The sequence below is a fragment of the Lactuca virosa genome, chromosome 3, assembly GCF_052849685.1.
Source record: "Lactuca virosa cultivar CGN04683 chromosome 3, Lactuca_virosa_CGN04683_v6, whole genome shotgun sequence".
NCBI classification, from domain to species: Eukaryota; Viridiplantae; Streptophyta; class Magnoliopsida; order Asterales; family Asteraceae; genus Lactuca; species Lactuca virosa.
This window is the reverse complement of record NC_136428.1, coordinates 92,529,216-92,601,304: the sequence shown is the minus strand read 5'-3', so window position 1 is coordinate 92,601,304 and position 72,089 is coordinate 92,529,216. Positions and strand designations below refer to the sequence as shown.

Genomic DNA, 72,089 nt, shown 5'->3' with positions numbered 1-72,089 from the left:
CTCTGAGCCTCGACACGTCTAGACCGCCCTCTTGGGGCCTTCAGCCTATCCGGACCGCTCGCTGGGCCTTCGGTCTATCCGGTCCGCCCTGGGTATGTTGACCTACAGCACAAAGCAGGACCCGCCTCAACCCAACCCTAATCAAACGACAATGTGCACATAAACAGGTAATCACATAACTATCCACAACCAAACAAACCGATCCAGCAGATCATATAGCATAGCAACATTCTAACTAGGATACCGACCTAACCGGTCACTAGCATAGCATCATCCTATATACCAGGATATCGACCTAAACCAGGTCGCTAACATAGCATCATCCGCTGTACCAGAATACCAACCTAAACCAGGTCACTAACCTAATACCATCCTAATTACCCGGATGCAGATCTAACAAATCAAAAACATATCAAACAGTTACCCAGATTCTAATCCGATAAAGGCCGGCCTTGGTGCCTTAGACCCTGTTGATATAGTGAGGATAACTCACCTTGCACTTGCCGAGCTGGAGAGATATAATCAAAACCCTCGATCACTGCCACGAACACCACCACCTATCACTCCAAAGAAGCCACAACTATCAGAACCCAAATTACCAACATACCCCTGGAAATCAACAGGTCAACTCTTGGTCAAAGTCTCAGTCCTGGTCAAAGTCAACCTTCCTGGTTGATCCTACTCGCCGAGTCAACCTATCGACTCATCGAGTTTATGAACTCAGAAACCCACCATACACGACCCGACTCGCCGAGTTCCTAACAGACTCACTGAGTCACTACGCGACTCAGTGTCTGAAACCTCAGACCCACTCGCTGAGTCATCTCCCAGACTCACCGAGTCCACTTGGGACTACATCGAACCAAAACCCTACTCGACTCGCCGAGTCATCTCCCAGACTCGCCGAGTTCATACGGGTATTCCCATAATTGAATGATACATAATTGAATGATACAGAGCTACTCCTTTGATCCAAACAGTAGATCTAGGTCCTTAGAGTGCATTAGCAACATAAAGTTGCTACCTTTACGTGCTTTCATGTCCCAAAATCCGAAAACCAAGCTAGAAAGGAACTTAACTCATGAGGGACAGCTTTTGCATAACAATACTAAAGGCTTTCTGCATTTAGGATCCAAGTAGAACTCAGATCTGGAGTTTCAACTCCAGATCTAACTTATGCACCAAAATCTCATCATATCATCCCCAAACAAGCCCTAAAACTCCATGAAATATGGATCTAGAAAGGAGAAGGGCCAAGGAAGCGATTCATTACCTCAAGACGACCTCCAACTGATGAATAATCTGGATCTCCACAATTCCCCTTGATACAAGCTTCTTGAACCACAAGATCTCTTCACAAAATCACTTATCCAAGCTCCAAAATGCTCCCAAGGCTCTCACTCACGATTTTAGGGTTTCTGGATCTCAAAGGGTAGTAAGGGGACCGAGGGGTGGACAATAGATCCTTTAAATAGGGTGCAAACCCTAAGATTTAGGGTTTTCTCTTCACAGCACTGACTCGTCGAGTCCCGCCGCCGACTCGGCGAGTCAGGTCACTTAACACGTGCTCCTCACATGCTCCGACTCGACGATTTATAGCTCCAACTCGCCGAGTCCATCCTCCCATTTACACTTTACACCCCCGAACTCTTGTTTCTGAACTTGGGATGTTACACGACAGATTATGGATTTTAGGCCAGTAGAAAATAAATAGAATGTTGTAAGGTCTATGTTGTTTTGAGGCCAAACTTTGTTTTGTGGCCTGTGATGTTTTTGGTTTATGCTTATGATCTATATCGATAAGGACATCCCGAGTTTTGTAATGTAATGAAAATACATTTCATTAAGAAATGATTTGATAAATTTTTATCACATTTTGTTTTGGGAACAAATTCCGCAAAACTTTTCTTTGAAATATTATTCTGATTTTATTACAAAAGCATAAACGAAATCGGTCTTTTATGGCCGTAAAAATGGGGATGTCACAGAAATGGAGAGCATAAAGGCTTGGATCAAGAGGAGGCTTTTGGATCCAGAGATTCCTCATTGATTTGCTTCAGTTGGAGGTAAAAAGATGCTAACTTGATCATTTCTTTATGAGATTTTTGTTTAGGGAGTTTTTAGGGTTTTCTCCCATCTATCTTGTGTCATTAAGTCATTTGAGCATGGCTTGAGGTTGAAACCTCAGATCTGGGACTCGACGAGTCGATGAGCTGACTCGACGAGTCGGTTGGGGTTTGTCCCGATGAGTCTTAAAACGCTGTAACTCGGTGAGTTGACGGGTCAACTCAGCGAGTTGAGTTTGACTTTCATGAGGGTTCTGAGGAACCGAAGGGACTCGACGAGTCGCATAGATGCACTCGACGAGTTGGGTCAACATGGACCGTTGACTCGAGTGTTGACTTCTGTTGACTTTAGGGTTTGGTCAACTTGAGGGATGGAGGTCATGGAGGGGTAAAATGGCCTTTTACCCATCCAAAGAGTTAAAGAGAGACTAACATGAGTTTATTTAGAGTTGTGATCTTTAAGTGTTAATTAGAGATGCTTATTACATGTAGGCGGGGATTAGACTGTTCGAGGAATATTCAGTTTCCTTGCTTGCTTACGAGGTGAGTCTTCTCACTATGCTTACCTAGAGTGGTAATCTATGTGTGGCCAGAGGGTCTTATGTGATTATATTGAGTATTGTGATATCCTGCATTATGTCTTTGTGATTTATGTTGTGTATTATTCTGAGCTTACTGAGTTAGAACCGGAGGATCCCACTGAGACACATTGACCGAATGGTCTTATCCGAGCATAGCCATGAGAGGCTAATGGGTCATGTGTGGTATTTTGGGGAACTCACTAAGCTTCATGCTTACCGTGTTATGTGTTATGTGTTTCAGGTACTTCTCAGGATCACGGGAAGGCACCGACTTGATTGTACACACGAGGCGGAGTTATATTTTAAGGATCATGGATTGTGTTTGAAACATTTTCTGAATAAACATTGTCATTTGGGGTTTTGTGAACTATGTTATGAGAATTATGTGATTTTTAAAATGAAAATTTTGTTTGAAAATTTACGGTGTTACAACAATTGAATTCTCTGTGATCCGGTTTCCAGCAGAACACAATATTTTGCTGGGATGGTGTAAAACTTGGGGCTTTTATGTCAATAACCTACATAAACATAACACAAATCAGCAAAAATGGTCGTTGTGGTATGTATTTTTTCCGTGTTTTGGTCAAAACTCAACTTTTTTGGATTGATGGTCCTTTTGAGCAACTTTGGTTGTGGTTTTGGTCCCCCGATACACTAAAATGACTAATATACCCTCCTGATTATTTTTTTCTTGAACAAATTACTGAAATCGTCCATGTGGTTTGTCAAAATTTTGTGTTTGGTCCCTAACCTTTTTTTGCACTCGGATCGTCCCTATAATTTGTTTTTGTTGTGTTTTTGGTCCCTGGTTGACTTAAAAATACCAAAAATACCCTTACGGGTTATTTTAATTATTTTCTTTATTCAAAAATTAAAAAGAAAATGTTTAATTATATGTGGGTCCCACCTAACATTTTCTTTCGTCTACCTCATTCATCTCATTCACCAAACAACCATCGACCCATCACCTAGTTGTTCCAACACCACCATCATCTTATTCCTATATCTCTCTCAAATTAATCGACATTCCGGTTAATCCCCTCCATCTTCTTCTTCTCTATGGATTGTCATGCTGAACACTCATGAAATTAAACCCAAAAATCAGAATCGAAAACAGTGTTCCATGTAATCAAACCCAAAAATCAAAATTAAAGACTATGTGTAGAAGACAAAGATTACAGTTAGGTTTGTATACACACAATAGAGTAGAACACTGATTTGCAAAGTTGGCCACCTCACTACCTCAATAAGCTGAAATCAAAACAAATAAAAACCAAATCTTGAAATCAAAACCCGAAATCAAGCATGTTGAACTGGTAACCTCATCGATTTCTTCTGTGAGGTTGATTTCCTCTAATCGTGGGTGAAGGATTTCACAGGATGTCATCGTTAACGGGAAACGAAGGAAGACGACAGGTGGTGGTGGTGGTTTTACGATTCCAACACCACCAACAATGATTTCATCTAGGTAGTCGGAGAAGGATTTCAGTTAAAAGATCATCAGTGGAACCAATAAAAGCTCCAAACCCTGTTTCCAGGTGATCAGAATCCGCCATTGAAGCCTCTGAGAAGCACAATTTCATGGTGTTGTGAATTTTATGGAGTTTGGCTCTGGTCTTCACCATTTTTGGAGTGAGTTGAGAGCTTTGAAGATAAAGGAAACTTAAGGGGTGTTTTCATGGTGAAAGATTGCAGATCCAACAACCTCAGTCGTCGGAAGTTAAGTGTTCGTCAATAAGGGTGAGATAGTTGCCGACGAGGGTGAGGTAATTTAAGAGAGTGTCACACCCCAAACCAAGGATGGCGGAAACGTCCGGGGGTGAAGGACTTCATGTATAGTATCATAACAACGAGTATAATAGTGATCACAGTACATATAACCAATCATAAATATAATCGAAAAGGTTACATTGTTTTAAATGTTACATGTTTCAAAATCGATTACAATATGATATCAAAAATAGTTTGTCAAACGCCGTAACATTCCATCCTCAAAAGCTTGTAGTTACCTGATTTCATTGATTACCTGAGAATACAAGTAATTTCGAAAGAGTGTCAACAATTAAGTTGGTGAGTGCATAAGCTTTTGTATGTAGAGTTGAAAATCTTTCTTTATAAATGTAGTGTAAGTTCAAGAAAAATCCAATATTTTCCATATAAAATGAATTGTAGTCTTAAAACCTAAAGACCTAAAGGTACATGTATTTTCCATACTTGTGATAATATATGCAGTCTTAAATAAATAAAACCCATTTTGAATGTAATAATTACCCGTAAACTATATGTGTGTCGTTGTTTCCCTATGTAAGTTATTATAACCTTGCAATTGACATAGTAGGCCTGTTACGACGTTCTTCAGGCATCAGAATGTTTTGACATTTGTCCCCCTAGACCTGCCGGTCTAGCTGTTGCATGCAGCTAAGGTGTGGGATTGTCAGTCTCAATATAGATCTATACACAAGTATCACACTCTCCCTACAGGAGACTAGGGTTATAATACAGGACTTTAACCAATATTCTAGAGAATATAATGAAGTAAGCGTCTCACAACCTTGATTCAACGAGTTTACGTATTGTTTTCATGAAAACCTTTTGGTAGTGTAAATGGAAACTTCCTTAGTGTGTTTGTATGTTAATGTACCATAAACTATACATATTATAGTTTATCATGTGTATTTGTACTTGATGAAAATCCTCATGATGAATAACTACTTCTATTTCATGAAGGGAAACTAACATGAAACACCATTTACATGTAGCTAAACATTGTTACACACCTTGCTCAACATGTTACAAAGTGTTAATGAATATACAAACTAATTCACTAGTTTAACTTTTCTGTAACCGATATTAGAAAAATTACTTTAAGTCGAAAACTGAATCCATAAACTCTGGGAGTTTAGAAAATATGTCTAGTTTGTTCATGATTTTTTCCATGATTTTTAGAGGTCTCTAACCAGTGTGAAAATGTCCATCTTCACAAACTGGTCCGAAATCTTTGCTACAGTGATAGACAGTTTTGTAAAAATCACCATAAATTGTAGAAAAATCGTATGAACAAGTACAAGTAGTCATTTTAAAGGTAAAAACCTGAACTATTTTCATATTGAACAGTTTTGAAAGACATTAAGTTTAAGTTGGTCAAAACAGTTCGTGAATGAACCCAAACTTTTCTGTTGAAAGCTGTTGGTTATATTAGAGTATGTTTTGGAGTTGTAACTTGTATTCTCCCCCTTAAAACTTGAAGAAAACATGAAAATACAGGGGTATGAACTCACCTTGAGTGATTCCCTGAGACGGATGTTGGAGAAAAGAGGTTTCCAAGTCAAGAACACTTGGAGAAAACTTGAGGTTTTGAAGATCCTAAGAACAAATATAACGATATTTGTATAAGGAATCCATGATTTGAGTGAAGGAGTGTAGAATGTTCAAGAGTGGAAATGAAGAACTTACCAATAATGAGGGAAGAATTCGTGACTTTCCTGGAGTTCTTGCTTCCAGAGAGAAAACGTGAAGAAAGAGAGAGAGAGAGAGAGAGAGAGAGAGAGAGAGAGAATATTTGGTTTAAGAGTGTGGTGAATGAATCTATTGGAAATTGTGAGATATAGATTTTGTATAGATTTGGTGTAAGAAATCTGATGAAGTGTTGGGGAAGTGTAGGAAGGACAATGATTTGACTAGGTAAAGTGTGAATAGTGACATAAAGTGGGTATGGTGTCATAGCCTCTTGGAAAAGTCAAACATTCTTAGATAATATCTTGTACAAAAGATATTATCTATAGTAAAGATTTCCCCAAAATATGATTAAAATATGAATTTATGGGGTCTAATATGTTAAAATATGAGTTTGGGTGAAAAATTCCCCGTCAAAATCATCAAAAACGAGCTTAAATAGCGAAAGTAGTCGAAAACCGAGACTAAGAGGCGAAGCTGCGAAGTTCCGAGGGTCAGAAGCGAAGGTCTCGGTCCATGAGGCTGAGAACTGAAGGTTCTCGGATAGAACCGATAGTAGCTTCGGTCCGAAGTGGCTTGAACCGAACCGAAGTTGGAAGCGAGAGTAGCCTGGACCGAAGGTGTTCTGAACCGAGGACCGAAGGTGGGTCTCGGACCGAAGGTCAGGTTCGGCTCTAAGAGGGTTCGACTCTAAGAGGGGCTTCGACCCTATATGGCTGTTTTTCAAGTAATCTTCTCGTTTTGAGTGGTTTTTGACCAAGTTAAGGGTCGGGATGCCCCGAGTGATTATAAAAAGTTAAAAGAGATTTTGAGAGAGATTTGGGAGAGATTTGAGAGAGAGAGAGAGAGAGAGAGAGAGACTTTGTTTGTGACCTTCGCTAGTGTTTAGCCTTGTAATGCAAGGTTTGTAAACCTCATTATGCCTCGCTATGAGTGTTTTACGCCCCCCGAAGGGTATGTAATAGTGTTTTATCGAGTCGTTACACCACTTACCCCGTTTAGGGTTAGATTTCCTGAACATATGAAACCTCTAAATGATACTTTGTATTAACATCAAGGATTGTTCACTAGCATTTTTAAAGTAAGCTCTAATATACAAGAGCTAGTTGAGTGAACCGGTTTGACCCGTTGACTTTATCTGACTTTGACTTGACCAGAAATTTGCGGTTGTCACAGAGAGTAAGGAGATTGACTCCTTATTTTAGGGGTGGGCCATATATATTTTTTTCTAAATTTTATATAATTAAAAAAACAATAAAATAATTGTAAAATAAATATTAAAGGTATTATAGTCATTTCCAACAAGGAATGAACCAAAAACGCAACAAAAACAAATTATAGGGATGATCCGAGTGAAAAAAAAAATTATGGACCAAACACGAAATTTTGACAAACCACGTGGACGATTTCAATAATTTATTTTTTTTTCTTAATGTTTTTTCTATTTAAATTAATCCATATGAAAATCTTTTTTCCAAATGTCATATTTTCATGTATTTTGACATATGTAATTTTGTGGTTAATTCTTAGAAATTAATTTTTACTTGTCATTTTGTGGTAATTTTTTATTTTTCTTAATTAACTATCTAATTTTTAGATTATAGAAAGTAATTAATGTGTCCTTAATTTGTTTTCTTATATTTTCAAATTTTAATATGTTTCCTTCAATATATATAACTAGGTTATAACCTGTATGTTACACGACAAAAAATAATAATAATAAAAAATTATATAATAAGAAAGAAAATTTGTTTAGTCATATTTTTACAAATAATTATATATAAAATATAACTGATCTATATTGGTAAGTTTATGACCGTCTTTCTTAATTATTATCTGAAATGGTTACAAAAATGAAATAATGTTATATAAATCATTATTAATAAGAAAAACATAAAGATGTAATATGAAACATCTAAATTTGATATACTAAATATGAAAAAAAAAAATTATACATGACAGAACAATATAAAAAAAACTCAAAATATAACTATTCTCTTTAATGTTAAAAACATGTGTAGTGGATGAATTTTAAACAACTTATATAGTAGTATATATACTTTTGGATTTTCTATTATACATATATAATTTTCTAAATTTTCTCATCTCTTTAAATGAGAGTATAATCCATGTTATTTGAATCTAAAAAAAAGTACTTGCTTAAAATAAAGATGATATACAAAATGACGTTAAGGAAAAAAGAAATGATAATTATTTATCCTTAATTTATGGGATAAAGCATAATTTTTGGGTATTTAAAATTGGAATGTTTAATTAGATAGGAATAAATTTGAATTCTAATTTTGTAACATCCGGATTTTCAGGGACATTATTGTGTATGTTAATATTGAGCTTTAAGGAGGGACTCGACGAGTTGAGGGACCAACTCGCCGAGTCGAGTCGAGATTGACCGCGTGGGTTTAATGAGCGGACTCGACGAGTCCGAGGATGGACTCGCCGAGTAGGCACCGGGCAGAGAAAACCCTAAGTTCCGGGGTTGGAGCCTATTTAAAGGAACTTATGACCTTGGGTGCGCCTCATATCTCCTGTGAGAAACCCTAAATCGCCATTGGAGCCAAAGAAGAGTTCTTGTGATGAAATCAAGTAGTTTTGGTGTGGTTTTTCAAATGAAGTGAAGGGATTCAGCTTGAAGGACCAGAGGAGGTTGTTATTCTGAGACATCTAAGCAAGGATCTTCATTTTGAGGTAGTATTTCGCCCCTTCTTTCTGTTTTGTGTAAAATCCTTGAATCTAGGGTTTTCTTTACCCTTTCTTGGATTGTATATGATGCATATGAGGTCCCAATGTGGAATAAGCTTTAGATCTGGACCTTAAGAGGTCTAGAGAGTCCCAATCTTCCAGCTTTATGCAATCCCTTTGGGGTTATGGATCTAGGTTGCCATTTTAGGAGCTATTTCTTCATATAATGGCATAAGAGTGTTGCATGAGCTTAAAGATTGAACCTTTACGTGATTATTGGGTGTAAGAAGGTCAGATCTATAAGTTAGAGAAACAGATCTGACCTCAGAAGGTCTTTTGAGTGTTGCCATGGAGGGAACTCGCCGAGTCCATATGGGGACTCGACGAGTCGAGTCGGGTTGCCCCGCGGTTCGTGACCAGTGGTAACCCATCGAGTGAAAGGTTAACTCGACGAGTCGAGTGAGGCTTTTTGAGGATTCAGAGGACACGCATGGACTCGCCGAGTCACTCGAGTGCACTCGACTAGTCTGGTCAAAGTCTGACCGTTGACTAGAGTTGACTTCAGTTGACCTTGGGGTTTTGGTCAAGCTGATTCAAGAGAGGTCAGAGAGGGGTAGAATGGTCTTCTACCCATTATTAGGGATGAGAACATGAGAGGATTTTTATTAGAGATGTTATCATTTTGATAGGAGGAGGCTAGGTCGGGTTATCGAGCACGAGAAGGTATCCGACATCATGCGAGGTGAGTCTTCTCACTATACATTACCTAGAGTGGTATCTATGTGCAGACCGGAGGGTCTTATGTGTTATATGTTGAGATTATGTGTATTATGATATATGTATGCTATGTGTTATATAGACCGGACCGGAGGGTCCAACGACTTACGAGGCCAGAGGGTCCTCGAGTAGACCGAACCGGAGGGTCCAACGATTCAGACCGGACCGGAGGGTCCAACGAGCTAGACCGGACCGGAGGGTCCAACGAGCTACGGGACTGGAGGGTCCCGCTGAGACACATCGACCGGAGGGTCGTACCGATTTATAGCCTCGAGTGGCGTATGTGCTGTATGTGGTATTTTGGGGAACTCACTAAGCTTCGTGCTTATCGTGTTATGTGTTATGTGTTTCAGGTATCTCAGAGGATCGCGGGAAGGCACCGGCTTGATTGTACACACCAGAGAAAGAGTTATATTTTAAGGATCCTGGATAATTAATGGAGTTGTGCTTGTAAAATGAATAAACGAGATTTCTATACAATATGTTATGAAAAGTATGTGGTTTTAAAATGAAAAATCTGTTTGAAAAATTACGGTGTTACAAGTTGGTATCAGAGCCTTGGTTTGAGGGATTCGGATGCACCTTCGGGCGTATCTGAACTCAAACTGAGGATTTGAGGAAAAGTTTTCATAAAAGAAACAATTTTTCAAAAAAGAGTAAAAGATTTTTGAGAAAATCAGAACGGAGCAGTGTGTACGATCAGCCAGCGCCCGAACGGTGATTTCCCAAAATACCCTTACATTATGTGTTATGAGATATTATGTGATATGCTATGCATGCTAGAGATAGGCTAGGTATTTCATACTTTAGGACTAGAGTGGCCTGATTTGTGATACCTTAGCCTAGGAGTTGCTATTATATGTGATGTGCCTCGAGTATGTGCTGAGTATGAGTATCCAGCAGGAATCCTTTTAGAGAGGGATCTGAGTAGAGGAGTAATCTATGAGAGATACCTAGATGAACATTTGAGGATCCTACTGAGAGAGTAGTCAGATGCCCGCGTGGGGTAAAGTTGCTTGAGTTCGGTGATATCCCTTGAGTATGAGGAGAGCAAGTGGGTAATAACCTAGAGTGGTTTTACATGTTGGTAGAGATTATTCGATGCCCGAATGCTGCTTGCTTCGTGCTTTGTGGAACTCTTGATGATGGGAGTCACCTACTAAGTGAATATGACGATATTCAGGAGGTAGATGGCTGGCATCATAAGGAGTTCTTCAGCAGCTGATGGCGGAGAAGTGTGAGAACCTAGGAAGAGCCTAGGAAAGGGTGACCCTAGTCAGATGAGTACGCTGACAGGGTAGAGCATTTCGCAGAGGAGCGAACACACGTGACAGGATTGGTGATCGAGAAGGCTGAGCAACTACTTAGGAACTCGGGGATGGTCCGTGCAGAAAGTATGGGTAGATGTGGCAGGTAGTATGGGCCCGTACTACTGAAAGCAGAGGACCCATACTCGATACAGGGAACATTCCGGAGGATCTAAGTAGCATATCGAGAGGTGATTTCATGGTTCGAGTATCATGATTTGTAGCGGATTGAGAGGTGATTTCATGGTTCGAGTACCATGGTTTGTAGCAGATCGAGAGGTGATGTCATGGTTCGAGTACCATGATTTGTAGCATATCGAGAGGTGATTTCATGGTTCGAGTACCATGATTTGTAGCAGATCAGGAGGTGATTTCATGGTTCGAGTACCATGATTTGTAGCAGATCGAGAGGTGATGTCATGGTTCGAGTACCATGATTCGTAGCGGATTGAGAAGAGATAACATGGTTCGGGTACCATGATTCATAGCTAATCGAGAGGTGGCCACATGGTTCGAGTACCATGACCCTTGGCGGTTAGTGTTACTGGTTCTACCAGTTATTCCGTTGTGATTGTCTAGACTGAGATCAGATGTGAAAAAAATATAGGGCCAGAGGGCCATGATGATCGAGTTTTAGTGGAGCATCCCTTAAAAGGGAAATCGAGTTAGCTCCGAGGGATTGCTGGTGAGATGCTAGTGGGAGTCGCAAGACTCAGGGATGAGTAGGGATGGTGCGTTATGGGAGAATACGGTTTGGGCTGAGTGACCGGCCGATGGAGGGAATGTCATTTTCTGTGACCTGAGCGGTACTATTTCTGTTCCTGTGGGAAACAGGAGAGGTATTGAGATTTTCGGTTTCCAAGGTTGGGGGTGAGCCCTGTGGGTTAGCTTTGGTTACGATCTTTCATCAGAGTATTTGGGCAGTATGTCTGCCGAGAGGTAATGTTAGAGCATGAGCAGGTTGTCAGCGGGGACTGAGATGGTTAAGCATAAGGATACACCCTATTTGAGCATAGTAGGGCATGTATTAGCTGCAGCGGCAGACGAGCAAGAAGAGGATATTGGGGCGGTGGCTCTTTTTGTCTATGATGAGTATCGAGTGTGGTAATGAGGACTCCACTCTTATTACAACCCACATGATGGAACGTTGGTTGAAGAGTCGAGGATGAGGAATATGTTAGTTCGTTATTTTCAGACTGAGAGTCAGGGTTATGGCTGGACAGTTGAGATGTCCGGTAGTAGGATGGTACGAGATTATGAATGACTAGAGGTAGTCATGATGAGAAGTTTCTGAGGATTTCATCGGAGATTCGGGGTATTTGGAATTGCTTGACCTCCATCGGGGAGATCATCGAGCATTGCGTATCACCTTCCAAGAGTAGGTGCGATGTTATTGGTAAAAACAGTCTGTAAGTTAGATTGTTGGCGAACCAATTGGTGATGGTTCGAACCCTGAGTGGGGGCGAACCGGGTACTTTTGAGGAGATCAGATATTTGTTCGAGAGCGGTTAGGGAACTGGATAGAGATGGCATGCGGTGCGGATTCCTGAAACCAGGGTTATTGGTGGTCAAGGAGAGGTGCAGAGTGAGATAGTGCATGTGGTACGTGTTTGAAAAAGGATGAGTGTCTCCACAGCAAGTGGCCGTTGGTCGGAGATCTTGTGGTGGTTAGGAATCCTTCATGGTTAAAATGGTGAATTCGAGGTGGTTGGCTTGTGAGGTTAGTTCGGCGGTTGAGGAATTCTGGTTCAGAGTATGGGCTATTATATGTAGTATGGGAAGGGAAGAAGTTGATTAGGCAACCAACTTCAGGGTCGTTATGAGTATTCTTGCATGAGTTTTGAGCAATAGAGGAGGAAGTTTCGGATTGTCATCTTCGTGTTCGGAGTCGTTGGCAATTCCCCCGTGTTTTAATTTGGGAGAAGGAGTATTCCGGGGATACAAGTGGCACGAGAGAAAGACCGGTTGCGAGATTCCGAGGAAGCAATGCGGTATCTGAATATGATGCCATGAGTATGAGATCAGTGGTAGAGTCAAGACACTGCGAGGCGTTGCGATGGTATTCCGGGGTATCCGAGTTTAATGTCCTAAATGTCGGATTATTTTGAGTTTTGAGTTGGAGATGACGAGTGGTGTACCGAGTGTCTATGGTTCCGGTGGGGGCCCTTCAGCTAATTGACATCAATGGATTTATTTGAGAATGTGAATTGCAGCGAGAAAAAGAGGTTTTGTCACGAAGGTGGTCGTCCGAAGTAGTGATGCTTAGCCTGGAGGGGTGTGTGTGTACCTATCTATGCTGGGCCGCAGAGCATGAGTTAATGATCGCAGTGTGGTGTCAACCTGAGGATGAGATTGTGAAGTGGTAAGAGTAAGTGCGGTAAGACTGCGGGGAGCTGCAGCTTCAATGATTCAGTGAGAGGTTGTGGTGATGCTACGGGGAGCCGTAGTACTCACTATTCAGTGAGAGGTTGTGGTGATGCTACGAGGAGCCATAGTACTCACTATTCAGTGGGAGGTTGTGGTGATGCTACGAGGAGCCGTAGTACTCACTATTCAGTGAGACGTTGTGGTGATGCTACGGGGAGCCGTAGTACTCACTATTCAGTGATAGGTTGTGGTGATGCTACGGGGAGCCGTAGTACTCACTATTCAGTGAAAGGTTGTGGTGATGCTGCGGGGAGCCGTAGTACTCACTATTCAGTGAGAGGTTGTTGTGATGCTGCGGGGAGCCGTAGTACTCACTATTCAGTGAGAGGTTGTTGTGATACTACGGGGAGCCGTAGTGCCCACTAGTCAGCAAGAGAATGTTGCGACGAAGTACTCTCTGATCAGAGCGTGAGATAGAGGAGTTTTAGGCTTGGGAAGCCCTAATATTTGTAACGAAGTAAATTTCCAAAACAATTTTTCATTTTAAAAACCAAGATCCTCAAATACATAAATCCTCTCAGTGTGTACGGATCATGTCGGCGCCTTCCCACGATCCTCGCTAGTACCTGAAACACATAACACAACAACTGTAAGCATAAATTCTTAGTGAGTTCCCCAAAATACCACATGCAACACATACGCCACTCGAGGCTACAATACGACCCTCCGTTCGATGTGTCTCGGCGGGACCCTCCGGTCCCGTAGCTCGTTGGACCCTCTGGTCCGGTCATAGCTCGTCGGACCCTTCGGTCCAGTCTGTGTCGTTGGACCCTTCGGTCCGGTCTATATTGTTGGGCCCTCCGGCCCGGTCTGTTCAACACATAGCATACATACAACACAATTCACACAGCTCATATATATACACATAACATACAAGACCCTCTGGTCTACACATAAATACCACTCTAGGTAATGTATAGTGAGAAGATTCACCTCAATGAAATCGGATAAACTCTCGTGCTCAACGTCCCGACTTAGCCTCCTCCTATTATTCAGATAACATCCCCGATCAATATTCACTCATGATCTCATCTCTACAGATTGGGTAGAAGGCCATTCTACCCTTCCCTGAACTCTCCTGAATCAGTCTTGACCAGAACTTTAAAGTCAACGAAAGTCAACGGTCAACTTTGACCCGACTCGTCGAGTGCACAAGGGCGACTCGGCGAGTCCATGCGGGTCCTCTGAATCCTTTCAGCCTCTCTTGGCTCGTCGAGTCATCCTTCCACTCGACGGGTTACACCTGTCACGAATCGCGGGGCAAGCCCGACTCGACTCGTCGAGTCCACTTATGGACTCGGCGAGTTGCCTCCATGTTCATCCTCAAATGACCTCCTAAGGTCAGATCTGCTTCCCTAACTATCAGATCTACCCTTCAAATGTTCAAATGTCACGTAAAGGTGCAACCTTTACGTGCATGCAACCCACAACAAGTCATAAATGGAGAAATAACTCTAAAAATGGCAACCTAGTCCCCAATCTTTTATTTGCTTGCATAAAGCTGAGGGATAGTGACTCTATGGACCTCTCATGGTCCAGATCTGATGCTATTAACACAAAGGGGGCCTCATACTCACTAGATCTTACATAAAATGGAGGTAAAAACCCTAAAATCATGAAATCTATCATATCAACACGAAATAGAAGGGATTATACCTCCAGAGATGAACTCTCAAGATGATTAGCCCAGATCCAAGCTCCCTTCACGCTCTAGATGGGTGTTTCCTTCTTCCTTTCAGCAAAACTACACCAAAAGTGATGTATTAGCCTCTTCTTGCTCTCAACTCTCTCACTGCTCTCTCTAGGGTTTCTCAGGGGTGCATTGGCCGCAAATGGAGGCCATAAAGGCCTTTAAATAGGGCACAGGCCCGGGGATTTAGGGTTTCACTTTACAGCGCGGACTCGCCGAGTCCACGTATCTACTCGTCGAGTCCGGTCATTAATCCAGTCAAGAACTCGCGATCCTACTCGGCGAGTCTGAGCGTCTACTCGCCGAGTCCCTCCATAAAACCCAAAATAAATAACTAAAATAACATACCTGGGAATCCAGATGTTACAATTCTCCCCCACTAGAATCAGACTTCGCCCTCGAAGTCTTGCCCCGCAAACAACTCTGGATGCTGCTCCCGCATCTCTAACTCCGGCTCCCAAGTCAGCTCGGACCCTCTCCGATGTTGCCACTGGACCTGAACCAGGGGCACCTCATTGTGTTGGGTTATGAGCATTCTAACACTCCTAAGTGTACATGCAACCCTAAATACATTGGATCTATGTTTTCTCTATTATACATACAATTATGAACATCCAAGGGATTATCCTAATCTAGCATACAAAATAATAAATATAACAAGATAGAATACATACCTCTTTGATGTAGAATGTCTTCATGAAGCTTGAGTGCCTAGTGCCCCAAGTGTGACACCTCAAATGGTTCACACAACACCAAATACACTTGGAATAACTTGAGAGAAACTTGAACACTCCTTGAAATCGTCTAGCCCTCACACTCACACATTAGTGCACGATTTCTTGAGCCATGGGATTCTTTTATATGGTGGCTATTAGGGTTACATCATGTAACTCATAACTTTACCCATTCCTTATGCTCCATGGATTTTAACCTCCATGGAGTATCCATGGGTCACCCCATGGACTTAGTCCAACATAAGGAATCTTGGATCACAAGCCCACATATATAAGAATGAATGATTTACACAATCAACTCATATATTTAATTAGTCTCCTTTTGATCACTTAATTAATTCCAAATTAATTCTTGATCAATACTAATTAAATAACCTTATTAATATATTAGAACTTATAATATATTAACCAACCTTAAGTGTTATTTCTCTCATTATAGTCTATCCAAATGCATGATGCCATGCAACCCAAATGGACCATGCCGGGTCGGGTCAAGTCTTACCAATTATAGTTATGGACTTAGACATTAATCCAACAGTCTCCCACTTAGATAAGTCTAAAACTATTATTGCGTATGACTTCAGGAACCGATCAGCAATCGTAGCTCTCAAAAGCTTCTGTCGAACTCTGACCTTGTCGATGAACTCTGACCTTTGTCAATGACTTGTCCATTAGATAAGGGATCATATATTCCTCCATTCTAGATATCATATGGACTGAGACATGGATTATCAATCATTCTCTCTGTCCATTTCTTGTTTCCCGATTTCCGATTCATGATGACTGACTGATTGAACAAATCAAATCAGTCCTGGCTTGGCCAAGCACTCACATGTATCATCTTTAAATCATCGAGGGGCCCACAGATATCGCTTTTATCCCGAAGGTAAAAGGAATGGATAAACTTCGACTCATATGGCTTGTTCTACTACTTGTTGAATCATACACAAAGGCACGTTTTATAACATCGAGTTACCAATGCGTTTTCGTGCAATCAATGTATAACCAACTCATAGTAACAACTCATATCTCTAGGTTTGAAGAATATAAGATATTATCGTCTCATGATCACTCGTGATAAAATCCATGAAGTGATTCAAATGAGCGCGGGTTGAATCCAATACTCAGAACTTATGAGCACTCATGAGTGTTGTAGCACCACTTTGTCCACCAACTTGGACCTCTACAAACCAACCCATGACAGTCTTGATTCATATCTACGTCCAACATATGACCGACTGTGGATGGTTTGAATAACTTAATCATTCAGGAAGAGCGACTTTTATTTAAACACTTTTATTTATGGTATCAAACCCTATGAATATAAATAAACACTTTTATTTATCACCATACTGATTACTCATTATTCATTGTTTCGGTTTTATCAACTTTATACTTGAATTTAAAACAATAGTTGTCCCATGCTCCAAGCATGTACACTATGTTTTCTAAACACTAGTCATGTCATACACCAAGTATGCATACTATGTTTGTCTATCATCTTTACTTTGTAAAATAGATCAATTGAACATCACTCCAATGATCCTCTTTTCACAGTCCCAAATCCTTACTGCAAATGCAAGAATTCCAATATTCATGACATTTACTGAAATCTGTTAGATTCTAAACTTATATGCATTGATCCTCTTAATGATTATGCACGAAGTCAGAAAGACTTGACAACAATTATTACAGAGCATTCCAAAGGAGATCAGCTCCTTGGAAACATCCTTCTTTCATTAAGTTTCCTAATCTTACACAGATTGAATAATTTCTAACTTTGAAACATTTCCATATTCCATTTTGACTATCACTTCTGAACAAGAGTTGCCTCCTTACAGATTATGTCAATATGGTCCTTCCAGAATTAACATTATACTTCCAACTGTCCTTGAGCAACCAATCTTTGGTAAACCTTAGATTGTCCTCGACAATTGCTTAATCATTTTAGTCATATCCAATTCTAGACCTTTTCCCTTCATAATGCCCCAGGCATTTGGAAAATTTTAGAAAGGATGAATATAGCACATGTAATCGATCCTATATCCGAAGCATATGGGACACGATTCATGATGTCTCACATAAAGACTAAACCAGTCTTTTGCTATAATATTTCCATTTCAATTTGCCAAGTTCTCAAAATTCAGATTATGAAAAGGGATGCCGTAATCATAATCGAATTTTAGAACGCAAATAATGGACCCATATATAGAATTTCCTTATGTTGAGCCATTCCAACATGAAATTCATATATATATCCTTGATTAAATACGATTAAAATCTCAATCTAAGCTTTTAGAATTGAAATGAAGTATAATTTCATCTCCCTTAATTATAGCAAAACAACTTTTTCAACCCCTGCAACCTCACGAATTGAAACTTTTGTTTTCTATAATTAACATTGATAACTTGCAACCTTTGTCATAATTATCATGCTCCCACTAACATGATGATTATTAGCATAACACTTATGCTCCCACTAGCTTTGACATGTACTCAGAAATCAGCTGACTTTCTTACCAAAGTTCAGATTTCTGATACTAGATTGTTTTGATAAAACTTTATCAAAATCATACACCTCTCTTAGATAGCTCACATGTGTGTCTAAACAATTTTAGAACTATGAAAAGGGATGCCGTAATCATAGTCTCAATTGTTTAGACCTTTGCCACTTCTCACAAGTCCATGTTAGTGTGCCGGTAAACCACACACGCTCCACTAACGACTTTGAGAATGCAAATATCACAATTGCTATCTAGCTAAAATCTACTTAGTGAAAGTGTTTCCTCACCATCATTTTCATGAATCGGAGAGAAACCTTATGACACTTAGATTTAATAGTGTATGTGTTCTTATCCATGTGAATTTGTCAAAACCATAATCACAAGACAAGGTTAGTGACAAATCCAAACTCATATTGATTAAACTTGTGCAATCTTAAATTCTTGCCATTTGGCAGCTCAGGTGCCTGCCATTGCTTCCAAGTAGTTGTGCAACCAATTGAGAACTCTCAGAACTCCTATGCAAAACCAACTTGAATAGGCACAAAAATTTCAACACGATAGGTTATAAACCTCAAGTCGTGTGCTAGTGAAGGACTTTAGGTTTTATTCTTGATTAAGTCTTGAAACTTTCAAGAGCTTTAAGACTCCCACTGTCCTCTTGGCATATAAGACTCCCTTGTCAAATATTCAAGAGATAGTGCGGATTCTTTATCAAGACTAACACTTTACATAATTGGCCTAAGTTGGTCTCTGTTTTATCCAAAACATCACAACTTACCAATTTCAAATGTACAAGAGTAGATAACCTTTTACTCTTACATCTGACTAGTGTTAACAAACCCTATTTAAGATATGTCACTCAAGTTACAATCTTGGAGTATGACTCTAAGAATTGTTTTGGAACGAAGTATGACTCATCTTTTTGATTTAACCATTTCAACAATTCATGACTCCTCTTCTTAGTCATAAGAATGCACTAAGATGACTTTAGAGGACCAATTGTGATATGGTAACTTAGTCATTAAGATGATCATAAACATGATACTAAAGTACTCTCCCATCTTTTCAGATTTGAGAAACTTTTATCGTTCTGCCATACTTTGATTCTTCTTATTCGTTCTGTCTCACATTGAAACTTCTCCAATGCTACAGACTTATACTTAAACTTATAAGTATAACCATATTTACTGAACTTAAGTAAATCATGACGAATAGTCTTCTTGATCTTTTGTGGTGGACTTGACCAGTGCACAAGAATGTGTACTCGATCCCTTAGTCCTTTCCTTATTCACATAAGGAATTAGTCTTAATTTTCCAAGCTGAAAGTTCTCATTCATCATACTATACAACTTGCATGATTCCAAGTTTCGGTCCAATTGAACCTTGGGTGATGAGAATCTTTCCTTATTTGGTAATATTAGACACTACCACAACCGAAAGAATCAAATCCATTTTTCCAATATTTCTATCAATGGAATCTTATAAGCAACAACTTTTCACAAATGCCATTGTAAGGATACTTAAAATAAATAAAATCAAAACCTTTTTCTTTTATTTTAAAACTTTGCGGAATAACTTATCCTTACAATCCATATGAAAACCTTGTTGTTATCTATTCCTAAGCAATATAAATATCATAACTCTTAAGTAATAGCCCAAAATTCTGATCACCGAACCATGCGATTGAAATCCATCTTCGCAATCAGAATCAGCATGTACTTAATAGAGTTAGACAATGGACTTTACCTGAAGTAGAGCCAAACTTATTGACTTTAACATCCTTAGGTAAATTTGGCAGCTTCGTAACCAATGCCCCTTCCTTTGGCAATAGTTACCTATGGACCCTTGATAATGAGACTATCTCAGACTTCGCCTCTCTCTTTACCATTGGGTCAACCGAGTTGACTATGGCCGATCCCTTTCCATTGGGAAGAGAGAGCTTTACTGGATATCCAATGTCATCATTGTCAATGTCCATAGCGTTTTAGGAAGTTGATCTTAGCAAATAGATAAGATCATTAAGGGTCTTGTCTTAGTCTGTTTCATAGGATTCCCAAAAGAACTCACTATGTGACTTAGAAAGTAGTTGAGCCACCAACTTTCTCAAGACTTTGACACCTAATTCTCCCGGCTTGTCAATATGTGACTACATCTCCAAGATGTGATCACACCTAGACCTTGCCTTGCCAATAGGGCTTGAGTGACCTTAAACTTTTTAGGAACTTGTGGGTTAGGGAGAATAATTGGAGGAGGTGAAAGAAGTATGATATCCATGGGACATCATCTTCATTTAGGAAAGCTTGTTTCAAGAGATTTGGGAAGATCATAAATGTCTAGACCAGACATCTTTTTTTTGAGATATTCAAGATAGTTGATTTAAAGTCCTTAATATGACACCCAATATGAAATATTAAGGCTAGGACCCAACAACCTATTTTATAACTTAGAAGAGGGATGCCGTAATCCAAGCTATAAAATATTTGAAGGTAGGTGAATGACGATTCACCAATTTCCACCATGAAAAACGAAATAATTTATTAGGTTTTAATTGGATTTGAAAGTCCTAGATCTTTGAGATTCATTGAACTGTTCAAAGGCATGTTTCAATCTCGAGTGTGCCATTCTGGTTTTGTGACTGGGATGCCGAGGATCACAAACAAGGTGTGAATAACCATGCAAATATACTTGGTACCCTTAATATTTACCCCTTAATCAGTGTGCCGGTTAACCACACACGCTCCATCGATACTATGATAAATATTAAGTTACCCTTTTCCTACCTTGTTAAGTCCAGGTTAGTGTGCCGGTTAACCACACACGCTCCACTAACGACTTAAGCAAAGTGCAAAGTGTAATTTCATGGGTTAGCACCAAATTCACATTTTCCTAAGTAACTAAGATTGGGTATTAATAAGAGTTTAGTTACTTAGTATTTATCATTAATACTTTTAATGAAAGGAGAATTATAGTCCTTGTCCTACCCGTTCGGCTAACGACCCTCCACCAGTCAAGGAAGCGGTGGGTGAGAGTGGACACCCATTAAACTGCCATTTTATAGGCAGTAACCTTATACCCCCCTTATAGACCGGCTTCGTGAATGAGGCCTACTAACGGTAAGACTGACTTTACTCTTATACATATATATAAATATTATTAACTTATAATATTATAAAGTATAAGGGTTGAATTTTAACTTTTAAAATTCTAAGAGCTAACTTGGAATTAAAGTATTCATAAGTGAAAACTTTTCAAATTCCAAAACTTGAGGGCAAGTTTTGAAACTATTCAAAACTAATTAATTCCATAACTTATGAGTTTAAAGTAGATTTAATTAAAAAAAAAAAAAAACTCTTCAAGTTCCATAACTTGAGGACAAGTTATGGAATACTTTAAACTAATTAAAAAAAATAATTTTTTTTTATTGTAACTTATGGAACTAATTAAGGTTACACTTTTTTTTTAATTTAATGAAGAGACTCTTGAACCTCCATAACTTGAGGACAAGTTATGGAATCATAAAACCATTTAATTAGAACTAGACTCTTCATTTTGTAACCTTTGCCAACTTTTATGAGTTTTATGATTCTTAAATGTGACTTTTCATATAACTTGAGGACAAGTTACAAAAACACACTTTGGAATCAACTCTTAGATTAAAATGGATTGAAAACAACTATTTCACACAACTTTTCTATTAATCTAAGAACCTCATAAGTACAAGATAATTCAAATCATCAGTCTTCAAGAAATTAGCATGAACATACAAACTAATACAAATCTTGAAATTATGACAATTATCTTAGAAATTGGATTAGCATGAACATTACCACATCAAAAACAAGTTTATAAGTCCAAAAACATCTTAGGGTAATGTTCCTAGTCCAATTCCAGCCAAAACAATCGAATATATGCATCCAACTCGATTTTTCAGCTACTTTTGCAAGTATAACAAGAAAACAAGCCTAGGCTCTGATACCACTGTTGGGTTATGAGCATTCTAACACTCCTAAGTGTACATGCAACCCTAAATACCTTGGATCTATGTTTTCTCTATTATACATACAATTATGAACATCCAAGGTATTATCCTAATCTAGCATACAAAATAATAAATATAACAAGATAGAATACATACGTCTTTGATGTAGAATGTCTTCATGAAGCTTGAGTGCCTAGTGCCCCAAGTGTGACACCTCAAATGGTTCACACAACACCAAATACACTTGGAATAACTTGAGAGAAACTTGAACACTCCTTGAAATCGTCTAGCCCTCACACTCACACATTAGTGCACGATTTCTTGAGCCATGATATTCTTTTATATGGTAGCTATTAGGGTTACACCATGTAACTCATAATTTTACCCATTCCTTATGCTCCATGGATTTTAACCTCCATGGAGTATCCATGGGTCACCCCATGGACTTAGTCCAACATAAGGAATCTTGGATCACAAGCCCACATATATAAGAATGAATGATTTACACAATCAACCCATATATTTAATTAGTCTCCTTTTGATCACTTAATTAATTCCAAATTAATTCTTGATCAATACTAATTAAATAACCTTATTAATATATTAGAACTTATAATATATTAACCAACCTTAAGTGTTATTTCTCTCATTATAGTCTATCCAAATGCATGATGCCATGCAACCCAAATGGACCATGCCGGGTCGGGTCAAGTCTTACCAATTATAGTTATGGACTTAGACATTAATCCAACACCTTGTTCCTCAGAACCTTGATCTTCCGATCCAAAATCGTGATCGGTTCCTCAACATAATTCAACCTCGCATCTACCTGAATGTCCTCCAGCGGCACTACCGCTGACTCATCGACTATACACTTCCTCAACTGAGACACATGGAAGGTATCATGAATCTGGCTCAACTCCGCAGGTAGCTCCAAACGATACGCTACCCTGCCCACTCTCGCGGTCACTCTAAACGGACCGATGTACCGGGGCCCCAGCTTGCCCCTCTTCCTGAACCGAATCACTCCTTTCCAAGGAGACACCTTCAGGAGTACGAAGTCTCCCACCTGGAACTCAAGCTCGGATCGTCGCCTATCCGCATAACTCTTCTGACGACTCTGAGCCGTCAATAACCTCTGTCTAACCTGTTGTATCTGCTCTGTCGTCTGAAGCACTATCTCGGTGCTACCCATCACACGCTGGCCTACCTCTCCCCAGCAAATGGGAGTCCGACACCTCCTCCCATACAACAACTCGAAGGGAGGCATACCAATACTTGAATGGTGGCTGTTGTTGTAGGAAAACTCAGCCAACGGCAAGTACGTGTCCCAACTTCCCCCGAAGTCCAACACACATGCTCGAAGCATGTCCTCGAGTGTCTGAATCGTCCGCTCACTCTGTCCGTCCGTCTGGGGGTGGTAGGCGGTACTGAAATGCAACCTCGTACCCAACTCCTCGTGGAACTTCTTCCAGAACCTGGAAGTGAAACGTACATCTCGATCTGACACAATCGAGATCGGCACCCCATGCCGCGATACCACCTCCCTCACATACAACTCTGCCAGCCTCTCAGCAGAAGAGCTCTCACTGATAGCAAGAAAATGCGCGCTCTTCGTCAGCCGGTCGACGATCACCCAAATTGCGTCGACACCCCGTGCGGTCCTCGGCAATTTGGTGATGAAATCCATAGAAATCTGTTCCCACTTCCATTGGGGAACCTCAAGTGGCTGCAACTTGCCATGCGGACGCTGGTGCTCGGCCTTAACCCTGCGACATGTCAAGCACCTCTCAACAAACCATGCTACATCCCTCTTCATACAGGGCCACCAATAGTCCCTCTTCAGGTCCAAATACATCTTAGTGGCCCCGGGATGGATCGAGAACCTCGATCGGTGCGCCTCCTCCATCAAAGTGGTGCGCGTCCCGCCTGCATACGACAACCAAATCCGACCCTGAAAGGTCATCAGCCCACGACTATCGATAACAAACTCAGGTACCTGCCCAATCACCCACTCTCTCTTGCGGTTCTCCAGTCTCACGGCCTCTGCCTGGGCCTCCTGAATGGTGTCCAACACCGGAGTCATCACTGTCAATCGCATACAAGTGTCTCGAATCGGGGCACTCTCCGCCCTACGACTCAGCGCATCAGCTACAACATTAGCTTTGCCCGGGTGGTACAGGATCTCACAATCGTAATCCTTTACCACATCCAACCATCTCCTCTGGCGCATATTCAGGTTGGGCTGATCCATCAGATACTTCAAACTCTTGTGGTCCGTGTATATGGTACACCGAACCCCATACAGGTAATGGTGCCAGATCTTGAGGGCGAACACCACTGCCCCCAACTCCAGATCGTGGGTGGGATACCTCGTCTCATGAGGCTTCAGCTGCCTCGATGCATACGCTATCACATGCCCTCTCTGCATAAGCACCGCACCCAACCCTGATATCGATGCGTCACAATACACCATAAAATCCTCCATTCCCTCTGGAAGGGATAACACCGGGGCTTCGCACAACCTCTGGCAAAGAGTCTCAAACGAGGCCTGCTGCTCAGGACCCCACGAAAAAGTAACGCCCTTCCGGGTCAACCTGGTGAGAGGCACGAAAATCTTGGAGAAATCTTTAATAAATCTCCTATAATAGCCGGCCAACCCCAGGAAACTCCTGATCTCGGTGGGGGATCTCGGCACCTCCCAACTCATCACCGCCTCAATCTTGGCCGGATCGACCAATATCCCATTCTGATTAACGAGATGTCCTGGGAACTGGACCTCTCGTAACCAGAAATCACACTTGGAGAATTTGGCGTAAAGCCTCTCCGATCTCAGAACTCCGAGGATCTCCCTCAAATGCTCCTCATGCTGCTCTCTGGATCTCGAATACACCAATATGTCATCGATGAACACGATCACCGATCGATCCAACATCGGCCTACACACCATGTTCATGAGATCCATGAACGCTGCCGGTGCATTGGTGAGCCCAAAAGGCATCACCACGAACTCGTAATGCCCGTAACGAGTCCTGAACGCCGTCTTCTGGACATCCTCATCACGCACTCTCATCTGATGATATCCAGACCTCAGATCAATCTTGGAGAACCAAGACGTTCCCTGCAACTGATCAAACAGATCATCAATCCTCGGCAGTGGGTAACGGTTCTTGACCGTTAACTTGTTCAACTCCCGGTAATCAATGCACATCCGGTGTGAACCATCCTTTTTCTTGACAAAAAGGATCGGCGCTCCCCACGGCGAGCTACTCGGTCTGATAAATCCCTTCCCCAACAACTCCTGAAGCTGTGAGGATAACTCCTGCATCTCTAGTGGCGCAAGGCGATAGGGCGCCTTGGCGATAGGTGCCGCTCCCAGAACCAAATCGATGCGAAACTCCACCTGCCTCTCGGGAGGCACACCCGACAACTCCTCGGGGAAAACATCCGGGAACTCACGCACTATCGGCACATCATCAACAGAACCAGGCCTCTCCGCTGCTACTCGTGTGTCCATCACGTAGGCCACAAACCTACTACAACCCTGCTGTAGACTCTGCCTCGCTCTAGCAGCCGAACAGAATGCTGACCCTAAACGGGTACCCTCGCCGTACACCGTAAGAACTCCCCCACTAGGGTCTTGTATGGTCACCAACTGTCGCTCGCAGTCGATAACCGCTCCAAACCTGCTCAACCAGTCCATGCCCACGATGACACAGACATCTCCCATCGCAATCGGGACCAAATCAATCGGAAACTTAACGCCGAAGATCTCGAGTACACATCCTCGGATCACATCAGTAGCATACACCGCTTGCTCGTCGGCTATAGAAACTCGTAGAGGTCGACTCAACGCCTCTCGCTGAACACTGATGTGCTGACTAAATGCTAATGACACGAAAGATCGACTCGCACCCGAGTCGAATAACACCAACGCAGGTACAGAACTCACAAGAAAAGTACTTAAGCATAGCACAATATAAGCACAAAATCTCAAACTCAAAATAGGTAAGTAAAAGAATACATACCGGCCACGACATTGGGCGCTGCGCGGACCTCCTACGCTGTCAACTGGAAGGCTCTCTCGCGAGCCTTCGGTGCCTCGGCCTTCGCTGGCCGGACCTCGATAGCTCTAGCAGCAGGTGTAGACCCCTGTGCTGATCCCTGTAGTAGCTGAGGGCACTCGGCCTTCCGATGGCCGGTCTGGTTGCAATGAAAGCAAACCGAGAATCCCTTGGGGCAATCCCTCGCGAAATGCCCATCCTTCCCACACTTGTAACACACCCCAGCTCTGCACACCCCCTCGTGACTCTTGCCGCACTTCCCACAAGTGCGGCCCTTCGGACCCCCAGATCTCGAATCAGAGGGCTTTGCCCGCTTGGCTGCCGGCTGCGCCTGTGTCAGTCGTCTGTCCCTCCTCTGAGACTCGGCCTCCTCCCTGACCTGAGTCTCCAACTCAATCTCTCTCTTCCGGGCATTTGCCTGAAGCTCGGAAAATGTCCGGTATGACGAGTTCGCCACGAACTCACGAATATCCCTCCTCAGTATGCTCAAGTATCGGCTCATACGTGCCTGCTCAGTCGACACGTGCTCAGGGAAAAACAACGCCCTCTCGTGAAACATCCTCGTAAGCACCGTCACAGACTCAGTTCCCTGCTTGAGGGATAAGAACTCCTGGGCTAGACGTTCCTTCTCCACAGAGGGAACATACTCATCTCGAAACATCGTGGTGAACCTCTCCCAGGTCACCGCAGTAAGCTCTGCCGTAGTGAAGTCTGCCGTCACAAACTTCCACCAATCCTTCGCTCCCAAGCGAAGCTGGTTAAGCACAAACCTAACCCTCAGATGCTCCGGACACGAGCAGGAGTAGAAGCATCCCTTGATGTCAGAAATCCACCTCATCGCAGAAATCGGGTCCTGCGCCTCATCAAACTCTGGTGGCTTCGTGTTGCTGAACTCTCGGTACAACAACGAGTCACCTCCCTGGGGCCTGGCAGCAGCGACAGCTGCGGTGGCCGCAACAACAGCAGCCTCAGTAAGAGCAGCGTACCGCTCATCAAAAGTCTCGATCAGCGTGGTCTTGATAGACCCGAACATCTCTGGTATCTCAGCTCGAATGGCCGCAGCCACCTCCTCGTGAATCAACCTACGAATCTCCTCATCGCTGGTACCACTGCCTCTTGGGTGGTGGCGCGTCCCAACCATGATGTCTCTGAAATACAACACAAAAGAATCAGAGACTCGTTCGAGTATACTCGCACTCGATACTCAACCCTACTTGTTCTTTAGTACCCTGAGGATTCTTACTTGGACTGCTCACCGATCCGGTGTTTCCAGTAGTACGGGCCCTTATACTACCTTCCACAACGCATCGGTATTCACCCCAAGTCCTCCTCCTAGGATCCCAGATCACAAGTACTTTATATCTCACTAAACTCAGGCTACCCTCTGGTAGACCACTCATAAGTTCCTCGCTGCTACCTACTTACTCTCGAAGTATCTCATAGTAGCAGTAACTCCTAGGCTAAGGCAATACCTAGCCTACTCTAGCATGCATAACATATCACATAATATCTCATAACACATAATGTAAGGGTATTTTGGGAAATCACCGTTCGGGCGTTGGCTGATCGTACACACTGCTCCGTTCCGCTTTTCTCAAAAGTCCTTTACTCTTTTGGAAAAATTGTTTCTTTTATGAAAAATTCTCTCAAATACTCAGTTTGAGTTCAGATACGCCCGGAGGTGTATCCGAGTCTCTCAAACCAAGGCTCTGATACCAACTTGTAACGACGTAAATTTCCAAAACAATTTTTCATTTTAAAAACCAAGATCCTCAAATACATAAATCCTCTCAGTGTGTACGGATCATGTCGGCGCCTTCCCGCGATCCTCGCTAGTACCTGAAACATATAACACAACAACTGTAAGCATAAATGCTTAGTGAGTTCCCCAAAATACCACATGCAAGACATACGCCACTCGAGGCTACAATACGACCCTCCGGTCGATGTGTCTCAGCGGGACCCTCCAGTCCCGTAGCTCGTTGGACCCTCTAGTCCGGTCATAGCTCGTCGGACCCTTCGGTCCAGTCTGTGTCGTTGGACCCTTCGGTCCGGTCTATATCGTTGGGCCCTCCGGCCCGGTCTGTTCAACACATAGCATACATACAACACAATGTACATAACTCATATATATACACATAGCATACAAGACCCTCTGGTCTACACATAAATACCACTCTAGGTAATGTATAGTGAGAGGACTCGCCTCAATGAAATCGGATAAACTCTCGTGCTCAACGTCCCGACTTAGCCTCCTCCTATTATTCAGATAACATCCCCGATCAATATTCACTCATGATCTCATCTCTACAGATTGGGTAGAAGGCCATTCTACCCTTCCCTGAACTCTCCTGAATCAGTCTTGACCAGAACCCTAAAGTCAACGAAAGTCAACGGTCAACTTTGACCCGACTCGTCGAGTTCACAAGGGCGACTCGGATAGTCCATGCAGGTCCTCTGAATCCTTTTAGCCTTTCTTGGCTCGTCGAGTCATCCTTCCACTCGACGGGTTACACCTATCACGAATCACGGGACAACCCCGACTCGACTCGTCGAGTCCACTTATGGACTCGGCGAGTTGCCTCCATGTTCATCCTCAAATGACCTCCTAAGGTCAGATCTGCTTCCCTAACTATCAGATCTACCCTTCAAATGTTCAAATGCCACGTAAAGGTGCAACCTTTACGTGCATGCAACCCACAACAAGTCATAAATGGAGAAATAACTCTAAAAATGGCAACCTAGTCCCCAATCTTTCATTTGCTTGCACAAAGGGGGCCTCATACTCACTAGATCTTACATAAAATGGAGGTAAAAACCCTAAAATCATGAAATCTATCATATCAACACGAAATAGAAGGGATTATACCTCTAGAGATCAACTCTCAAGATGATTAGCCCAGATCCAAGCTCCCTTCACGCTCTAGATGGGTGTTTCCTTCTTCCTTCTAGCAAAACTACACCAAAAGTGATGTATTAGCCTATTATTGCTCTCAACTCTCTCACTGCTCTCTCTAGGGTTTCTCTGGGGTGCATTGGCCGCAAATGGAGGCCATAAAGGCCTTTAAATAGGGAATAGGCCCGGGGATTTAGGGTTTCACTTTACAGCGCGGACTCGCCGAGTCCACGTATCTACTCGTCGAGTCCGGTCATTAATCCAGTCAATAACTCGCGATCCTACTCGGCGAGTCTGAGCGTCTACTCGCCGAGTCCCTCCATAAAACCCAAAATAAATAACTAAAATAAGATACCTGGGAATCCGGATGTTACAATATTTGAGTTTTGTGGGAGCCTGGTGGTCGAATGAGGGGTGAGACTCGGATCTCCATAATTGTCGGGAGTTGTTATATTATGAATTGAGTAATGGTTGACGCAACCAAAGGGAAGTGGATAAGTGAAGAACGCATGAGTTGCGGGTCATGACTCATGAGTTGAGTGGTTCGTTGGGACGAGTGGTTCCAATTCTGTGCCGGATCAGACTCTCGAGTTGAGTTCGATTCTAGTGGTGTATCGAGTAGACAGAATGAGATTCCAGATTCAGAGATGCATTTCATTTGGAAGGGGGTATTGTTCCATATGGTGTCTTGGACCGGAGTGGGTCAATTCGTTGGTATGAGAAAACCGTGAAACGCATGGAACTAATGAGTAGTGGACGACAGAGATCGAGAGTGAGTCGAATTCAGTATTCGCTTGAGGTACAACGAACTCCATGACTGGTGTGTGTCACACTGGGTCGAGATAGTGGTTGTGGAAAGGAAGTAGACGAGACGTTTTGGAACATGCAAGGGGTAACCTTTAGAGGTTCAGCTGCTGGGTCGGGTGAGGACCCGGTGCTCAGTTTTGAGAGGGGAGCTGAGGTTTATGTTTGTTAGATGTCGGAGGACGCTTCAGAACAAGCATGATCATTATCTGTGTTTGAGGTCAGGGTGTTGAGGATTCATTGTTCAGATGGATTTGATTGCAGTACAGTGGATGAGTCCCTGGTGTGATGTGATCCTTCCATTCCTTGGTATATGATCTGGGTCCTTTATCATGTCTGGGACGAGTGATCGGTAGCCAGTTTTGGGCATGGACTTGTTTTTATCGGTCCCCACCAGAGAATCAGAGGTGCAGTGAGCTATCAGGATTTATTATTCGAGGAGCGAATAACGAGGTGACACCTGAAGAGAGCGGTCTGGCTGTGTATCGAGATACTAGAGTTTCCAGACTCTTGAGAGTCAGGAGGGGTAGCGTAGTGGCAGATGGGTCTGTCCTTTTCCAGGGAGGAGTTCCTGTTAGAATTCAGGTGTCCAGAGAGGAAGATAGTTGTGTGGTATGAGACCCTTTTGCTGGTGCTGTTTGGTTATTGGATTAGATCTATATGTTGTGGAGGAACGATTTCGAGGGCGAAATCTAATTCAAGTGGGAGAAAATTGTAACATCCGGATTTTCAGGGACATTATTGTGTATGTTAATATTGAGCTTTAAGGAGGGACTCGACGAGTTGAGGGACCAACTCGCCGAGTCGAGTCGAGATTGACCGCGTGGGTTTAATGAGCGGACTCGACGAGTCCGAGGATGGACTCGCCGAGTAGGCACCGGGCAGAGAAAACCCTAAGTTCCGGGGTTGGAGCCTATTTAAAGGAACTTATGACCTTGGGTGCGCCTCATATCTCCTGTGAGAAACCCTAAATCGCCATTGGAGCCAAGGAAGAGTTCTTGTGATGAAATCAAGTAGTTTTGGTGTGGTTTTTCAAATGAAGTGAAGGGATTCAGCTTGAAGGACCAGAGGAGGTTGTTATTCTGAGACATCTAAGCAAGGATCTTCATTTTGAGGTAGTATTTCGCCCCTTCTTTCTGTTTTGTGTAAAATCCTTGAATCTAGGGTTTTCTTTACCCTTTCTTGGATTGTATATGATGCATATGAGGTCCCAATGTGGAATAAGCTTTAGATCTGGACCTTAAGAGGTCTAGAGAGTCCCAATCTTCCAGCTTTATGCAGTCCCTTTGGGGTTATGGATCTAGGTTGCCATTTTAGGAGCTATTTCTTCATATAAGGGCATAAGAGTGTTGCATGAGCTTAAAGATTGAACCTTTACGTGATTATTGGGTGTAAGAAGGTCAGATCTATAAGTTAGAGAAACAGATCTGACCTCAGAAGGTCTTTTGAGTGTTGCCATGGAGGGAACTCGCCGAGTTCATATGGGGACTCGACGAGTCGAGTCGGGTTGCCCCGCGGTTCGTGACCAGTGGTAACCCGTCGAGTGAAAGGTTAACTCGACGAGTCGAGTGAGGCTTTTTGAGGATTCAGAGGACACGCATGGACTCGCCGAGTCACTCGACGAGTCTGGTCAAAGTCTGACCGTTGACTAGAGTTGACTTCAGTTGACCTTGGGGTTTTGGTCAATCTGATTCAAGAGAGGTCAGAGAGGGGTAGAATGGTCTTCTACCCATTATTAGGGATGAGAACATGAGAGGATTTTTATTAGAGATGTTATCATTTTGATAGGAGGAGGCTAGGTCGGGTTATCGAGCACGATAAGGTATCCGACATCATGCGAGGTGAGTCTTCTCACTATACATTACCTAGAGTGGTATCTATGTGCAGACCGGAGGGTCTTATGTGTTATATGTTGAGATTATGTGCATTATGATATATGTATGCTATGTGTTATATAGACCGGACCGAAGGGTCCAACGACTTACGAGGCCAGAGGGTCCTCGAGTAGACCGGACCGGAGGGTCCAACGAGCTAGACCGGACCGGAGGGTCCAACGAGCTACGGGACTGGAGGGTCCCGCTGAGACACATCGACCGGAGGGTCGTACCGATTTATAGCCTCGAGTGGCGTATGTGCTGTATGTGGTATTTTGGGGAACTCACTAAGCTTCGTGCTTATCGTGTTATGTGTTATGTGTTATGTGTTTCAGGTATCTCAGAGGATTGCGGGAAGGCACCGGCTTGATTGTACACACCAGAGAAAGAGTTATATTTTGAGGATCCTGGATAATTAATGGAGTTGTGCTTGTAAAATGAATAAACGAGATTTCTATACAATATATTATGAAAAGTATGTGGTTTTAAAATGAAAAATCTGTTTGAAAAATTACGGTGTTACAAATTTGGTATACGATTTATATCAAACGCTGAATTGATTTCGGAATATCAAACAAAGAATTCAAAATTCAAATTAGGATTACATTTTGTTTTCAAATTTTGAAGGTCAATTAAAATTGTAATCAAAATTATAGGATGCAGTTAATAAGAGCGGGAAGAAAAAAGAAACAGCCTTAGAAGAGTGCAACATAGCAAATAAAAATACTATTAAAATGACACATGACAGAAAGATATTACTATTATTTATTTATTAGAAAGAGAGATTTAAAATTGACATGTTTCTTTTAAAGTTCATTGTTATTTTAGGCAAAATGGTCTATATAAAATAAATAATAAAACTTTGTTGCTTTTCATTGACAAAATAAAAAAAGTTTATATGATCAAAATATAATTATTTTTCTGTAATTTGTTTTATTGGTATAAATTAAATTATTTATTCTATCATTTTGTTTGTATATATTTTGATAGAATAAATAATTTAATATATATATATATATATATATATATATATATATATATATATATATAATCAAAGTAGATCCTCGTATTTTATTAAATTAAATACGGGTTCTCTGCATACCAGAAAGCACAAAACAAATGTATTCTTACACAGTTATCCCCAATGGGAAATCGGAACAATCAAACGAGTTTGTCGGCTCCTTCTGAAGCTTCAATCTTACATACAGTGTCATGTAATCATCAAACACAAACTCCTGATTATATAATGATGCAATCAACATTCGTGCTCCATCTGTCTGAGCGATAATTCTGTGCATCACACTCTTATACTTTTCATTAGTAATCACTTGCAATTCGATAAGCAATGCTCCATAATCAGTTAAGCATCGACTGTAAATTTGATTAGAATCGTTAATTTTGTGATCGATTTAAGGGTTTAGGGTTTTAGGTTAATTGTGGTCACCGAGATTAATGCGCCTTCGCTTTTAACCAATTTTGTATCTTGGAATGCCAATCCCTCGCTTCCGCCATCTCCCACACCATGTGGGTCGGCCAAGCGCTAATCCGGCTCTGGTAATACTTTTGTGTGCTTGTGTTCATACAACGTTGACAAGGAAAATTTAAAAGGTTAGGTATCGATTTCTTACTAATTCATACACTACTCTGAAGTCTATTAGGTTTGTCAATCAGATAATTGTTTTAATCGATTCAATTCTCACATATTGATTTTAGTTCTTTCGTTTTGTTAGTAAATCCTTTTGTGAAATTCTTAATCTCGAATCTATGTATTTGAGTTGTAAATCCACTCCATATCAATTTGTAATTGTGTGTTAAAGATTTTAAATCTGTTGAATTACTTTGTAATATCCCTATGTATTAAGTAATTAGTCAACACCTTGAATCCAGTCTACTTACAGTCATAATCTCTATGCAGCTATGTTGATGATTCTCACTAATCTGTGAGCTTCTCCAGCAATGATTTGGTATTACCAAACTTTAATGTCTGTTTAATCTTGATGCTCAGAGAACCTTGATTTGGACCTGTGTTTGAGTTGCAGGTGTTCTTGCTAATTTCAGGAACCACTGGTTCAGACTGCTCACTTTTGGTTCTCAATCGTGATGAAGATAAAGATGTTCTTGACTGATGATTCAGGTGTTCTTGGTGCACTCTTTCTTTTAACAGTGGAGCATGGTGTGTGTGAGAGAGGTAGAGAGGTGGACTATTTTATTCTTATTTATTTATAAAAGAAAATAAAAAAGAAATCAAATAGGGGCAATTTAGTCATTTCAATTTTGAGAGGGACCAAGCCCACAACGAAACATGTTAAAAAGGACCGTCAATCCGAAAGTTTAGTGGTTTGGACGTTTTTCCTGAAAAAAAGCATACCACAGGGACCATTTTTGCATTTTTGTCTAAACATAAACCTTATATCAATGTGCTAATACAGTAAAATCACCTAATGTGACGTACATAAGCATAAAAAATAAAGTGTTGCCGAACGAGAGAGATTCTCTAGTATAACATAGATACGTATAAAATAAAAAGATGTTTGTAAAAGATTATAAAAAACAAAAATCATACATGGATATTTGTTAGTTCCAAAATCCACAATTATTTGATTGAAGAACTTGAACAGACAATCCAACACCATTTGAATTGAGAACCAAATGAATTTTTAACAAAATTATGTTTTTGTTTCATTACATTTCGTCTTAGCAAGTTATATTTTCCAAATATATCTATAACATTTTTTTTCCAGTTTCAAGAGACATAGGTTAATTTTTTCATAGGATAGTATTTATGTCTAAAAGAGAATCTTACATTAATCAATATAGTACAGTATATAAGCACTATTAAAGATGACATCTCTTGCATTTATACCTTTAAATAAGGGGGAAGTGGTCATTTCTTTGCATTGTAATTATCGTTCCCCTTATTGTTGATGACAAATACTTGCCTGCAATTATTCTAAACCCCATAATTTCATCATCATTATCCTATAAGTAACCACTTAGAAGAACACCAAGAAAGTAAACCTTAACAAAAGTTATGGCCCATCTCCCTCTAGTAGTAACTTATGCTTTCTTGGTTGCAATTGGATCCGCAATACTTATCGATGCAATTGCAACCCGCACAACATTTCTTTCTTGTATGAATAAATCCTTTGTCCCGTTCGCTACAACCTCAAGATACGTGTACACACAAGACATGCCAATGTACTCATCCCTAGTGTCTTCTCAACACAACCCTAGGTGCTCGAATTCAACCGCATCTAAAAGACCAGTTGGAATTGTCACACCAGAAAACGAAGCCGAGATACGAGCGGCTACTCTTTGTAGCCGAGAACAAGGACTCCAAGTTAGAATCCGAAGCGGTGGCCATGACTATGAAGGCCTTTCATACCTTTGCAAAACACCTTTTATCATTATTGACATGAGAAACCTTCGTTCAATTACCATCGACATTAAGCACGAAACTGCATGGGTCCAATCGGGGGCCACACTTGGGGAGCTTTACTACCACATCGCAAAGAAAAGTCAAACTCACGGGTTCCCGGCGGGGATATGTCCAAGTGTCGGTGTTGGCGGCCACTTTAGCGGTGGAGGGTTCGGTGCCATGGTGAGGAAATACGGCCTAGCGGCCGATCACATCATCGATGCTTACTTAATAGACGCCAAAGGGCGGCTTGTTAATCGGGAAACAATGGGTGAAGATCTTTTTTGGGCAATTAGAGGTGGTGGAGGGGCGAGCTTTGGTGTTATTGTCTCATGGAAAATCAAACTCGTTAGGGTTCCGCCAAAAGTTACGGTGTTCAACGTTCACAGAAGCATGGATCGACAAAATACCGAAATCGTCCATCGATGGCAACACGTTGCACATAAGGTTCAAAATGAACTTTTCATTAGAGTAATTATACAATATATACACGATGATAAGAATACATCCGTTCAAGCGTTGTTTAACTCGTTGTTCTTGGGAGAAGTCAAAGATCTAATCCCGTTAATGGACGAAAGCTTCCCGGAACTAGGGTTAGAACCAGAAGATTGTACCGAAATGAGTTGGATAGAGTCAGTTCTCTACTTTGCAGGATTCGCGAGTGGGAAACCTTTGGAGGTGTTACTTGGAAATGAAACCGACCCTTACGTAAGCTACTTCAAGGCAAAATCCGATTTTGTAACGAAAACTATACCAAAACATGTATTTGAAACAATACGGAAAAAGTTCCTTCAACAAAAACTTGTGTTCTTGATAATGGATCCGTATGGTGGACGGATGAGTGAGATCCCAGAATCTCGTATTCCATTCCCACATAGAGAAGGGAATTTGTACAACATACAATATTTGGTGAAATGGGAAGTGAATGGTGTTCGGGCATCAAACGAGCATATACATTGGCTTAGGGCGTTGTATAGGTACATGGAACCTTATGTCTCGAAACACCCGAGAAGTGCGTACCTTAATTATCGAGATCTTGACCTTGGAACAAACCCACATGCAAACACGACTTACTCTGAAGCTCGTAAATGGGGTGAGAAATACTTTAAGGGAAATTTTAAAAGATTGGCTCAAGTTAAGAGCAGTATAGACCCATATAACTTTTTTAGAAATGAACAAAGTATTCCACTTCATTAAGGGAGGGAAGAACATATGTATCATTAGTAAAGTGGATAATGTAATTTGCCCATGCATCTAAAATAGCTTTAGTTGTAATTCAGTAAATCAAGAATTGCTATATTAGTTCCATTCCATAACCAACATCAAACTCCCGATTGCTATTTAAAACCAGATAGACTACAATATAAATTATCATCAGGCTGATAGATTTATATATAAATGATTATTATTCAAACAGCAATTGCCTTAACTAAATTGACTTCCTTTCTATTGATCCATCATCTCTGTGATTTTCCTTTTTCTCGATTTCCCTTTCAAAAAGATGTTTTTTCTTGTTTATCTCGATTTGTGGCTCCTAACCCTCAACATAATTTTGACAAGATTATTATTTTGACCAAGCCACGTAAGCAGCCTATTTATCAAAAAATACAAGTAAGAAACTTGTTTTTCAAAGCGATCATAAATTACGAGTTTTATTGCAACTGAAAAATATTGAGCTTAAAGTTGAAACCAGGTATCCAATTCGGGTCCAAGACCGGCCCACAAGGCCACAACTGGTCTAAGACCAGCCCATTTCTTTGGGCTGTCCAATTCAAGCCCATATAGCCAAACCGATTAATAAAGGTTTGAATTTTTATGGTAAACACCGGTTCAAGAATAGTATTTAGAAATATGGTTCAAATTAATCTGTGTCGATCTAATCATCTAAGTGTATGTTTTTGAACTAAACATTACAAACAAAAGCATAAAAACACACCGTCCATATAAGGTTTGGATTTTTATAGTAACGACCGGTTCAATGATGGTAGTTTACTTTAGGACTCCAAACAATTCTTTTTTTTTTTTATTTTTTTTTATTTTATGGACTTGGTTTCTCCTCCACCTACTGAAGAGTAATTAATTAAGTGTACGTTGTACCCTACATAAATAAATTCGATAACCACCCACACCCAACACCATTAAGATGCTCTTTCCGTTTGACTTCTCATCACCATATATCTATGAAGTTCTGGAAAAAGAAATTGAAAGCACAGGGCCAGGTTATGTTGATGGGTCGTAGGGTCCTCATTTGTCTTGTCAAGGTGCTAACATGCAAAAAATGATCAGTATAATTTTAAAAGCCAAAAAATTTTGTAATCCTAAGTTTAGTTCCAAAAATGAAGTCTCGTATTGCTTTCTACTTTTCTAGTCTTGTAACATTCCTGATTACCACCTCCATGATCTTTGTTTCCCATGGCAGTAATGAAACTGATTATCAGGCGTTGTTGAAGTTCAAGTCGATGATCACGAATGATCCACTAAGCTCATGGAACACTTCCTTTCATTTCTGTGATTGGAGTGGTGTTTCATGTGGGAAGCGTCATAGAAGAGTGACCTCTCTAAGTCTGAATTCGCGAGGCCTTCAAGGCTCATTGTCTCCTCATGTAGGGAACCTCAGTTTCCTTCGACAGCTTGATCTCATGAACAACAGCTTTCAAGGAACGATCCCTAATGAACTCGGTCATCTATCCAGACTAAATTTCCTGTATCTTGGCATTAACAAATTCGAAGGAGTCATTCCAACTAACTTGTCTCATTGTTCTAACATTGAAAGGCTTAGTCTTGCTTCCAACAAGCTAGTTGGAAGCATTCCCAAAGAGTTGGGTTTTCTCTCGAAACTTACTGCTATTAGTGTTCAGGATAATAACTTAACAGGTGGACTCTCGCCTTTCTTGGGGAATATAACATCGATACAAGTTTTCTCTGCTAGAAACAATCCGTTGGGTGGGAGCATTCCAGAAACCCTAGGCCATTGGAAAAGCTTAACAGAATTTTACTGTGGTGGTTGTAACTTATATGGAAACATCCCTCGTTCCATTTTTAACCTCTCACTCCTAACTCGTTTTTCCTTGGCTAGGAATCAGCTTACTGGTGGTCTTCCCTCAGCCATAGGTTCAATGCTCCCGAATCTTGAGCTCCTTCAGTTGTCAAGGAACCTGCTGACTGGACCTCTTTCACCCTCGATATCTAATATGTCCAACTTGACATTTCTTGAAGTGAATAACAACAATTTTAGCGGGAAGCTGACAATAGACTTTGGAAAACTAAAAAATATCTATTTTCTCTCCTTAGCTTTTAACAGCTTTAGATCTCGAGAAGCCGATTCTATGAAGTTTCTTGATACTTTGGGAAATTGCACTAGATTAGAGCTGTTACGTCTTGATAATTGCAAGTTTCAAGGAGTGCTGCCAACAACAATTGGTAATCTTTCTGATCAACTCGGTCTTTTGAATTTAGAAGGCAATTATTTATATGGAAACCTCCCTTCAAGTATAGGCAATCTAGTTGGCTTAGAGACTTTAGTATTAGCACGTAATGGAATCACAGGAAAAATCCCTTCCACCTTTGGTAAGCTTCAAAAGCTACAAATTGTTGATCTATCTAGAAACCAATTTTCGGGGCCAATTCCGGATGCTATTGGGAACTTATCATTGTTGATAACACTTGATATAAGTTTCAACAGATTGGAATCGCATATTCCATCAAGCATAGGAAATTGTCATCAACTTTCGGAGTTGTATCTTAATGATAATAAAATCAATGGCAAAATACCTATACAACTTGTTCAACTTTCAACTCTAAACATAGCATTAATTCTTTCTCGAAACAATTTGTCCGGGTCACTTCCAATAGAGGTTGGGAAACTCACGATGTTGACTTCTCTGGATTTATCTGATAATAATTTATCAGACGACATTCCCAGTAGCCTTGGCAGTTGCACTAGCCTTGTATTCTTCTCCTTAAAGGGGAACCTATTTCAAGGCACGATACCATCGTCATTAAGTTCCATGAGAGGAGCTTCAAAACTCGATCTTTCTTATAATAATTTATCGGGTCAAATTCCTCGATTCTTGGAAGGGTTTATCTTATTAGAATATGTAAACCTGTCATTTAATGATCTTGAGGGTGAAGTACCAGTGATAGGAGTGTTTGCCAATTCAAGTGCATTCTCTATTTTGGGGAATAATAAGCTTTGTGGTGGCTTGGCTGAACTAGGGTTGCCCAAATGCAAGAAGATGAGAAATCATAAAAAAAGGTTTCCTTTGTTCATAATAGTACTCATTCCGATTGCATCAACCCTTTCCATCGTTTTATGTTTTGTGTATGTTTGGTGTAAGAAAAAAAAGGGCCAACCGTGTCAATCATCGCCGGAAGCACAATCCAATATGCAAGTATTGTCATACAGTCAACTTCTCAAGGCTACCAATGGCTTCTCTAAAGATAATTTAATTGGCGAGGGTGGCTTCAGCTCTGTTTACAAAGGAACCACTGATGATGATGATAAATTTGTTGCAGTCAAAGTTCTACGTCTTCAAACTCGAGGAGCTCACAAAAGCTTTATAGCAGAGTGTGAAGCATGGCGGAATATTCGACACCGAAATCTATTGAAGATAATAAATATACGTTCAAGTGTTGACTTTCAAGGCAATGAATTCAAAGCTCTAGTATATGAGTTCATGCCCAATGGGAGTTTACATGATTGGTTGCATTCAAGTGCAACTAAATCCAGACTCAACCTTCTTCAAAGAATAAATATCCTCATTGATGTGGCATCTGCACTTGATTATCTTCACAATCACTGCCTACCAACCATCGTTCACTGTGATCTAAAGCCTAGCAACATTTTACTTGATCATGAAATGGTGGCTCATGTTGGAGACTTTGGTTTAGCTCGATTTCTTGGAACAAATTCAAACCAAAACAGCATAAGTGGCATTAAAGGAACTATTGGGTATGCACCACCAGGTAAAGTTCATGTATTCCCATGTACTCATATTTATTTATGTTAATACGTTTTTCTAAAGCATTGCTTATAAGTTATAGAATATGGTGTCGGGAATGAGATGACAAGTAGTGGGGATGTCTACAGTTTTGGAATACTATTGTTGGAGACGATGACAGGGAAAAGGCCGACAGACAACACCTTTAATGAAGGTCTTAACATTCATAAGTTTGCTTACATGGCCTTGCCAGACCATGTAACCGATGTTATTGATCATGATCTTTTGAATTTTCTTCAAGAGGATGTTATTGATACGAAATGTACATTAAAAGATACAAAGAAAATAGTAGAATGTTTATCTTTAACTGTCAAGATTGGAGTATCATGCTCCATGGATTCCCCACCACAACGGATGAAAATCGAAAATGTTGTCAATGAGTTGCGGCATATTTTGGATATGCTTCTGAATATGTGAGGTGTCATGTTAGTTAGTCAATATTGTGGGTATTAATTGTTAAATATGTATGTATTTGAGTATTTGGTGAATCTTCGGTCTTGATGGTATGAACAATGAAATAAATGGATCGAATGTATTATTTTGATATTCTGATTATGATGGCCTTTAAGGAAAGATAAATGGTTGGTACGTTTAAAAAATGGAAACAAGAATCTATAACTTAAGGCAAATAACAAACCTCTATGATATATTTTTAGTTTGGAGAACAAAAAATTTATGTCTTAGTTTTTAAAAGAAAAAACTTGAATTTCTTTATAATAAAATGTTAGCTCCTAACAAAATTATTTTGAAAAAGAATATTTTTCTAATATAGTGTCATAAACAAACATGTAACTTCTATATTAATTTGGATACAAAAAATATTCTTTAATTTTTATAAAACTCCAAAAACATAATTGAAAAAAACATTTTTACAAAAAACATTAATTTGAAATTTTATTTTTAGCTAGATAAAATATTTGATAAAAAAAAAACTCAATTTTAACATTCTTTAAATATGGGGAGATATTAGATTATGGTGGCACTTATTTTCATCGGGCTTCCAATCGGTCTCATAATTTATCATCTTTGAAAGACCTAGGATTGTTTCAAGAAGTTATATCTTTGGTCTTTATCTTGGTCATTTGGAAATTCAGGAACAAGCTAACTCATTCAGTGAAACCCATCTCACCTTCAGGTCATGCAAATGAAATCCATACCCTATTATATCTATGAATAAACGCTAGACATAAATCTAAAAATCTTAGATGGTTGGAGTGGTGCTGTAACCCAATCCTTGAATCTGATCTGTTGTAAGTTTATAGGGTGGGGTTGGGTCAGGGGTTGGTTTTTAAGTCTTTATTCTTCTAAAAATCCCGACATCTTGGTGGTATGCTTGCTTTGCAGTCAAGTATATGTTGATGTGAGTTTATTTGCTTTTCAGTGTTTTTAGCAACAGGGCATCAAGCTTTCAACAAAGCTGGTTAAATGTTTAAAGCTTGATATGTTATGTAGCCTTTAAAGGTGTGTGTGGGTGGGTGGGGGGGGGTACATTTCAATATTAATTGGTGTCTTGGGGTATGCCAATTTGCAGCTTCGTGTGTGTTTGGCGTGTGTTTTCTTTCTCTCCGATAGACATCTCTCTAGGAACATAGCTGCACTTGACATTCTTTCGTGTTTCTTTCTAGTGTTTGGTGTTATATAGGGGGGGGGGGGGGTGCATTTCATTTGGCGTGTGTTTTTTTTCTTCCTTTTCTTTGTTTTCTTTTGTTCTTTTCGCAGGATCTTACAATCATTTATCCAAATCTGAAGGTTCATCTTGGCTTATGTTGCATAGTATTCTCAATCAGCTTACTTAGAGAATGTCCTTGAAGGCGGTCCCACAATATTTTGCTAGATTTTGGACACATCTTGGCGCATGAAGCTTTCTGGGAAATCAATTAGAGCTCGTTTCATTTAATACTTTCAATACTTTTATGGCCACTTACCCCGGTTGCTTTCCCAAAGGTGTAATATGTATCTCAAAGTTGTAACCGCAAATCACTTGATACTGTTGATAAATGTTTCTCCCATGTAAAGGCATATCCATTATGATTTGGAGACTCTTGATCCATGGTCTGAAGCACTACGTTTTGCCCGTACTGCCCTGTTGCTGTTGCCTCTTTAAAGGTTGAAGCTACTTCAAACATGGTTGTTGTCACTTGGATGTTGTCACGTGGATGTTGTCGCCCCAGACCTTGTTTCATGGCTAAGAATCTTGGTGTCTACAACTATACAACTATGACATTTTGCCCTTGGTGCTCACAAGCTTAGTCGTTAGTTTGGTTTCCATTACAAATCTCTAGTTATCATTAAAATTGTCTAGTTTAGTTACACATTCAAGTTTCTTCTTGGTTTAATTTTTCTTTATGTACTGTTTTTGCCCAGCCCCTGCTGCTTTCTTTAATATATTTCTCTTTGCCGTTCAAAAAAAAAAAACATTTTTTAAATATTTAATAGAATTATATCCTAAGATTTTTTTGTCCGGTATGGAAAAAGCTACACTTTCTGAAATTGTGTGTTGTTAATGACACCCAAATTAACTTATGCATAGGTCAAAATTCAAATCATCATACCTGCGGCATAATATTAAATCCAAACATATTACAATTCATAATATAAATAAATATAATATTAAATCCAAACATATAACAATTCATAATATAAATAAAATTTTCATTTCTAGCCTCTCATTTAATTTATTATTTTCAGGTTTATTCGCACCCAACACCATCCTATACCTATATTTGAGTGAAACATCTGTTTGAGAAAAAATGATAACAATTACGATCATATAATAAAGTTTTGTTTATTAATTACTTTTCAAATCAAACGTTGTCACCTTAGCACACTTAAATCATATCTTTTGACTATACATCATTTTTACCAAGACTTAACCTCCCAAAAATTGAATGATTATATTTAACCATTTTATATAGTTTTAAATTCATTTCAATGATGTCAACCGATTGTAATTTATACTTATAATTTCTACCCATTAGTTTATTGTATATTTACAATTTCCTCCCCTTTAATTTATTTGTTATTGTAACATATAAAATAATATGTATGACTTATTCGTTTTTTATTTTATTTGATTACACATTACAATATTTTATAATTTTATAAAAATGATATAAAAGTAAACAAAAGATTAAAATATATAAATTATATTTTAAAAATAAAAATGATAAAAATAGAAGATAATCTGACTATAAATCTAACTTAAACATATAATAATGTACGGACACACAATTCAAGAAATTCAGACACATTTTTTTATCAGGTACACAATTTAAAAGATACTGATAAATAATTTAACATGTTTATCATAACAGATGTAATGTTTTTATTATAAATAGACCCTTCAATTTCATTTTCATGGTACCTAATTTTGGAAAATAATCTATTTTAAGTAGCGACATGAGTTGGCCTGAGTATTTGTCATCGTTTGATGAATTAAATTACAAGGTATGTTCATTTATTACTATTAAGATATTTATGTTTATGTATATCATATATATTCATATTTGTATGTATTGATTACGGTAACAATATTCACACTAGCAATGCATCTCAAGATCGTGATAATGAAAGAAGTTATTCCATTAGTAACACATCAAAATTTGAAACCGACATGGTAAAAGTTTTAGGTTTGTTAGAAGAATTATGAATCGATAAGTTTATTAGTTTCTAAAAAAACATCATTTTCAAATATTCAATTCTCGTGAACAATTAGACTGGGTTCAAAAGACGGTGCATCGAATTGGTTATGTTATTGTAATAAAAAGATCCACTACTAACGTAACTACTTATATTTAGAAGGTCATTCGTATCCAATGCGTCTTTCTGAAAGTTAAACCCAAATAGTTGAAGATTTGTTAAGAAAACATGTGCAACCACGAAATATATGATCTATTAAAACATAAAAATATAGAAAATTTATCCACTTTTCCAACAATATACAATGCAAGCCAAAATTCAAAAAGAATGAGAAAAATAGAAAAACTCAAATGTAGGTTGTTATGTCTTTCTTAGATAAACATGATTATGTTTATTATAGTCATGGAGATGCATCAACATAGGAGCTTCAATATTTATTTTTTACTCATCGAATTTCATTAAAGATGTAGTGTGCATTCCCGTACATGATGCTAATGGATGTGGCATACAAAACAAACATGTATGAGATGTCCCTCCTTGAAATAGTTGGTGTCACGCCAAGTAATATGACATAGCATTTGTCTATATGTATAAGGAAACAGTCAGTGAATACAGTTCCCCTTGTAGGTGTTGTTATTCGAGGGTATATGTTGGTCTATAGGTGACTTGGTAAGTCTTTGTAAAAATGATGTGTAAAAAGTGGGACACCATTTGATTTGAAAAGTAATTAATAATCAAAACCTTATTATGATTGTAACTGTTATCACTTTTTCAAAAAGATGTTTCACACATTTTGGGTTAATAATCAAAACTTTATTATGATTGTAATTGTTATCATTGTTTCACCCCTTTATGAGTTCAATGCTTTTTTTTTTTGGAATGTTGCATGTTACTGGAATTTCATATTTTGATCTTCCCTTCAAAATTTAATCCCATAAAACAGTGGAATTGTAATTCGGGTTTCGTCTACACTCTTTAGTAGAATAAATTTTATAAAACCCCCACAAATCAATACATTTCATTTCTATCCCTCTCTTCAATATTAATTTTTTTTTATATATATATAAAGTGTTTTCACTAATATGAACTTAGAGGTTGTGGTTAAGTAGGTTTTGAACAGTGAGTTGAATGAAAAATATCCAAATAGTAACTCAGCCAAGGCAAAACTGTTGGAAACCATGTATATACGAGCAAAAGATGAATTTTTTAGTGGGTGAAACTAATAGAGCTCGACCCATTCTTGGTTTACAATAACAATCTATGTATTACCAAAAGAATCACGCATAGTAAATTAGGTCATTAACTTTAAACATGTAAGCACCAACAAGGGCATGAATGTAATTTGCATTCGGCTACTATGACTACAAAATTGTTTAATTTCAAGTTTCAACAAGAAGATTCTTTATGAAACACCAGCAGCAGGTAAGAGTCTAACAGACAACGCCTTCTGCTCATCACTCAACAAATTAAACCATTTCTGTATGCAATCAATTGCACCTGAACAACTTACAAACCTCTTATTATTCTTATCACAAATTTCTTCAAAACTGAGAGGCGTTGTACCCAATAAAGAATTCACAGCTGCAAATTGGACCCTTAAACTCATTTTCCTTGATGTGGTCCCGCTTATGAACCAACTCAATTTCATTCTGATTTTTTCCACGTCAGCATCTTCCAATCCATTACCATCAATCCCAAGTCTGTAACATTAACAAATATCCAATTAAAAAAAATTATAATAAACAAATAATTAAAACAGTCAAAACTAAAACTCACCTTGCAAGTTGGCCTAGAAGAACAAAAACAGCAGTCAAAGGTGTTTCAACTACAAACACTTCCAACAACTTCAACAGCTCACTAACAATGTTCTCGCAAATCCAACCCCACTTCTGCAAATCCAAAACAAATAAATATTAATTAACACAAATTATTTAAAAGAAAAGTTAAAACTAAATATACATATACATACCATCTTAGATGCTATTAACTCCAAAAGTGACAAAACATCCCCAAAATCAGACAAATCACCATCAGAAACGGTTGTTGATTTCAGTTTATTCAAGAGAAGTGATGCCACTTCTTCCATGGAAACAGCACCAATTAAAAATGGACACTTGGCGCATGATGATGATGAATTTTCCTTTTCATAGTATGTGACTAAAGAACTTACTACAGTCATTATTAAACTGTAGTCACCTTGGGCTATTAATTTTTCTCCACATATGTAACCAAAGATATGTAGAAATGTTAAAGTTGAGGGAGTGGTGATGTGGGAAATGGTGTATGATGTTTCACATATGGAGTCAATTCGGTCAAAAGCTACACAAATTGATGCTAAAAAAATCGATCCAATCACCAGCTGTTGCAATGAGGCTTTGGAGTCTGAAAATGATGGTGACTCGGGATTTATATCACTGTGGATTACTACTCTTTCATTGATTATAAAATCTTGAATTAGAGTAATAACTTCATCTAAATTGCATACTTTTTCAAAAATGGTTCTCGTCTCTACATCAGACATCACTGCACATAGAAAATAACAACTGAATTATAAATATATACAAAACAGAGTAAGTTACATTTTTGGTCCCCGGGTATAGCTGATTTTTTTGCAATTTTGGTTCCCCAAAAGTTCTCTCTTGGGATTTTGGTCCTTATTTGTGGTTTTTGGGATCAAAATTGCAAAAATCGGCAATAGTCAGGGACCAAAAATAGTCATTTCACTAGGAATAAGGATAAAAAAAATATTACAGGAACCTCAAATAAGGACAAAAATTGCACTAGAAAACTTTATGGGATCAGAATTGCAAAAATCAACTATACCCAGGGACCAAAGGTGTGATTTACTGTAGAAAATATGAAGCTAAGATAACACATACCTTTCTTGATTTGTCCAGAAAAGATATCTATGGTCTTCAAAAAGCTCTCATCTAAGACATGGTTGACATTAGTCAAAGCAATGTTTGAGGGGCTCTTCAAGAACAATGAGAAGAACACACAGACCTTTTCCCTGAAAATTAAAAGAGAAGAAATGGTAAACAAAAAATAAAACCACATGTTTTATAAGCCAAGAAACTTACTTGGGTGAGAGAATTTCTTCAGCAGAAAGAGCAAAAATTATATTTTTAATCATGTGATCACTCTCAGAAGACACACAGCATTGAGTCATCAAAGTTCCTGTTGTATGAAATATCTTGGAAAGGCTGCCACTGTCCTTGATGTCTGGAAATACAACAATATACTGACAAGAATCATCGACACCTGGCAACAACCCATTTGTGCAATTAACTTCAGAAGGTCTAGAATCTTCTACAACATCTAACTGGATGTTTGGAAGAGTAGGTGAAAGAGGCCTTTCAACTGCAAAACGGTATCTTTCCTCCTCAAATTCACTATCCAAACTGAGCAACTTCATATAGTCATCATCCAACATTCTCTTAAAAATCTCAACATTCTTCCCACCATTTTCAAGATTATCATCATTACACATACGAGTAGCTTCCACTCCATTATTTTCAAAAGCAACTAAATCAACGTTTTCATCACCAACTGTTTTTTTCCCTGGATCTTCCTTTTGCTCAATAGTCTTGCAAGAAGGTTGCAATGTAACTTCTTTCAATGGTTTATCCACATCACCTACTTTTGTATACAAATGCTCAATGGATTCAGTTGCATTTAGGGTTCGCTTTCTTTTCCTGTTTTTTCCATCTTTGTTTTTCAGTTTAAGAGGAGTTTTGACATCATTATTATCAGCCACCACTGCATCATTTCTGGTTGTAGGAACCTCACTAGACAACCTTGAAATAGGCAGCTGTTGATTGGAATTCAGTTTATTACTTTCATCTGGTTTAGTGTTGGAAATAACACATTTCCCCTGTGAGCCCACCAACTGTCGATCAGAAAAAGATGACATGCTTGAAACAAGGGCATAATTGTCTACATTTTTTTTGTTAGAGCCTCCAAGGAGTGAGTCCATTTTAGTAGCAGTACCTGAGGTGACTTCAGTACATGTTCCAGATATAGGAAGTGACACTACAGGAGATCTTGCAGAATTAGGCTTCATAAGTTCTTTTCCACTCTCAGGGTGCATAAATTTCCTCTTTGAGTTTACATTTCGATTCTGTAAAAAAGAAAAATGTCACTTAATAGTTAATACATCCATCATGCCTAAAAACTGGAAAGATATTGCATCAATGCAATGAAGAAAAAAAGTATCTCAACCTCAATAACAAGATTTATGAATTACTAAATAATAAAAAAAAAAACTAACCTGTTCCAGACAAGATTTACCAGCATTGCAGATTTCATAACAGCTACAGAGTCCTACACGATTTGAAAATCGAGCAAACTCCAGCTTTAGTTGATGAAGCTCTTTTTCAACTGCTTTTTTACACTTCTTTTCAAGCTCAGCCACTTGATTAGCATGCTTTACTCTCTCCTTTTCAAGCTTCAGCCTTTTCTTTAAAAGTTTCATTTCATCATATTTACCTTTCATATCTTTCTCAGTCAAAACACAAGAAGGGTTTGTTAAGTTTCTTGAAGAAACATCATTTTGAATCTTTTCACTTCCAATTGTAGTCATTTGTTTGGTATCTTTTTCCTTCTGTTTTGCTTCCATCTCTTTCTGCAATTTAACATAATTCTGTTGACACTCTTCTAACTGCTGATGAATCCGATCTGCACGCTGTTTCTCCTCCAAAGCATTCTTCATATTCAATTCTGCAATCTTTTGTTGTTCTTCATATTTCTTTTTCTCTTTTACATACTTTTTTCTTTCAGCCTCAAGTTTCTTGTTTGCTTCTTTAAACTTTGAACCTTCTAAAACCAACTTAGATCTTACCTCATCTGCCTCACACTTTAATCTTTCACACTGTTGTCCAAATTCCTCCCTTTTTTTCTTTTCAACATCAACTAACTTTCTTTGCTCATCAGCTTTACTTTGTTCTGTTTTCAACATTTCTCGCATTTTATTACCTTTTTTCTTCTCTATTTCAGCTTTCTTTGTCTCAGAGTCCGCTCGTTTTCTCTCATTATCAAGAAGATTTTTAAGTCGAGTTATTTCTGTTTCCATTTCAGATACACGCCCTTGAAGGGATGTAATTACATCCATATCCTCAGATTTTGGAGAAGACAACTCATCCACCAATGGAACCTTCTTCTCAGCCATTAAAACTTCAATTTCAGCTTCAGCCTCAGTCTTTGCAGTTTTCAATGCTTCAGCTCTAATCTTCTCCATATCTGCTCTAGCACTCTCTTTTTGAAGATCCTTCTTTAGCTGTTTCTTTTCTGTTTCCACATTAAGCAACTGTGCTTTGAGCTTACTTAATTCTTTTTCAATCTTGTCTTTTTCAGCCTTAGAACTTTGTAATGCCTCATCGGCTCTTTTCTTTTCTTCTACAGCTTTCTTTCTATTGGTAGCTGAAACACTTGTTTCCTTCTGAAGCTGCTCTCGTAGGCAATTTATCTCCTTTTCACTGTCAGAAACACGCCCTTTGAGAAGTGTAAGTTCTTCACTCACATGTTCTGGTACTGAACCTTCTTTTTGACTCAATGATAAAATCTCAGACTTCAGTGAGGATATCTCATTCTCCAATGAAACTCGTGCAGCTGATTCTTTTTCTTTATTCTTCCTTTCATTGTCAGTCTGCAGCTTCTCTTCCTCACAAGCTGCAAAATAAGTTAACATCAATTACTGATCCCAAAAGTTGTTGTTTCAACCCTAAAATGTCATAATGAGGTGCTCTTCCATTTCTCCCATTTGGATCATATATATATATATATATATATATATATATATATATATATATATATATATATATATATATATATACACCCCTTAGTTTGTTTGTTAAATTTCTTAGGTTTACATAAACCTTTCTACCTCACAAAATAACATTTACGATTGCATAAGTAATATAATATGCATATCTAAAGGAGTCCAGAAACAATGTATACTTACCCTTCTTGAGTTTCAGAACATCATCTTGCATCAATATAAACTGTCGCTCATAAAGCCCGACTGCCTTCTTAAGCGCGGCCCTAGCCTCCTCCGTCTTCTTGCACTTTTGTTGCACTTTTAACAGTCTATCTTTCCACTGATATCAAATTGTATTTATTAGTACACAATCCCAAAGATTTAAAAATAATTTAGGACTGGCTAACCAAGAACTAAGAAATGCGATTGAATTCTTGAAATCAAATGTAGTTCTTGAGTGATTACGATTAACTAAATCAACTAATATGAAACAAAAAAACTCAAATGAATTACCTCGCTACAACAAGGATTGGCTGTAGATTCATTTTTCAATTCCAAATGCTCCGCCATGTCTGCTGATCCTAGGGCTAATGCCCAAGGGTAGCTACCACATCGATTTCGTTCGAACTAGTTATCTAACTGATTTTGGCCGTTCATCTTTTTCTCTCCCGTGGCGTCTACTCGTCTACTGCTTGTGCTAAACCCACGCCGGTCGCCTGTGTAAAACCCTTTCTGTGTCAGCCGCTTTCCTCAACAAACGGGTCGGGTTATGTTCGTTCTTGCCGAATCATACTTTTAACAGCCACATACTTTCATGTTTTCTCACATGGACCACTAAAGTTGTAGTTTTTGCAATGTGACCCTCTTTTATATGGGAGGGGTGGGTTTGGTTAGCCTTTTGTAAGTTGATCAAAGTCTCGAAAATGCTTCCAACGGGGAATACTTTTGAATCATAATTTGGCTAACTCTCGTAGCATTGTAGGAAATAATATGCATCAATACTTTAGGTTTAGATCAAATGTGTTCATTGTTCATTTATAGTATCTATAGTTTTTGATATGATCATTTGGAGTGCCAATTCCAAAATATGGTGGGTAGACCAGGTATTTTTGGCAACTAATATTCTTCTATTATTGGAAAAAGGTAACTAAAAGGCATTCCATGTATGTATACATGAAATGTAATTTGTTGTTCCACGACGTATGTAATCTCTAATAGGTAGCTCTGCATGATTTGAGGTTGCCGATAGTTGGTGTTCAGGTGATTGTATCGTAGGTCGTAGGGAAATCCCATCATGTGGCCATATTCACAAGTTTGTTGGTTATTGGTTCTTGAGTTTTGGGAATTGTTTATTGGCATGATTGTGTTTTAGTGTGTAATAGGTATGGAATAGTTTTTGTGTATCATTTATTGTACTGTCAGACTTGGTTGAGCATTGAGACCAGTTGTAGGCTCACGTGTCTTGCCACAACTACTTTTGTTAAGTCATTTTGTACTACAGCTTGCACATTTCCCTGGTGACGAAGTTCTAGTTTTGTTTAGTTGTATATTCTTCAAATTATAAAGCCTTAATTTCACAGTATGTCATGACTTTACATCGGTATTTGGACTGAAAAGTTTGAATCTTGTATATGTTTATCTATCTTTGTAATATTTACATGTTAAGTCTTTTTTGGGTTAACTCAACATCAAAGTGTAAGACTAAGGATGGATATGCGGTCGTAAAGTACCGGAGACCATGATCCTTGTCCATATCCCTAAATATTTTGAAACATCCCAAAACTATAGACCAAAAATTTCTTTTAAAATCATTTATGAAAAACCATAATTCATCCATATCATAATAAAAACCACAAGTCATGTATCTCAAAACATCATCAAATCTGTCAATGTATCAAAATCATATATCATAAATCAGAGTGAATCCTCCCAGGCTAAAAACAGTGGTGTGTGTCATGCAGTCATCCCGAGCTCTTCCCCTTACTAGCGGAAGTACCTGAAACCAAAACTGAAAACTGTAAGCACGAAGGCTAGTGAGTCTCCCCAACTACCACATACCATACACATAACACATAAACATATATTGGGCCCCGCCTCTGCTACATCGAGTCAAGCTCGACATCGGCTTTCCCGGTATCGGGCCCCGCCCGGCATCGAACCCTATTCGGCATCGGGCCCCGCCCGGCATCGATCAAATCTCAGAATACATAAGAGCATAATCAGTAATACACATAAACCTAAGCACATAACGTTAACACTTAAACATTCCTCGGGCCCCGCCCGGCATCGGACCGTAATCTAGTATCATACTAACATTCCTCGGGACCGCACCGGCATCGAACCGAAGTCTGGAAGCACACAATACAAACACATGCAAGAATCACAAAGACATCAAGCATACAAGCATTCCTCGGGACCGCCCCGACATCGAATCGAAGTCCGGAAAAGCATATAAACCTACATCGGGCCCCGCCCGGCATCAGACCATAGTCCGGAACTATTACTAACTAAACAGGCCGGCCTTGGTACCTTAGACCCGTTCCTACTGGAGGAAACTCACCTCGAATGCTAGTTGTGAAATCTCGTGTAGGAATCTCTGACGGCTACTCCAACGACTCACCGGCTATCAATTTCACAATAACACTTAATCAAAAACCTGATAACTCCTCTTAGGGTAAAATGACCATTTTACCCCTGGTCAAAGTCAAAGTCAAGGTCAACTCCTAGTCAACCCAACTCGTCGAGTTATCTCCCAACTCGGCGAGTTCCTATACAACTCAGACTCGTGGTCAACCGAGTCAACTCGTCGAGTCCCTTCCCAGACTCGTCGAGTTCTACCTGGCATACAATCGGGACAACTCGGCTTCAACTCGTCGAGTCCCTTACTGGACTCGCCGAGTTCCCCTGCCTGTTTGGGCTATCTTAATGGATTCAAACCCTATACTCCAGATCTAGACTTCATACTTCACATAAACCCAGGAAATGCTATTTTAAGGGTAAAGTTTCTGACTTTACCCATTAATACCACTTCATAAAGGGTTTAGCTCAAACCCTAATTCCTTGGGACCTATAACTTGGTCCTTAACCCATCCATACACCAAACTAAGGCTTACAACTTCAGATCTAATCCCCTAACACTACTTGGACACGTAAAGTTCCCACATTTTTCCTACATGCATGGACTTTTGGGCTAAAAAGGCCAAAATGATACTTTTATGGCTTGCATGGGGGCTTCAATGGCATACATTTTACACCTTTATGTCATAACAACCCCTCTAGGTCCTAGATCTGAAAGATTATCCACTTGGGTCGTCCATTCTCCAAATGTAACGCCCGTGTTTCTGGGCTAAGCATTAAAGACGAGGTAATAGTCTAGGTCAACTATTGTAACGTGTTTTGAAGTAATAAGAATGAATTATGTGAATTTATGTGCCTTATATTTAATTATGATGATATAATAAATTAAAGATAAAAATAAGCGTCAAAAGTAAATGTTAGATAAAGCTGATATCTATGAAGAAAGTTGTAGTGGTCGAAACAAGGATTCCGGAGATATATAAAGAATACCGAAATCCGAGTTATAACGAAGAAGTTATGACCTGTAGAAGTTTCGCGACAGAACCGGCACGACGTTGTGTGACGTAAAAAGTGAATTTACGATAAAGTGCTTTTTAGCCTTAGCGATCTAAATGGAAGTCGTAGCATACGTTAAACTGAGAGCGTGCATAAAAAGAATGTCCAAATCTGACTTCGTATGAGGAAATTATGAATTTTCTAAGATTTGGCATAGCAGTATGTAGCCCGGAATTCGAATAATAGATCGAGCGATTTTTAGCCGACACAACCTAAACGAGAATCGAAGATCTCGTCGATTGTAGTTCAACGGTAAAAAGACAGACGAAAACGGACGTCGGATGAAGAAGTTATAATTTTTAACGGACTTTTCCTGTCCCGGCCTGTTAAAAACATAACTTTAAAAATAAAGTCAAAATTAGCCGATGGAGTCTAAACGAAAGTTGTAGAGTATAATCTCACCTACACGTGGATATAAATAACGTCAAAAACGGAGTTCGTATGCGAAAGATATGGATTTTTGAAGTTCTGGGCACAAACTTCGAGGCTGGTCCGAAGGAGTACGCCCAGCGTACTTCGCACGTATTCGATCTGGAGTCATCCACGTCGCCCTTCCTTCGCTAGACACGTATCTTGACACGTCTGAGGCACAAGAACCGAACACAAGCCACGTTTTCCTCGTACGCCCAGCGTACGAGGGTACGCTCAGCGTAGGACTCCTCAAGCCAGTACGCCCCGCGTATCGAAGAATTACGCCCAGCGTAATGCGAGGCTTCGGCCACTATAAATGGGGTGCGAGACCTTCCAAAATTGTTTGGAAAATTTTACACTCTTCCACCTTCTACTTCCTTTTTAGCTACAAAAAATACCCCCAAGCCTAGAATATTATCCTAGCATCGTAAGCAAGCCCCGGAGAGCCCGAAGATCCCGATAAAAGAGTTTTTCTAGATGAAACTCTGCCCGCGTGAAGCCCGGTTTTTGAGAAAACATCCCGGTTTCATCGAAAAAGATTGTTTTAAGGGACGAAGTGTTGTCCAATCATGGTCTTATCAAGTGAGTGTGTAGTCACTTTCATCTTACACATAGATATGAAGTATTTTCTATAAAATACGTGCTATGTGTAATTATATTGTTTGTTTACTTGAGATGGGTGTTGAACAGATGTTTTATACAAGTTTTAAATTGTATATGTCTTTTTATCTACAAATATGTTGGGTAAAACATGGGTAGATGAAATAGTTGATGTGTGTTAAAATGATGAGAGGCCTCGATGTTGTTGTTGTTGTTGTAGTCATCTAGCGGAGTATAGATGACGACCACAGACCTTTCTAGACAGTCCAGTGGAACGCTAGCAGGCTCGCAACCTGTAGGTGTTGGTGAACGATATGTTCGCTGGTGTACTCCATCCCCCTCATGGTTGCCTTATTTGACATAAATTGCTGAGGAATCCCTAAAGCAGTGCTGTCACCCCGATGAAAATCCTTAGGCTAGGTCCCTTATGATAGGTGTTTAGGGACGTAAAGTGAGGATAACGGGAACAGGTAATCAGGGTTATTGTTGGTTGATGAAATTAATAAATTTATTATTGGTTGATGAAATTAATAAATTTATTATTATTTGTGGGTTGAAAACCCTATATGCTCACCAGGCTCCCAAGCCTGACCCACTCAGCTTTTTATATTATAGGTAGTGGACCCAGAGCATAGTTGGATGTGACGAGGGATTTTTGGATTATAGGCCAGTAGATGTAAATAACTGTTGTAAGGCTTATAATGTACTGTTTATGCTTTTGGTATGTATCGGAACATGACATCCCAAGGTTTTGTTATATAATGAAAATACATTTCTTTAAGAAATGCTTTGATAAATTTTTATCATATTTTGTTTTGGGGACAAATTCCGCAACACCTTTTGGAAGATTACTATGATTTTATTTTAAAATCATAAACTAAATCGGTCTTTTCTGGCCGAGAAATTTGGGGATGTCACACCAAAGGTTATTATTCTTGGGTTAAAACCTTCATAAAAGGGAAATGAAGAGATCTAATGAACTAGAGGTCAAGATAGAAACTTGATTACCAGAAAATGTAGCCAAAGAAGTGTAGTTTTTGGATCTATTATATTTCTCTTGAGCCTTCTAACTCCTTCTTCTTCTTCAAGCTTCAAGAACACAAAAGATTGCTTACAAATGGCTCACACACTCACAAGATGCTCTAGGGTTTTGTGGATTAGGGTTTGGGACAAGGAGGCTGTAAATGAGGCCAAGGAGTGGGGATTAAGATGCTTAAATAGGGTGCAAAACCCCGAAATTAGGGTTTCATTATGGTCGATCTTCTCGACGAGTCGAGGGCTCTGGACTCGTCGAGTAGATAGCTTAAACCCCGCGCATATTCTGCCTTCTACTCGATGAGTTAGGACCACCAACTCGTCGAGTCCCTCTCTTAAAATGAATAAATAAATAAGTTAATTGCATACCAGGAACCATGTGTTACAATTCTCCCCCACTTGTCTTAGACTTCGTCCTCGAAGTCAGCTGCATCTGAAAACAACTTTGGGCAGTGCTCCCTCATCTCCTCCTCCGGCTCCCATGTCCACTCTGAACCCTTGTGGTGCTGCCACTGCACCTTCACTAACTGAACAACCTTGTTCCTCAAGGTTTTCGTCTTGCGATCCAGAATCGTCATCGGTCTCTCGATGTAGTTTAAGCTGTCGTCGACCTGAATATCCTCCAAGGGCACAATCGCCGTATCATCCACTAAGCACTTCCGTAACTGTGAAACATGGAAAGTGTTGTGGATCTGTCTGAGCTCTGCCGGTAGATCCAACCGATAAGTCACCCTGCCCACCGGGCTATAACCCTGAAAGGACCAATGTACCTGGGGCCCAGCTTGCCCCGTTTCCAGAACCGGATGACACCTTTCCAAGGTGACACCTTCAGGAGGACCATATCGCCCACCTGAAACTCTAAATCTGAACGCCGCTTGTCGGCATAGCTCTTCTGCCGACTCTGAGCAGTCTGGAGCCTGCTCCGGACCTGCTGGATCCGCTCTGTAGTCTTGAGTACTACCTCAATACTCCCCATGACTCACTGACCGACCTCACCCCAACAGATTGGGGTCCTACACTTCCTCCCGTAGAGCATCTCAAAGGGAGGCCGGTCTATGCTGGCGTGGTAACTGTTGTTATATGAAAATTCTGCTAACGAAAGATACGTATCCCAACTGCCACCAAAATCCAAAACACATGCGCGTAGCATGTCCTCGAGAGTTTGTATCGTCATCTCGCTCTGTCCGTCCGTCTGAGGGTGGAAAGCGGTGCTGAAGTGGAGACGAGTACCATCTCCTCGTGAAACCGCTTCCAAAATCTAGAAGTGAAACGGACATCTCGGTCTGACACTACCGAGATAGGCACTCCATGTCGTGCCACTATCTCACGCACGTATATCTCGGCCAGCTTCTCGGCCGATATGCTCTCCTGGATCGGGATAAAATGGGCGCTCTTGGTCAACCGATCCATGATGACCCATATCGAATCTACTCCACGTGCGGTCCTAGGAATCTTGGTAATGAAATCCATGGTGATATCCTCCCATTTCCACACGGGAATGTCTAGCGGCTGCATCTTGTCGTGTGGTCTCTGGTGCTCAGCCTTGACCTTTCTGCAGGTCAAGCACCGCTCCACGTACCAAGCAACGTCCCGCTTCATGCAGGGCCACCAGTAATCAGGGCGAAGATCCCGGTACATCTTCGTCGCCTCGAATGGATGGAGAACCTCGACTTATGGGCCTCATCCATCAGAATCTATCGTACTCTGCCCCAGTACGGAACCCAGACCCTCCCATCCAGGGTCAACAACCCTCGGCTGTCATAATCAAACGAGGCCAGCCGGCCTACAATCCGATCACACTTCTGGCGCTCTCTCAACCTGCGCCTCTCTAATCTGCTCCAGCAGTGGAGTAATCACTGTCATCCTCAAACATATATCTCTAATCGGAGCCGCCACCGCCTTGCGGCTCAGGGCGTCGGCCACCACATTGGCTTTACGTGGGTGGTAAAGGATCTCACAGTCATGGTCCTTCACCACATCTAACCACCGACGCTGCCTCGTGTTCAGATTTGGCTGATCCATGAGGTACCTCAAACTATTGTGGTCCGTATAAATGGTACAACGGACTCTGTAGAGGTAATGCCGCCAAATCTTGAGGGAGAAAACCACCGCCCCTAGATCTAAATCATGTGTCGGATAGTTAGCCTCGTGAGGCTTCAACTGTCTCGACGCGTAAGCTATTACATAACCCCGCTGCATCAAAACTGCACCCATGCCAGTAATCGACGCGTCACAATAAACCACAAAGTCATTAACTCACTCGGGCAGAGTCAAAATCGGTGCCTCGCATAATTGTTGTCTCAGAGTCTCGAAAGCTGCCTGCTGCTCAGGCCCCCAGCAGAATGTCACCGACTTCTTGGTAAGTCGGGTCAAAGGAACAGCAATCTTGGAGAAATCCTAGATGAATCTCCTGTAATAACCTGCTAGACCAAGAAAACTCTGAATCTCAGTTGGAGACCTCGGAACCTCCCACTGCATCACGTCCTCTATCTTGGTCGGATCAACCAGAATACCTTTTTTGTTGACAAGGTGCCCCAGAAACTGCACCTCGCACAACCAGAAATCACACCTGGAGAACTTTGCAAAAAAGTCTCTCCCTCCTCAATGTTTCCAGCACCTCCCTCATGTGCTCCTCGTGCTGCTCCTGAGTCTTGGAATAGACCAAGATATCATCAATGAAAAAAATCACAGACCGATCCAACATCGGTCTGCACACTCAGTTCATGAGGTCCATGAACGCGGTTGGAGCATTGGTGAGTCCAAACGGCATCACCATGAACTCATTGTGCCCATAGCGAGTCCTAAAAACTGTCTTCTGGACATCCTCGTCCCTGACTCGCATCTGGTGATAACCCGATCGCAGATCAATCTTGGAGAACCAAGATGCACCCTGTAGCTAGTCAAACAAATCATCAATCCTCGGGAGGGGGTAACGGTTCTTCACCGTTACATAATTCAGCTCTCGGTAGTCTATTCACATCTGATGCGAACCATCCTTCTTCTTCACAAAAAAGGATCGGTGCTCCCCATGGTGAACTACTCGGTCTGATAAATCCCTTGTCTAGCAGCTCTTGCAGCTGCGTAGACAACTCCTGCATCTCGGGAGGAGCCAACCGATATGGTGCCTTGGCTATCGGAGCCGCACCAGGGACTAAGTCGATCCTGAACTCAACCTGTCTCTCCGGAGGTATCCCAGGAAAATCCTCCAGGAATATATCTGAGTACTCTCGCACGACCGGTACATCATCCACTGTCGCCTTACCCTTATCCCGGGTATCCATCACATAAGTGACATAACCTGCGCAACCCTGCTAAAGGTAACGCCTCGCCCTCGCTGCTAAACATAAAACCGGTCCGCGTTGTGGCCTCTCGCCCTGAATCACTAACCCTCCCCCACTAGGAGTCCGAACCCTCAGTAGCTGCTGCTCGCAGTCGATCACTGCCCCATTGGGGCTCGACCAATCCATACCCACTATAACCTTATTCCCTCGCAGGGGAATAGGAACCAGATCCACTGAAAACTGCTCATCGAATAACTGAAGTGTACAACCTCTGTGAACCCTCGCAACCCTAACGGTCATGTCATCCGCTATATCTAGGGGTGTTCGTTTTTATGGATCGGTTTGATCCGATCCAATCAAGTGAATCCGAATAGATTTTGGTTTACAAAACATTGATCCGAATAGTCCAAACTAAATTTAAATCCGATCCGATCCAACCAAATTCCAATTCGGTTGGATCGGTTTTTACAATTCGGTTTTCAAGAAGCAAGGCATTTTGAAAAATATATAACTTGAATATTAACAAAATCTATAAAGAAACCATTTTTTTCATAAATTATAATTTATGAACAAATACTAAGAAAATATATTATAGTTAATATTTCATTGACAAAAAACTTTTGATAAGAAGTAATTTTAAAGTATTATATTCGATGAAAATTTCTAATAGCTAAAATAATAATTTAGTAAATTTATAAATACTTAAAGATACATATGAAAAATAGATAATAAGTTGTTATTCTGTTTTTTTGGACTATTCGGTCCTTAGTTTATAAACCAAAACCAATCCGAAATCCAGAATAATAATTCGGTTTTGCTGAAAACCAATCCAAAAATCCGAATATCCGAACCAAATAGTTCGATCCAAATTGTCCAATTGGACAATTCGGTTTTATCTAAATAGTGAACAACCCTAGCTATATCCACATCCAGTGGGCAATCCAGCTCCCCCTGAGCTCCTACGAATCTCTTGCTGAGCGCGAGCGACACAAAAGATCGGGTTGCACCCGAATCAAACAGTACCAAGGCTGATATACCGTTCACTAAGAACGATCCTATAACAAACACATAAACATAAGCAATAATCATAACATATAAAGAGATAAGGAGAGAATACATACCCATCACAACATCAGGAGCCGCACGTGCCTCCTCAGCGGTAATCTAAAAAGCCCTGCTCCTTGCCGTAGGCGCCTCTGCCCGACCCTGACGACCATCTGTAATCCTTAACGTGGCAGGAGCGGGTGCCGCCACCTGTCCTGCTGCTGTCAGACTCGAACAATGGGCCTTCTTGTGGCCCCTTTGATTGCACTGGAAGCAAATCAGATCTAAAACTGCTGTGGTGGTGGTAGCTGTACAATCCCTACTCATATGACCAGTTCGGCCGCACTTGAAGCAGCCCGAACTCCCCGTCCTGCACGCCCCCTCGTGCATCTTGCCGCACTTGCCACACCGGTTGCGGCCTTGCTGGCTCCTTGATCTGTTATCTGATACCTTGGGCTTCTTGCCCGAAATGCCTGTCTGAACCCCATCTGGTTTCCTCTTCCTCTCCATCTCCAAATCCAACTCCCTCTCTCGAGCCCTGGCAATCATATCCTCCGGTGTCTTGCAGCTGGAGCGGCTCACAAACTGGCGGATATCACTCCGCAACATCTCATGATATCGGGCCTTCTTCATCTCCTCGTCCTCTATGTACTGCAGAACAAGAAGGGCTCTCTCTCTAAACTTGGCGGTGATCTCCGCCACAGTCTCTGTCGTCTGCTCAAGATCCTGGAACTCCCTCGCTAGCTGTTGCACCTCAATCACAGGTGCAAACTCAGCCCTGAACCTGGCCGAGAAATCACTCCAGGTCATAGCATCTAGAACTGTATCATCCCTAATGGCTCGTCTGACCTCCTCCCACCAATCACGTGCCCTGTCCTTCAGAAGACAGATTGCAAGTCGGACATTGTCCCCCTCAGGACACCTGCTCGGACGGAATGTGTTGGCGACTTCAGCCAACCATCTGCTGCTAGCAATGGGGTCCCGAGTCCCATGATAGTCGGGAGCTCCACAAGCCCTGAACTCCCAGAAAGTCAGTGTGCGCGACCCCATCATGGCCGCCACCTCAGTACGGAAAGCGCTCAGCTTCTCCTCCAAAAGCTCCAAAATACCCTCTTGACCGAACCAAAGATCACAAGAGTCTGATCTAAAATGCTACGCGTAATCTCAGACGAGATAAACTCCCTCGTATGCTCATCCATCTGCTCGGCTCCAGAGCCCGAGCCTGATCCCTCAACAGTGCCTGAAGTGCCAACCGGCCTAGTGCGTAGCGTCACCATACTGAAAATACACCATGATAAACATCAGTATACTCATCATATTTCGAGGCATCTCACATACTACAAGTTTCATGGGTTCATCTCAGCCTTCCTTGATTTGAGTACGGATCCTCTGCTTTCACTATTACGGGCCCATACTACCTTCCACATCTATCCGTACTTTCCTCAAGAACTGCCTCGACTCCACCACGTCCCTTCTACTACTACTGCTGATCTCATGCTAATCTCATCCTAGGCTTGCCCTAGGGTACTATCCAACCCACTCTTCGCCATCAGTTGCATAAGAAGTCGCTGTTATCTCCCCCCTAACTAGCTCGTGAATACTATTACATATCACTAAGACTAGATAATTCTTCGAATGAGAGATCCTACCCTACAACGGTTGGACTCAAACAAGAGCTGCGCAATAGAGCTAGACCTAACCTTCTGAAATTATTTAATCCATGCAATATGTAACTTAACATATTCATTTACTAGTTAGTAAAAGATAACTAGAACTCCTAAAAGCACAAAGCAAGTAGCATTCGAGCATCGAGTAAACATAATCAAGCATATCACATTCATGCCATCACTGACTAATCTATACTAGCATGCGTTTCATAAAGCTGAGATACATATAATAGGCATATAAGGCATCCTCCCTAGATCCTTAGTCCTAAACTAGCATGCAATTCTCATAAGGTTGATACACATATAATAGGCACATAAGGCATCCTTCCTAGATCCTTAGTCCTAATCTAGCATGCAGTTCTCATAAACATATCATAACATAAACTTGTATGGGTAATTTGGGAGTACTTACTTGAGCTCGGCTGATTGCATGCACCACACCCTTTTTCTCTTTTCAAAATTTCTTTTTATAAAAATGATTTTCTTTTGAAAATTTTCATACCAAGTCCTCAGTTTGGGTTCAGACACACCCGAGAGTGTGCCCGAATCCTTCAAACCAAGGCTCTGATACCAACTTAAAACATCCCAAAAATTTAGACCAAAAATATCTTTTAAAATCATTTATGATAAACCATAATCCATCCATATCATAATAAAAACCACAAGTCATGTATCTCAAAACATCATCAAATCTGTCAATGTATCAAAATCATATATCATAAATCAGAGTGAATCCTCCCAGACTAAAAACAGTGGTGTGTGCGATTCAGTCATCCCGAGCTCTTCCCCTTACTAGCGGAAGTACCTGAAACCAAAACTGAAAACTGTAAGCATGAAGGTTAGTGAGTCTCCCCAACTACCACATACCATACGCATAACACATAAACATATATTGCCCCCCCCCCCTGCTACATCGAGTCAAGCTTGGCATCGGCTTTCCCGGCATCGGGCTCCGCACAGCATCGGGCCCCGCCCGACATCGAGCAAATCTCGGAATACATAAGAGCATAATCAGCAATACACATAAACCTAAGCACATAACGTTAACACTTAAGCATTCCTCGGCCCCCGTCCGACATCAGATCGTAATCCGGTATCATAACAACATTCCTCGGGACCGCCCCGACATCGAACCGAAGTCCGGAAGCACACAATACAAACACATGCAAGAATCACAAAGACATCAATAATACAAGCATTCCTCAGGACCGCCCCGGCATCGAACCGAAGTCCGGAAAAGCATATAAACCTACATCGGGCCCCGCCTGGCGTCAAACCAAAGTCCGGAACTACTACTAACTAAACGAGCCGGCCTTGGTACCTTAGACCCGTTCCTACTGGAGGAAACTCACCTCGAATGCTAGCTGTGAAATCTCGTGTGGGAATCTCTGACGGCTGCTCCAACGATTCACCGACTATCAATTTCACAATAACACTTAATCAAAAATCTGATAACTCCTCTTAGGGTAAAATGACCATTTTACTCCTGGTCAAAGTCAACGTCCTGGTCAAAGTCAAAGTCAAGGTCAACTCCCAGTCAACCTAACTCATCGAGTTATCTCCCAACTCGGCGAGTTCCTATACAACTCAGACTCATGGTCAACCGAGTCAACTCGTCGACTCCCTTCCCAGACTCGTCGAGTTATACCTGACATACAATCGGGACAACCCGGCTTCAACTCGTCGAGTCCCTTACTGGACTCGCCGAGTTCCCCTGCCTGTTTGGGCTATCTTAATGGATTCAGCCCCTATACTCCAGATCGAGACTTCATACTTCACATAAACCCAGGAAATGCTCTTTTAAGGGTAAAGTTTCTAACTTTACCCATCAATACCACTTCATAAAGGGTTTAGCTCAAACCCTAATTCCTTGGGACCTAGAACTTGATCCTTAACCCATCCAAACACCAAACTAAGGCTTACAACTTCCGATGTAATCCCCTAACACTACTTGGACACGTAAAGTTCCCACCTTTTTTCCCACATACATGGCCTTTTGGGCTAAAAAGGCCAATATGATACTCTATGGCTTTCATGGGGGCTCCAATGGCATAAAGTTTGCACCTTTATGTCATAACAACCCCTCTAGGTCCTAGATCTGAAAGATTATCCACTTGGGCCGTCCATTCTCCAAAGGTTATCATTCTTGGGTCAAAACTTTCATAAAAGGGAGAGGAAGAGATCTAATGAACTAGAGGTCAAGATAGAAACTTGATTACCAGAAAATGTAGCCAAAGAAGTGTAGTTTCTGGATCTATTATCTTCCTCTTGAGCCTTCTAACTCCTTCTTCTTCAAGCTTCAAGAACACAAAAGATTGCTTATAAATGGTTCACACACTCACAAGATGCTCTAGGGTTTCGTGGATTAGGGTTTGGGACAAGGAGGCTGTAAATAAGGCCAAGGGGTGGGCATTAAGATGCTTAAATAGGGTGCAAAACTCCGAAATTAGGGTTTCATTATGGCCGATCTACTCGCCGAGTCGAGGGCTCTTGACTCATCGAGTAGATAGCTTAAACCCCGCGCATATTCTGCCTTCTACTCGACGAGTTAGGGCTACCAACTCGTCGAGTCCCTCTCTTAAAATGAATAAATAAATAAGTTAAATGCATACCAGGAACCAGGTGTTACATATTTACTCATATCTCCATCCCACCAGGAAATATATATATATATATATATATATATATATATATATATATATATATATATATATATATATATATATATATATATATATATCCTCGAATTTGTCATAATCCCCGACATGGAATTGGGGATTCTTTCCCAATTACAAAAGTCCAAGTTTAATGTAGCTTGAAACTCCAAATTAACACAATTAGACTATCAACATAATAGTTTTCATAAAATATATAAATGGTAATGGTAAATCGAGTAAATTAAATTATAAAATGGTAAATCGAGTAAATTAAATTATAACTAGTTACAACATGTACATAAAATTGAAATAGGTTATGTTTTCTGATTATATCGGTTGTTTAATTTCTTTATGCACAAATGTACGAATCCAAAATTGAGAGAGATTTGACTTTGGGTGAATAATTGACGGAAAAAAAAGCAATTTAGTCATTTAGAGGAATTTCATAAATTTAGAAGATGTAACTTCATGAAATCGAGTCAAGACAAGTCTAAGTCACTTTTACAAGATGAGATAAGTGAATTGAAGAGAAGAAATGCAAGAGATGGTGCATTTAGGCCATACATGGTAAAATTAGAATTTTATGATTTTAGGCCAAGATTATGACTTAATAGTTTAAGACTCGTATGTAGTCTGTTAGAAGTGACTTAATGGAGTCGTAAAACTCATCCCCACCTTCGCGTAAATATAAATATCATAGAAAACGGGTTTACATTGAAGAAGATATGAATGGTAGAAGATTGGAAGAAAATTGTCCCAAAGCTGGAATGGAATCAACTAAGGAGCTGCTAATGTGCAGCTACCGTGTCGCGATAAGTGCGTTGTCGCGGTGTGGTTTCTAGAACGGTAAATAGGATGAAAGTTTCATCGTAAGTCGAGGTAATTGTACTTTGTACCGCAACGTGGTATATGGGTACCGTGATGTGGTAGAGAAAGCAGGATTTTATATGAGTAGGGGACCACGACTCGGTTAGAAAGAGATCGTAGCCTGATAGGGCGCATCACGGCGTGGTAAGCATATTACTGTTGTGCGGTTTCGCAAATAAAGAAATGGGTTTAAACTTGTTAACGGTTCATTCAAAAAAACTCCTCAAATCAATTTGGAGCTGCAAGATGGCGATTTTGAACTCAAGTGTAACGTCCCGATTTTCAACCCAAAATTTTCTTATATTTATTAAAATATATCAGAGTATAATTACATTATGCGGAGACATATTGCGAATGCGCGTGTGTACAATCGAACCTTTCCTTCATTACGAATCAATGAAGTACATGAAAAACATTTATAATCAACTGGGTAAGCACAAAGCTTAGTGATTTTCCCAAAACATCATATCCTATAATACATATACAATGCATACACATAATGGCATTCAGCATAAAGCTGGTCCACCCTTAGCCTTCAGCACGAAGTTGGTCCCCCCTTTTTGCCTTCAGTATAAAGTTGGTCCGCTACTTGGCCTTTAGCATAATGTTAGTCTGTCCGAGTATATTGGCCTTCAACATGAAGCTGGTCTGCTACTTGGCCTTTAGGTTAATGTTAGTCCGTCCGAGTATATTGGCCTTCAGCATGAGGTTGGTCTGCCCTCAACTCCCTAGATATATATCAACACACACACACACACACACACACACATATATATATATATATATATATATATATATATATATATATATATATATATATATATATATATATATATATATATATATATATAACGGACATTAATCCAACACTACATGCAACTAACAAAACTAGTCTAATTGCATATTACAGGGCAACTATATCCTAACATACAAATGATATACACTATGGTACATAATATAGTGAGAAAACTCACATGGACAATTACTCAGACGATTGACAACTATCTGGGTGATTCTATTGACGATCCAGCTGTCTGGTAACACGTTTTGCAAGTATTAACCTATAATACTTTAACTTATTAATCCTTATGATCTAGTAATGAAAACTAGATCTTTCACTAATCCCAAAGAATACTGAGAGTTCTATCAAATAAGGATTGACCAGACAAGACAGTTGGGAGGTAGGACAATTTTGGCATATAGATTTTCTGAAATCTAACAACCTAGCCAACTTGACCATTTTAGACACATCTCCCGTAAGTAGATCAATCAATGTAATGACATGGAATTACTGATAAATTTTATTTATAGGCTCATAATAACGACTATGACTATAAATATAAGTTACACTTGAAATAGAACAAGTATAGTTTAACTTACAAAGTTTCTAGCAAAAATCGGGAAATTATGCTGGTAGAATCCCGACTCGAGAGCTTCTACTAGTCGAGCCTAGATGCCTAGAGCTTCGCTAAGCTAAGATGCTCTGAAATCCTGAAGGAATACTTCAGAAATCGAGTTTAGAAGCAGAGAGAGATTAGAAAAGTGTGTGGGAAGAATGAGGGATGAAGGGCCTTATACAGCCGATTTTTAAGGATGCACGTCGTATACATGGTCAGGGGCGTTGACGTGGCTCCTGCATAATACTGACACGTGGCGAACATCCGGTGGTCCACGTCGGGCTGTTGGTGCGCGCGAAACTTTGATATTTTTCAAAAATCTATATCTTCTTCATACGAACTCCGTTTTCGACGTTCTTTATATCCACGTGTAGCTATTGACGACATCTACACCTTTCATTTAGACTCCGTCAGCTAATTTTCACCTTATTTTTAAAAGCTATATTTTTAGAAGGCTTATACTGCTAATCTCCGTTTAAAATTCATATCCTTTTCATGACATCTGTTCTTGATTGTCTTTATATCAACAGACTCCTATCTATGAGATATTCGACTCTTGTTTAGGTTGTTTCGACTAAAAATCAACCGATCTTAAATTAGATTTCCGTGTCGTACACTATTGTGCTAAAACTTCTAAAAAACATAACTTCCTCATACGAAGTCAGATTTGGACGTTCTCTATGTGTACGTTTTCGGTTTTATGATTACTATGACTTTCGTTTAGATCACAAAAGTTAATACGCAATCTATCTTTGATTCGTATTTACGATGTGCATAGCCATGTTGGTTTAATTGCGAAACTTTGAAGAAGCATAACTCTTTCATACGAAGTCGGATTCGGGCGTTCGATATATCAACGGAAATCGTGTTCTTGTTTCCTACATGTTTATGATGATTAATTTTGGATAAAAATTAAGATATCTCTACTTAGGATTTTACAAACGACGATTTATATTGCATTCTATTGGAATGCAAAAAAAAAGGTGTTACACCAAGAGTATGCGAAGATGAGATAGAGATGAAGGATTGCAAGGATTAACATCCTTTCTCTCTTAAGGTAATGATTTCTTTTTTTTATGAAGCTTTGAGCTTTAATGGTGAAATTATACGTTAGTTTGGTTAGATTATTTGAATTAATAGGATTATAACTCAATTAGTATGTTGTTGAGAGTGTTTAGAAGCTTTGAACAAGCTTTGTAATTGATTTCCACTGTGAAATCCATATATAGAAAGTTGGGGTTTGAAACCCTATGTAACGACCCAGATATTCTACACAAATATCTAAGGGGATTATTAGAGTTTTATCTACTAAATGTGAAATTCTACTAAAATTTAAAACACTTTACATCACAGGCTTAATCACGAGTTTATAATAATATCTCACATACAATTTGAAACAACAAGGAAATGAAATCTATTATGGGTCATTGTGTCTTTGTCTTCTCATGTACCACGACTGCTACCTGAACCTGCAATATATGATAATATCTACTACATCATACCACAGGTCTGGTGAGTTATATTCTTATCTATTTTCATGTTCATCTACTCTTCTAATCTGTAACATCCCAAAAATTACAAAAAATTTAAACTTTTCAAAACAACCCATTTACTAAAAGAAGTGTTTACAAAACCATTGTTTCCAAAACATTATTAAAAATCAAAGTCTCCCAAGATCCATTCAATCGTAAAACCAAGGATGTGTATGGTCACGCCTTCGCCTTGCCACAATCATATGAAGCACCTGAAACAATAAACTGAAACTGTAAGCACGAAGCTTAGTGAGTTTCCCTAAAGTACCACCACACACACATAACAAACAACAACATGCATAAAGGGCCTTCAGCATGACTGGAACGCCCCACCGGCCTATAGTCTATCTGGTACGCCCACAGAGCCTTCAGTTTGACTGGAACGCCCGACCTACACTCTATCTGGTACGCTCACAGAACCTTCAACATGACTGGTATGCCTTACCAGGCCTTTATCCTATCTGGAACTTTCTCCGGGCCTTCAGTTTGGCTGGTACACCCCACTGGCCTTCAGTCTATCCGGGATGCCCTAGGTCTGTTAGCCTTCAGCACAAAGCAGGACCGCCTCAACCCAACCACACATACACCATGTCGACACACATATATAAATCCAAAACACATATAATCCCAACAAACTATAACAACATATTGATATAAACGTTACTGGGTTTGTTAACTGACAGCACGAAGCAGTACAATCTCAACCCACCCACATCACATCGACATATACTCATCTAAACATATAACCAGTCAAATGACAATTTGTAACGTCTGGTTCCTGGTATGCATTTAAATCATTAATTTATTTATTTTGGGAAGGGTAACTCGACGAGTTGGTGGCCCTAACTCGTCGAGTAGAGGCAGATTATACGCGGGGCTTAAGCTACCTACTCAACGAGTCAAGAGCCCTCGACTCGGCGAGTAGATCGGCCATAGCGAAACCCTAATTTCGGGGTTTTGCACCCTGTTTAAACTCCTTAACCCCCACCCTTAGCCTCATTTCCAGCCTCCATGTCCCAAACCCTAATCCACGAAACCCTAGAGCTTTATTTGAGAGTGTGAGCCATTTGGAGTGATCTTTGTGTACTTTTGAAGCTTATGGAAGAAGAAGAATATAGAAGGCTCAAGAGGGAAAGAGTATATCCAGAAACTACACACCATTTGCTACATTTTCTGGTAATCAAGTGTCTATCTTGGCTATTAGTGTTGGATTAGTGTCTAAGTCCATAACTATATTTGGTATGTACTTGACCCGACCAGGCATGGTCCATTTGGGTTGCATGGCATCATGCACTTGGATAGACTAAATGAGAGAAATAAGACACTTATGGTTATTAATATATTACAGGTTCTAATATATTAATAATAAGAATAATAATATTTAATTAGTATTGATCAAGAATTAATTTAGAATTAATTATGTGATCAAAAGAAGACTAATTAAATATATGGGTTGATTGTGTAAATCATCCATAACTTATATAGTGGGCCAAAGCTCCATGGATAATCAAGTTGGGTTAAACCCATAGGATACTCCATGGATGCTCAATGGAGGTTACTTAACCCATGGGTCATGGAAATGAAAGGTCATGACAATTAGGGTTTACATGGTGTAACCCTAATTGTAACATACTATATAAGCATCATATTATTCACCAAAAAGAAGGGCCACTATGTGTGAAAAAGAAGGGCTAGCCGATTTCTTGAAGTGTGGATTTCTCTCTAAGTTATTCCAAGAGCATTTGATGTTGTGTGAGCCATTTGAGGTGTCACATTTGAGGCACTAAGCACTCAAGCCCCATGGAATCCAGCTACACTACAAAAGGTATGTATTCTATCTATATTATTACCCAAGTATCTATGATTGTATGCTAGATAGGGTAATACCTTGGAATATTAGCATTTGCATGTATATTAGAGAAAACATAGATCCAAGGTATTTAGGGTTGCATGTACACCATAGGAGTGTTAGAATGCTCAAAACCCAACAATTAGTTCATTAGATCTCTTTATGTCCTTTTCTATGAGGGTTTTTGGTCCAAGAATGATAGCTTTTGGAGAATGATCAATCCAAGTGGGTATTCTTCCAGATCTAGGACCTTGAGGGGCTGATATGACATAAAGGTGCAAACTTTATGTCATTGGAGCCCCCATGCAATCCATGGAGTGTCATATTGGCTTTTTTAGCCCCAAAAGGCCATGCCTGTGGAAAAAGGTGGGATTTTTATGTGTCCAAGTAATGTTAGGGGTTAGAATTGAGGTTTTAGGCTTTAGTTTGGTGTATGGATGGCTTAAAGACCAAGTTCTAGGTCCCAGGGAATTAGGTTTTGAGCTAAACCCTTTAATAAGAGCTATTAATGGGTAAAGTTAGAAACTTTACCCTTAAAAGGACATTTTCAGGGTTTATGTGAAGTATGAAGCTTGGATCTGAAGTGTAGGGGCTTAATCCATTAATATATCCCAAACAGACAGGGGAACTCGGCGAGTGCAGAAAGGGACTCGACGAGTTGAGTCGGGTTGTCCCGATTCTATGTCAGGTAGAACTCAACGAGTTTGTGAAGGGACTCGACGAGTTGACTCGATTGATCACGAGTCTGAGTAGTATAGGAACTCGTCGAGTTAGGAGGTTACTTGACGAGTTGAGTCAACTGGGATTTGACCTTGACTTTGACTTGGACCAAGATGTTGACTTTGACGAGGGGTAAAATGGTCATTTTACCCTAAGAAGGATTATCCGATTTTGATTAAGTGTTATTGTGAAATTGATAGCCGGAGAGTCGTTGGAGCAGCCGTCAGAGATTTCTCACACGAGATTTCATAGCTAGCATACGAGGTGAGTTTCCTCCAGTAGGAACGAGTCTAAGGCACCAAGGTCGGCCCGTTTAGTTAGTAGTAGTTCCGGACTACGGTCTGATGCCGGGCGGGGCCCGATGTAGGTTTATTTGTTTTCCGGATTCCGATCCGATGTCGGGGTGGTCCCGATGAATGTTTGTATGCTTGATGTCTTTGTGATTCTTGCATGTGTTTGTACTTATATGTTTTCTGGATTACGGTCCGATGCCGGGGCGGTCTCGAGGAATGTTAGTATGTTTCTGGATTACGGTCCGATGTCGGGCAGGGCCGAGGAATGTTTAAATGTTAATGATATATGTTTAGGTTTATGTGTATTATTTGATTATGCTCATATGTATTCTAAGATGTGATCGATGTCGAGCGTGGCTCGATGCCGGCGGGGCTCGATGCCGGGCGGGGCCCGATGCCGAATAGGGTTCGATGTCGGGCGGGACACGATGTCGGGTGGGGCCCAAGACATGTTTATGTGATATGTGTATGGTATGTGGTAGTTGGGGAGACTCACTAAGCTTCGTGCTTACAGTTTTCAGTTTTGGTTTCAGGTACTTCCGCTGCTAAGGGGAAGAGCTCGGGATGACTGCATGGCACACACCACAGTTTTCAGCCTGGGATGTTTTAGACTCTGGTATTTTGATATATGGTTTTGATACAGTATTTGGATGTGATGTTTTGGATACATGACTTGTGATTTTATTATGATGTGGATGCATTATGGTTGCCTTAAATGATTTTAAAAAGAGAAATTTGGACTATATTTTTGGGATGTTTCACAATCAGGCAGATCTTACAAACTAAGCATAACATCATCCTATATACCAGGATACAGATCTAACAAATCATCACAACATACCAACATGCAATAAACCGGGATAACAATCCAATGGGTCGGCCTTGGTGCCTTCGACCCGTAAGTACAGTGAGGAAAACTCACCTCTCGGTCTGATCAATAGCTGCTGAGGTCCCGAATCCGAATCTCAACTCCAACCAACACCTAACCATCCAAGTGATCAGTCACAATCAAACTCCCGAAATACCCAAAATAACCTTAGGTCAAATTTGGCCAACCTTGGTTAAAGTCAAAGTCAACAGTCAATATTTCCATCAGTTGACATTTACGTCGTGACCAACCCTTGGTCACGTCATGAGAATGCACTCGGCCAGATTCCAACTCAACTCGCTTCAACTCAGTCAACTCGGTCCCGGATGACCCACTCAGCAGACCTCATGACGTGAACCTTCCTTGGTCACGTCGTGAGCTCAGTCCGCCGAAAAAATCACGTAAAAAACCACTCTCACGTCGTGACACTCCCTGTGTCACGTCGTGAGCCACGTCTGATGCTAAATTTTAATCTCTTAAGTCCTTAATCCATTAGGTCACCCATTCCAACTTTCCAGAGGACTTTCATATATCAAAAGCCACATAAAAATCTTTGCTTTATGGACA

The 72,089-nt window shown here is 40.2% G+C and overlaps 3 protein-coding genes and 1 long non-coding RNA gene across 6 annotated transcripts; 3 read left to right on the top strand and 1 right to left on the bottom strand.

Moving 5' to 3' along the window:
• Positions 1 to 32,948: 32,948 nt before the first annotated feature.
• LOC145162488 (uncharacterized) lies at positions 32,949 to 34,243 on the top strand. The gene is made up of 2 exons (XR_013739136.1): positions 32,949 to 33,464; positions 33,772 to 34,243. It is a non-coding gene; the product is annotated as an uncharacterized LOC145162488 (long non-coding RNA).
• A 795-nt stretch (positions 34,244 to 35,038) lies between these two features.
• Positions 35,039 to 36,516, top strand: LOC145162487 (berberine bridge enzyme-like 22). Its single transcript, XM_079081619.1, has one exon. It carries the CDS (start codon positions 35,047 to 35,049, stop codon positions 36,469 to 36,471), a length of 1,425 nt encoding a protein of 474 aa, XP_078937745.1. The 5' UTR covers positions 35,039 to 35,046; the 3' UTR covers positions 36,472 to 36,516.
• Positions 36,517 to 37,585: 1,069 nt separating this feature from the next.
• Positions 37,586 to 40,847, top strand: LOC145166184 (uncharacterized). 3 transcript variants are annotated; one of them, XM_079085114.1, is made up of 2 exons: positions 37,586 to 40,239; positions 40,318 to 40,847. In XM_079085114.1, exons 1-2 carry the CDS (start codon positions 37,611 to 37,613, stop codon positions 40,689 to 40,691), a joined length of 3,003 nt encoding a protein of 1,000 aa, XP_078941240.1. In that variant the 5' UTR covers positions 37,586 to 37,610; the 3' UTR covers positions 40,692 to 40,847. The 3 variants fall into 3 exon arrangements, with proteins under 3 accessions (XP_078941240.1, XP_078941239.1, XP_078941241.1); XM_079085113.1 differs by having other exon boundaries at positions 40,312 to 40,847; XM_079085115.1 differs by having other exon boundaries at positions 40,364 to 40,532.
• A 4,350-nt stretch (positions 40,848 to 45,197) lies between these two features.
• On the bottom strand, positions 45,198 to 50,424 carry MEE22 (maternal effect embryo arrest 22). Its single transcript, XM_079085112.1, has 8 exons — positions 50,182 to 50,424; positions 49,873 to 50,008; positions 48,184 to 49,580; positions 46,994 to 48,033; positions 46,793 to 46,923; positions 45,883 to 46,436; positions 45,690 to 45,802; positions 45,198 to 45,613 (listed from the first exon to the last, which is right to left on the bottom strand). Exons 1-8 carry the CDS (start codon positions 50,236 to 50,238, stop codon positions 45,316 to 45,318), a joined length of 3,726 nt encoding a protein of 1,241 aa, XP_078941238.1. The 5' UTR covers positions 50,239 to 50,424; the 3' UTR covers positions 45,198 to 45,315.
• Positions 50,425 to 72,089: the final 21,665 nt, after the last annotated feature.

What these genes read in the sequence shown, in the direction of transcription:
- LOC145162487 (XM_079081619.1), top strand. Translation starts at nt 35,047, where the DNA reads ATGCCAATGTACTCATCCCTAGTGTCTTCTCAACACAACCCTAGGTGC.
- LOC145166184 (XM_079085113.1), top strand. Translation starts at nt 37,611, where the DNA reads ATGAAGTCTCGTATTGCTTTCTACTTTTCTAGTCTTGTAACATTCCTG. An exon ending in TATTGGGTATGCACCACCAG is followed by an intron (nt 40,240 to 40,311) that starts GTAAAGTTCATG and finishes ATTGCTTATAAG; the next exon opens with TTATAGAATATGGTGTCGGG.
- MEE22 (XM_079085112.1), bottom strand. Translation starts at nt 50,238, where the DNA reads ATGGCGGAGCATTTGGAATTGAAAAATGAATCTACAGCCAATCCTTGT. An exon ending in TTCTGGACAAATCAAGAAAG is followed by an intron (nt 46,437 to 46,792) that starts GTATGTGTTATC and finishes TTCTATGTGCAG; the next exon opens with TGATGTCTGATGTAGAGACG. An exon ending in AGTTAATAGCATCTAAGATG is followed by an intron (nt 45,803 to 45,882) that starts GTATGTATATGT and finishes TTGGATTTGCAG; the next exon opens with AAGTGGGGTTGGATTTGCGA.